Raw genomic sequence first — 72,089 nt, forward strand, 5'->3', positions numbered from 1 at the left:
ACAAACGATGTCCAACTAGGATGCCCTCACACAGGTAACATGACACATCCAGAAAGGAGCAGAGCTCCTACACATGTACAGGCAAACAACCAACTGACCTTCAGGCTCACAACACAATATAAGAAGAGCCAGAGGCCACACCCAGCTCCACCAAGCACACATCCTAACCCCGAACACACCAGGATGGGAAGGGACACACAACTTAGAGGGGAAGTGTCAAAACATGCAAAACCACATGTTGCCACCAGCAACAAGCATGCACGGCAAAAGTGTCATGGTCCACTACACCAGACCATGACACAGCCGTGACACCATATGTCCATTCCGCAAAAAGATAGAACATGCCCTATACTTGTCTGCAAAATGTGAACCACGGACACATTGAAGTCGACCGGTCTGCAAGAAATGTGGATGCAACACGGACATATCTGTATTTTGCAGACCTCAAAATACATACAATCGTGTGCATAAGGACTAATAGAGAATTGTAAGGAACACCAGTAACTGGAACTTGTAGGGGATATAAAGAAATGACTAACATATATACACTCACCTAAAGAATTATTAGGAACACCTGTTCTATTTCTCATTAATGCGATTATCTAGTCAACCAATAACATGGCAGTTGCTTCAATGCATGTAGGGTTGTGGTCCTGGTCAAGACAATCTCCTGAACTCCAAACTGAATGTCAGAATGGGAAAGAAAGGTGATTTAAGCAATTTTGAGCGTGGCATGGTTGTTGGTGCCAGACGGGCCGGTCTGAGTTCTTCACAATCTGCTCAGTTACTGGGATTTTCACGCACAACCATTTTTAGGGTTTACAAAGAATGGTGTGAAAAGGGAAAAACATCCAGTATACGGCAGTCCTGTGGGCGAAAATGCCTTGTTGATGCTAGAGGTCAGAGGAGAATGGGCCGACTGATTCAAACTGATAGAAGAGCAACGTTGACTGAAATAACCACTCGTTACAACCGAGGTCTGCAGCAAAGCATTTGTGAAGCCACAACACGCACAACCTTGAGGCGGATGGGCTACAACAGCAGAAGACCCCACCGGGTACCACTCATCTCCACTACAAATAGGAAAAAGAGGCTACAATTTGCATGAGCTCACCAAAATTGGACTGTTGAAGACTGTAAAAATGTTGCCTGGTCTGATGAGTCTCGATTTCTGTTGAGACATTCAAATGGTAGAGTCTGATTTTGGCGTAAACAGAATGAGAACATGTATCCATCATGCCTTGTTGCCACTGTGCAGGCTGGTGGTGGTGGTGTAATGGTGTGGAGGATGTTTTCTGGGCACACTTTAGGCCCCTTAGTGCCAATTGGCCATCGTTTAAATGCCACGGGCTACCTGAGCATTGTTTCTGACCATGTCTATCCCTTCATGACCACCATGTACCCATCCTCTGATGGCTACTTCCAGCAGGATAATGCACCATGTCACAAAGCTCGAATCATTTCAAATTGGTTTCTTGAACATGACAATGAGTTCACTGTACTAAAATGGCCCCCACAGTCACCAGATCTCAACCCAATAGAGCATCTTTGGGATGTGGTGGAACGGGAGCTTCGTGCCCTGGATGTGCATCCCTCAAATCTCCATCAACTGCAAGATGCTATCCTATCAATATGGGCCAACATTTCTAAAGAATGCTATCTGCACCTTGTTGAATCAATGCCACTTAGAATTAAGGCAGTTCTGAAGGCAAATGGGGGTCCAACACCGTATTAGTATGGTGTTCCTAAAAATTCTTTAGGTGAGTATATATATATATATATATATATATATATATCAGATCTGTTAATACCTACATAGTAATACTAAAAAATAGAGGCAACGCTAGCACGTACCGTATTGTCGACTGCCACCATACCACCCTCAGTGCCACATAAACCTCGTACTCAGAATGACAGATTCATCAGAAATATAATTAGATTGTAGCTGACTTCAGCCAATTAAAACTATTATTAGCAGGAGATGCTGGAGGCCGAGCCCCGGTACTGACATCTCATTTGTTTCATCAGGATTTCTTGAAAATACTTAACCGTCATACGTGATGGCTGAGAATGATATGGCAGCACCGCCTTTCCCTGTGCATGAGAACAGGTTAGCAAGTTATAGTAAGTCCGATAGGAAGGTTGGAGGAGGTCACGTCGAAGGGCTTGGTAGTTTATTTGATTTTAATGAAGTGCAGACCCCCAGATGACAATTACATGTTCAAGAAGAAGTTTTAAGACAGGTGCATTATTCTTTATCTCAAGATGGTGGGTGGAAGAACGCAGATCTTCCCTTGTCTCTACGAGGCCAGATTTCCTGGCAGACCTACACATGGGAAGAGGGTTCGTGACCAATTTCAGCCATTCACACAGTTGACAATTTTCAATTTGTGTTTTCCTGTGTTTAGTTGACCCATAGAATTAAAAAGGTTTTCTGAGATTTTAATACAGATGACCTGTCCTCAGGATAGGTCATCAGTCTCTGATCAGTGAGGGTCCGACACCCAGGACCCGCGCCGATCAGCTGTTTGAGAAGGCACTGGAGCTCCTGTATAGTATTGTATTATATTTCATAGCAGCTGTGCTTGGTATCGTGCTCAGCCCCATTCACTTGAATGGGAATGACCTGCTCCTAGGCTACGTGACCGATGAACGTGTCGTCTCAGGCCTACAGAAACCAGCGAGAAGGCCCGGCACTACTACGAGCGCTGCTGACTTCTCAAACAGCTCCTGCACATGAGCTTATTTTTTGTCCCTGTCCGCAAAAAAAAACCTGAAATGACAAGGACAGGAATTGTTACAACGGAGCCGCAAAAAAACAGGTGCAACACGGACGTCACACAGATGTCATCCTTTTTTTTGGGGCGGATCCGTGTTTTGCGGACCGAAAATACATTCGGTCGTGTGCATGAGCCCTTAATCTCAGAAAATCCCTTTAAGGCCTCATGCACACGAACGTATTTTGTTTCTGTGTCCGTTCAGTTTTTTTTGTGGATAGGATGTGGACCTATTCATTTCAATGGGTCCGTAAAAAATGCGGAACAGCACGTTGCGTGCTTTCTGCATCCGTATGTCCGTTCTGTAGCCCCTCAAAAAATATAGAGTATGTCCTATTTGTGGCTGTTTTGCGGACAAGGATAGACATTGTTACAGTGGATCAGCAAAAAAAATGGATGCAACACGGATGTCACACGGACAACCTCCGTATTTTTTGCGGATCCGCATTTTGCGGACAGCAAAATACATACGGTCGTGTGCATGTAGCCCTAATGTACAGAAACAGCTGCAGAACTTTGCTCTACTTACCATGTACAGATCCTGAGTCACAACCTATGTTATAAAACTACAACTCCCACCATGCCCTGCTGTCGACTGATAGCTGTAGGCTGTCCGGGCATGCTGGGAGTTGTGGTTTTGCAACAGCTGGAGGGCCGCAGGTTGGGCTATCCGTGCATTAGACAAAACTCAATCAATTAAAGGAGCATTCCCATCTCAGACATGGATGGGATATGCCATCAATGTCGGATAGGTGTGGGGATCCCAATGTGACCCCCCTGCGCAAGTGCAGCCACACTCTGTTCTCCGCTATGTGAGTTCCAAAAATAGTTGAACGCTGGCTCATTTATTTCCGGCAGTCCCGTAGCGGTGAATGGAGAGGTGGTCGCGCTTGCTCGGCTCTTTTGAGAACTCCCATAACAGTGAATGGAGAGTGCACCGCGCATGCACAGTGCGTTCTCCTTCACTTTGGAGGACCTACACCTACCTGACATTGGTGGCTTATCCTTGCCATATGCCATCTATGTCTGAGATGGGTATAACCCTTTACAGTCTATGGAGGGCACCCGATTCTCCCCAATGGAAGATGTCAGGGCAAAGCAAGTCTAGAGATGCTGTAATTCAACATGCCCGATCTTTTGCTGCCACGGAAGATGAGTCCCCACCAGTAGTGTCTGGCAGGTTTCAGGCTCTGACTTATTTCCCTCTGACAATTGAAAAGGACAAGCACATTTGGCCGAGTTATTTCCTGCACATGACCTGTTTAAGAAATCAATTCTGCGCCTTAATGAAGGTCCTTTTGGCTCCTGTAGCCCCCACGCTGGGACTTCACTGGTTATTGTGTCTGGTCTCCAGAATGGTGAAGGCTCACCGTTTTTCTTCCCCAGACTGTAGAGAATTACAGAAGCTCTAGATTCAATTTAGGAAATGATATTCAAAGTGAAGCCGGTGCCGGTAATGGATGGTGAGTCCTGGCGATAGGGTGAGAGAATTGTAAGCATCACACTTTACAAAGACTCTTCTGCAAGAGCTCGGACTTCTACGTGTGAGGATGGCGCAGCGTCTAGAGGAAGAAAAGAAAACACAATTGGAGGAAATTGTTCGAGACACAAAGATGATAACCTCTGCCCATTACGCTGCGTGTGCGGTTCTGCCCCCTAGGGACTTCACCAGCGCAGGAAGGGGGGGGGGGTGATACTTATCAGACACTCTTAGCTATCAATATGTTTCTTCCTGATCCACAGTAATAATACAAGATCCCTGCAGGCGGCGCGGATAAACGGCCCCATTCAATGTCAGTAATGGACCCTTGTACAGACATTATCTACGTCTCATGTCTGGAAAAAAGATGTCTGGAAATAATCTGCAAAAGGGAGATAGATAGATAGATAGATAGATAGATAGATAGATATGAGATAGAAAGATAAATATGAAATAGACAAATAGATAGATAGATATGAGATAGATAGATAAATAGATAGATGTGAGATAGATATAAAACAGATGATAGATAGATAGATAGATAGATAGATAGATAGATAGACGAATGGATTGGTGGAGAGAAGATGGACAGCCATATTTCATTACAATTGTGTAATCCCAGTGCTGCTCAATCACTCCCCTGTCTTGCGAGCAGTCTAATAGCAGATTGCGCTGTCTCCGGCACCTGTGCGCTCATTAACACAGTGAATATGCATTGCCTAATATTAGAGATAGTGCAGGGAGATAGCCCAGAGACTGTCTGGTCTCAGCAGAAGGAAACATGACTAACCTCAGGCTGCAGGGTTACAATATCTAATAACCAAGTGACAGATGAGGTGGTATTTCATGATGAAGGCTCTTAAGTAGAATTCATATTGCTGTCGGCAGAAAGTGACAGGGAACCCTTACTGATAGCAATGTCAAGAGCCTAGACACAGAGCTGGCTACTCTGTCCTCTGCCACCACCGAGAGATGGAAAATAGATGGATAGGGATGGACGGACAGACTGGCAGATAGATAGATAGATAGATAGATAGATAGATATGTGATAGATAGATATGTGATAGATAGATAGATAGATAGATAGATAGATAGATAGATAGATAGATATGTGATAGATAGATATGTGATAGATAGATAGATAGATATGTGATAGATAGATATGTGATAGATAGATAGATAGATAGATAGATAGATAGATAGATAGATAGATAGATGTCTCTACCTGTCACCAACTGAGAGGAAGATGAGACACCATGGACTATTATACCCCCATACTGCCCCTTTAACCCAACATCCAACCCCTTTATTTCCCACATCAAACCCCCCTTCACAATACCTATTATTTATTTTGCTTTGGCAATACTAAATGTTTTACTTGGACCTGCCAATAAAGCTTTATTGAATTGATAGATAGATAGATAGATAGATAGATAGATAGATAGATAGATAGATAGAATAGATATGAGACAGATAGATAGATAGATAGATATTAGATAATTAGATAGATAGATAGATAGATAAATAGATATGAGATAGATAGATAGATAGATAGATAGATAGATAGATAGATAGATAGATATGAGATAATTAGATAGATATGAGATAGATAGATAGATAGATAGATAGAATAGATATGAGACAGATAGATAGATAGATAGATAGATAGATATTAGATAATTAGATAGATAGATAGATAGATAAATAGATATGAGATAGATAGATAGATAGATAGATAGATAGATATGAGATAATTAGATAGATAGATATGAGATAGATATGAGATAATTAGATAGATAGATATGAGATAGATATGAGATAATTAGACAGACAGATAGATAGATAGATAGATAGATATTAGATAATTAGATAGATAGATAGATAGATAGATAGATATGAGATAATTAGATAGATAGACAGACTGTCTCGATTTTGCTGAATTTTTTTAAATATTTGAGTTATGAATCTCCACACAATTTATTATTTTGGTTTCAGTTTAAAAAAAAAAAAAAAAGTACTTTAAGGGTAAGCCGATAAATGCAAAAGTGTTTACAGAAGAAAAGGGTTAATTAAAAGAGAAGAAGACAGAGAGCCATCCCTTCTGCAGGGGGTTTGTGATGCTTGTAAGTCATTGAGCGGTGTGCTTTGTAAGAGGCCGGGGAGGCGTCACGTGACAGCCCACGTCAGAGAGAGTGGAGCAGACTTGTGTGGATTCCCCTCCCACATCCCATTCACAGCTCCAGAGGCTGATCAGCTCCTGTCTAACCCTAGTGAGTTCCAGTAGTATGAGCTGTCTCTCTCTCCAACAAGATCAAATGGAGCCATTTAATGAGGAGATTCCACTGCCTTTACCATGCAGTTTCCACTATCAATAATTTAAATCTCTCTGCCACAGCACAAGAAGATCAAGGCTGCACCTTGCTTTTTTTTTTTTTTTTTTTTTTTTTTTTAAGCCTTTTTCTCCTAGGAAGTTGCAAGAAAACAAATCAAACTATCCAAGAGTTTCAACTGAGATTTCCAAAAATACAAGTGTGTTGATGTGTTCATTGGAAACTAACTGAAAAAAGGTGGGTCATTCTCCTTTTTTTAGCAGGTAGAGATGTAGCAGAGCTGAATCTGCCACCGGATCATGCAGTCGGCTTACCTGCAGTCTTCTGGAAAACCCCATTGTGAGATTATCATGGGTTGCGCCTTATGACAAACTCAGCTCTGCTGCGCCTGTAAATGATCCATTGTGTTCTAATTATGATTATTGGCTCCTGTGCTTTTGTAAATGCATTTCCTGCCATTTACCCTATGACAACCCCCTAGCAAACCGACGATGCTGACGACTACATGATATAATTGTCTCCATAGTCTGAACTGGATGGACGGATGTCTTTTCTCAGCCTTACAAACTATGTTACTATGGTGCCACCTTATTTGTAAATATTTCTATTTTGTTCTCCAATTTTATTCTAAACAAACAAACAAACAATTAAAACATAAATAGTATTATCTTGCACTAATGTAAAGTATACATACATTTATATGAAATGGTCATTTAACCCTTTGGAGCGGCATCCTTTGTGCTTTATGGTAACTAGTAGTGCAGTCCAAAGGATAAGCTATAATTGGCTAGTGCACAGATGACAAACTTAGCCCTAGTGCATCTGGCAAAAGTCCGGCTCTGCTGCATCTGTAGTGGTTTGTAGTGGAACAATTATAAATCAACTTCCACGAGATATCTGTCATGGCGCCAGTTACATAAAGGAGGCTTTAAAAAGAAATAAATAGGGAATATTTATATCCGATTGCATCTCTCAGCTCCCTGGGCTCCAACTAAAAATACAAGAACTCCCCAGGTGATGACATTTGCATTTCAAATAACAGCAAAGTACGGACTAAGATGCCAGAGTCTGGTCTCTGGCTGCAACACCAGAGACTTGTCAGGAGATATTTAGGGGAAACTTTGGCGTATGGAAGATGTATGTTTAACTCCGATCAGGTTGACATTATTCTTTTATGATGTTGTGTGTGTTGCTGGGGAAAGAGGGATGCTCTGTTGCTTTAAGTGCCCGGCAGTTCCCTGGAGTGGATAGGAGTTTGACCAATAGAAGTACAAAGAGGATTCTAAATAATTTCTCACCGACAAAAGCCAAGACATTCTGGTGTAAACGGCTTGCTAAACTACTCAACAAGCAGGGGCTATAGGCAGCAGCACAGAGCAGGATTTCTGATCTTCCTAATAATCATTTCATGAGACATTGGAGCTGCTAGCTGTCACTCAGGCGCTGCAATGAATCTGCTTTCTAATCACCGGCATGAGAGTGGCTGTGAGCAGTCCAAACTTTCATCGAAACACTTTTCTGCGCCTAAAATTAAGGGTCATTAAAAAGCTGACACATACAAAAGGTAGGAGGCTACTGGGGGGTAAGAGGAAGGGGCAACCGGGGAGGAAGAGACTACTGGAAAATAAGAGGAAGGGGCTACCGGGGTGAAGAGACTACTGAAGAGTAAGAGGAAGGGGCTAACAGGGAGGAAAATACTACTGGAGAGTAAGAGGAAGGGGCTACTGGGGAGTAAGAGACTACTGGAAGGGGAAGGGGCTACCGGGGAGTAAGAGAGTACTGCAGAGTAAGAGGAAGGGGCTACCGGGGAGTAAGAGACTACTGAAGAGTAAGAGGATGGGGCTACTGGGGAGTAAGAGACTACTGAAGAGTAAGAGGAAGGGGCTAACGGGGAGTAAGAGACTACTGGAGAGTAAGAGGAAGGGGCTACTGGGGAGTAAGAGACTACTGGAGAGTAAGAGGAAGGCGCTACTGGGGAGTAAGAGGAAGGGGCTACCAGGGAGGAAGTGACTACTTGAGATCAAGAGGAAGGGGCAACCGGGAAGGATGAGACTACTGAAGAGTAAGAGGAAGAGGCTACAGGGAGGATGAGTCTACTAGATAGTAAGAGGAAGGGGCTACCGGGGAGTATGAGAATACTAGAGAGTAAGAGGTAGGGGCTACTGGAGAGCACGAAGAAGAGAAACCAGGGCGGTAAGAGACTACTGGAGAATAAGAGGAAGGGGCTGCTGGGGAGCAAGAAGAAGAAGAGGCAGCCAGGGAGTAAGAGACTACTGAAGAGTAAGGGGCAACCAAGGGGTAAGAGACAACCGGAGAGAAAGAGGAAGGGGCTACTGGAGAGCAAGAAGAGGCGACTGGGAGTAAGAGATTACTGGAGAGTGAGAGGAAGGGGCTACTCGGAAGTAAAGGAAGAGGCTACCAGGTAGTGGAAGGGGCCACTGAGGAGTAAGAAGAATGGGCTACTGGGGAGTGGATGAAATAAGCTACAGGTGAGTGGATTGAAGGGACTACTAAGCAGTGAGAGGAAGGAGCTACTGAGGAGTGAGAGGAAGGGGCTACTGAGGAGTGAGAGGAAGGGGCTACTGAGGAGTGAGAGGAAGGAGCTACTGAGGAGTGAGAGGAAGGGGCTACTGAGGAGTGAGAGGAAGGGGCTACTGAGGAGTGAGAGGAAGGGGCTACTGAGGAGTGAGAGGAAGGGGCTACTGAGGAGTGAGAGGAAGGGGCTCCTGGGGGCTTAGAGGAAGGGACTGCTAGAGAGTAATAAGAAGAGGCTACTGGGCATTAATAGTAATAGGGGGCTACTAAGGAATGGGAGTAAGGGGCTACAAAGGAATAAGAGAGGGCTATCAGGGGATTAGAGGAAAAGTTTACTGAAGAGTAAGTGACTATCGGGGTAAGGGGAAAGGGTTATTATGGAACAAGAGACTATTAAAGAGAGGGCATGGGGGAGAAAGTTGTTCAAATAGGAGGAAGGGGTTTCTTGGGTGTAACAGACTACTCGGGAATACGATAAGGAGGCTACTATGGAGACTACTGGAAGTAGAAGAGAAGAGTTACAGGGGTTTAAGTGGCTCCTGAGCAGCGTAGAAAGTCTACAGAAGGACTTGTGTAATACAGGGATATGAGAATGTCTCATTTTATTTTCAAGCAAGGGGGTATAAATTGTATTTGATGCTAGAGGCAATTTATTGTTTAGAAAATCACTCCAGCATGACATAGTTTACAGGAGGGGACACAATTTCTGGCGTTCTATAGCTAGGAATGTTTTTGCAGTCATTGCTGGCACAGATGTAGCAGAGCTGGATCTTCTATTTAACTCTTAAGATCTGCCTACTGAAAACTGACTAAAGATAACAGAGCAGATCTACCTGCGGTCCTGTATCATGAGTGGTACCACGTGATAAACTCAGCTCTGCCACACTTTCACTGTATAATGTCTTTAGCAAACGCTTTAATATCTTCGGTTGGTTTAGAAAGTTTCCATATCATCTCTAAATTGTATTGATTGTTAGGGAGATGTCGCTCCTCGCTCCTGGCTCAATGCCCTTTCGTTCTGGGCTTTAGTCTGTATGATGATCGTGGTGGTTTATCTGCGGTTCTGAAAGGGTTAAACCCGTCCATCATTTCCATTGCACGTCATATTCAGTATCGGATCTGCACGTACTGTAGGTTTTCCAGTACAGATGGCAGAATGGATTCTTGTGGGTCATGATTCACTGTGATCCGGGCTGACGGAGAAGAAAGGGATCACTGAATTTGCTCGTCTCTAGCTTTGGGTGGACCCAGACGGCAGAGGGCCCCAGTGTTAGAACAGTATAGGGGCCCTTTAGTTTCCAACAGTTTATCATAGAGTACCCTCTCATTTTCTCAGTCCATGACATGCAATATAAAAAACAGTAGGAAAGTGCTTTGTGTCCCTTTATGCCGCTGCACAGGTGGCACATAGGCTATGCATTTGGTGATTCCGAAAGGGGTTACACGGGATTGCCTGCCCCCTATTGCGATGTAATTCCCTGCTCTCTATTCTCAGTCCTAGCACTGGCTGCTTGTCTCTGTGCCTCCCCATGGCCAGACTTGGCTTGGGTTGTAGTTCAGGGACCACCACTAAATTCTTTCTGAATCTTTTTAGGGAAAGTAAATTGAAATAACGAAAACCGTAAAGGAAAAGAAATCTTAATACCTGCAAATGAAAAGAATGTGACTAGAGCTTGCAGTCGTATCTGGAACAAAGCCATACGCTTTGGGTTTTTCTTGTATTTTTCTCCCAGACAGAGACGTATTAGAAGTATGAGGGCGCCCTCTACTGGCCGTCGCGTGTCACTGATTTCAGGATTCCCTATCTGGATGCTATTACCTCACACGAAATTCAATATGGTGACGTTCAACAACATTAAGCCGCCCACTTCATTGTCATTTGCTGTAAATTGATTTTTTTTTCCCCGCCCATGTTGACTTTATGGAAAGATAAGTATTTTTGAATTGCTAGAGGGAAAGCGGATTCTAGGTTCCCTACAAGACCACCCCCTTATTCAGACCAGATTTTAGATTTGACTTATATTAGGCATACTTGCCATCTTCTGTGAGAGGGCCATCCCCTAGAAGACCACTATTGCAAGCAATTTTGGATTGCTTCAAAGAGGGTTCACAGCATTTTTTCTCCCTGCGTTAAATGGACCTCCAGCCCTTCCTCAAACAGGAGATAGGAAAAAGCAGTAATGGATGGCATACAGTGAAACCTCTCCAAAACCCATCTCTTGGAGAAGACTTTCCCCATCAAGAATAGATTTTTATGGCAAATTTTCAATTCCCCTACCTCCAGTATATTTCTGTCTTTTCTTTGAAAGGATTACCCCTCTAGAAGAGAAATACTTGAGGCAAAGTTTCACCTTGCCTCATGGAGGTCTGTCTGACTAGACATTTGGTTCATGGACAGGATAGTCCTAAACACTTGATATCTATGAAATGCAGGAAAGGGCTGAAGTCATTATTAAAGGAATGTCCTTGGCATAAGTAGGCACAGGGCGGTTAATCTAGACAGGGTGCATGTTTTTACAAGGAAATTTCTGTTTCTTTCTTACTGAAGTTTGTCCTAAAGCTCATAACAAACTGCTTAGCTGTTTTTAATATGAAACATCTGAATGTTTGCCGTATGGAGAACTGGGGTCAATCAGAAAACTCTTCGTATATTCAATATTGTCTACTAACCCTGTGAAACATATAGCAGACATCATGTATCATCACCGATGTGTACAGTCTATTCTTAATTTGTTACATTGTTGATATAGAGATGTAGCAGAGCTGAGTTTGTTGTTTATCTATGGTATACATAGAACTGCAGGTACATTTACTGTAGATAGATAGATAGATAGATAGATAGATAGATAGATAGATGACCATGCATAGATGATGATAGATAGATAGATAGATAGATAGATAGATAGATAGATAGATAGATAGATAGATAGATATGAGATAATGGATAGATGATGATAGATAGATAGATAGATAGATAGATAGATAGATAGATAGATAGATATGAGATAATGGATAGATGATGATAGATAGATAGATAGATAGATAGATATGAGATATGATGATAAATAGATAGATAGATAGATAGATAGATAGATATGAGATCATGGATATAGATAGATAGATAGATAGATAGATAGATAGATAGATAGATAGATATGAGATCATGGATAGATAGATAGATAGATAGATAGATAGATAGATAGATAGATATGAGATCATGGATAGATAGATAGATAGATAGATAGATAGATAGATAGATAGATAGATAGGAGATAGATAGGATGATTATTCCCTCTAGATTCTTCTCTCGGCTGGCATGGTAATTGATGCTGGTAGACAGGGATGCTCCCCAGCAAGTGATGCGGTGACGGTTTCTATGACGCAGGAGCTGTGCTGGTGTCCTGTTACTGAGGAGATTGCTTTATTTCGCATTGCCTCCAGTAGATTGTTAGCCTTCCCTTTAGCGGAGTTCAGGCCTGCATTATGCCGGATAGCCGCACACTGTACTGCACTTTGCTGTTTCTTTCCTGCAGGCCACTTTGTAAAATGTGACCTTTAAAGGAATGTAAACCATGCGAGTTACAATCACTGGAATTCAGGATTTAAATTTATTGCTCAGGTGACTTGTTACAGAAAGTGTCTCCTCATTCTGATTAATAACGTGTCCTCTCGATCAGCGTTTCTTCCTTCTGATCATAGCTATTTCTTATATGCCTATACTAAGTCCCTCTAGACTAGAGCTATGATCTGACTAAATATTGCAGAAATTTCCATTCTCCATAGAACCTACCTATAAAGAGTGTAGAGGTAACAGTCACACATTGGCCCTGGTGTCTAAGGGAACCCAATGGCGCTTCTGCCACATAAGAAGGTCATCTTTATAGAAGGTACACTGATTGATCAAAAAAAGGTAACTCATCCAGATAGAAAAGTCAGATTGATGCAAGATTCAGCATGCAGATATGTCAATGATTACAGGTGTGTTCTGATTAAACACTTGGTTTTGCCACAAGAAGACATAAAAGAGTTTCCCCTGCTTACCTATAAAAAAAACTCTTAGGGGCTCCTTTTGGGTAGTGTACCTCATGGTAAAAGATCGTTGGCTGCTAGACATGCATTTAAGACACAGTCGAAGACATTTGGCCAGTTAACAGACTTTCAGAGGGGGTGCATCATTGGACTGAGCAGAGAAGCAGGATGGCTATTTTGGCGAATTGCGCCACCATCTAGGCCATTCTAGCCTAGCTGGTAGGAGGTGTTGAGAGCGGTGGTTATGTGAGATCACGCACACAAGGCGAACAGGCTCCTGATGGCCCAGACAGACCACCAGTAGATAAGATTGTTAAATCCACCGACAAGCACATGCATGAAAGATGGAATATGGTTGGTTACTTTAGGCAACTAAGCTAGTTTTCCTTTACGCCAGTTTTTGATAAATCTCCCCCATTGTTTAGAATGGCCACCATGTAATACTACATTTCACCTGCTGGGAAAAAAAAACTGCTTGATTGCGCAGGGTTTCTAAAGTTGGGCCTGTGGAGATCAGCTGACCAAAGGATAGGCTTCTATGAGGTTATCGTCATGAAACCACCCATTTCAGATATCAAATAGGTACATTTTAAAAAAGATTTTGAGCCCTACAACTGTTCTTAGAGGAGCCTTCCACTTTTCAATGTTTTCATTGACATAGATGAAAAGTTGTTATTAGTAGAGAGGGTGTAACCTTGTGGAAAGCACCGGAATTCCTTCAACACTGGTTGGAGACTTTTAAAGCTCAGGATGTTCTTGCCTTCCATTACTTTGGTTTTCCATTCGGCTTCTTGGCTTCTATGACTTTGATTTTGACTTCTGCTACTTTCCAAGTCAATGGCCAATACTAAAGTGGTCATGGGACATCACCAAAATTAGTTATCTGATTGCATTACGCTATCCAAACTTGCTTCAATGACGTATTTCAAGAGGACAAACTATAGATACTTGATACTTGTAGATGTTTTGTTTTCTTCATGATAATGGTTACTAGCCAAGAATTCTATTTTTTGCCACCCCATTTACAACTGGAATAATTGCAGTTGGACGTTTTCGCCCACAGTGCCTTATAAATAGGAGCCGGCATTACGATTAGTTTGCAGTTTTTAGACTATAGCCACAACATGGATCAATAGTTATGACTTATTTAGTTTTCTAGTAACTGACGTTTAATGCATGCGGAGAAGTCTTGATGTTGTGTTCACTTGGAAAGGTTTGGAGATAGACCCAATATCATTCAGCATCCTTGATTGTACATGTACATGCAGTTATTTGCGTTGGCAATGAGAACTTAGACACAAGTCAACAGAGCATCGGGGGAGGATGGCGGAGGGATGAGTAATTTTGGCTGTTGAAAATAAGAATTTCTTTAGAATGTTAGAATGCGTGAAAGCCAAATATAGCTTGTTTCAATTATGGAAGTGTGTCAAAAAATGTGTGAAATGTACAAAGAAATCCCATACAAATTGGCTTTAATGCACAGGCATAATTGGTTCTGATGCAACAGGCAGACCTCATAACGCTGTAAGTCAGTCTTTCCTTTAACCGGTTGAAGGCCATTTATGATAATGAAGATGTTCTTGGGAAAATAAAAAAGTATCTATATGCATGTGGCTTTTTCTTTAAAATGTTCTAGAAATGGTGTAACTTGTGTCATACAACAAGATTTTGTTTAAAGGGTTTTTTGAGATTCCAAGGGGAGGTCATCAATATCAGATCACCTGGGGTAGAACTCCCCCTGGGACCCCAGTCTATCTGCTTTTGGAGGACAAGGGCCACAACCTCCTTACAGCTTACAGCATCATCCACTGGATAGCGGTTGTGCTTGGCATTCCAGCACAGTCCCATTACCCTTGAAGAGGACTGAGTTATGCCTAGACCATGTGACCAATGAACGTGACATCACGGGCCTAGGAGGAGGCTATGGTGCTCTTCAGAATGCTGATCGGTGGGAGTCTTGTGAGTCACACCCCCGCTGATCTGATATTGATGACCTACCCTGAGGAAATCTAAATCTTAGACAGCTTTTTTAAATTAACTGTCCTATTTTCTGGAGTCATTATTGGCACCCATTGGGGTGTCCTAAGCACTTGTGGGGGCTATAAAATACTCACCTCCATTGCTCCACAGCTTCAATTCTGGCACTTGGCTTCAAAGTGAAGTGAATAGGCAGATGTTGGTGGGTGACATACCCAGCTGACTTCTATATAAGAGTTTTATGACATTCATGGTGACATGCGTTGTTGGCATGACTATCACTAACAACTCCTAGCACATTTTTATTGACTGTCATCCTGGAAAGTCTTGTATTAAAGTGATTGTCCAGGATTAGGAATACATGTCTGCTGTCTTCCAAAAATAGCATCATACATGTCCGCAGGTTGTTTGTGGTATTGCAGCTTAAGCCCAATGACCTTAATGGAGCTGAGATGCAATACAAGAGACAACCCTTTGACTAGTATAATGGCATTTCTACAAGAAGAAGGCTGCCATCTTGTTTTTCCATTCTTGTACAATTCCCCTAACAGGAATCTGTCACCATTAAAGACATTGTGCCTGATTTAACAGTGAATTTCCTGGTAAGAGACTCCTTTGAATATATTCTGCCCACAAGTTTTTAAATAGCTGTCTTACCACAATATACCCCTTTAACATGCAAGTCATCTAAGAACCCTGGAAACCAACCACAGCCAGCCATGTATTTGTCTTGACGGCACCACTGAGATGTTACTTGCTATTACTCTCCTATCTAGCTTATAGAGGGGGTGCCAAGTGGACAACCCCCTCTATGACATCCAAATTTCTTAACAGAGTAATAATTAATTTGTAAGCATAAAAAAATTGAAAACTATGCTATATCTATGCATAAATGAATCGAAGAATGAGTGGTCATTGGTGTGACATCTTGGTTTACTGGCAATAAAAACATCGGATTTCTAGGTCCAACATTCTGTGCTGCACTAATTTCTCAATCTTTGTTACCTTTTTATGATGGAGAGCTCCAAATCTCATCTGCCTAGACAAAAACTTGCCACAATAAAATTCTGACCACCTGAAGCCACCCCTAGGGGGAGCTCGAGAGTCTACTGCATACATTGTTTTAGTATTGAGATCAATGCATTTTTTAGTTAATTTTAAAAATTGTAAGAAAATAATATGTAAGGGCGTTAGCTATTTTTTAAATTCAGCTTTGAGTACAATTATCTTGTACAAGGCATGAACACAAGCGGAGTACAGGGTAAATTACTGAAGGATTCCAATTAGCTGGAACGTCAAGAATAGGAAATGTAACAAAAATTTGGAATTAATAATAAGATCATACGAGCTTACTCTCTGAATGCCTCCCTGTATTGCCTTCAGCAGAGTCTTCGAAGTAAGTGGGTATATCCTCCTGATGGAATTACTAACTTGACTCTTTCATATGATTCTGATGACTACTTATTTTTCTCCACTGTTTTGCAAAATTGCTCTTCAGACAGATTCATCTCGCTGTGTAATTCGGAAACAAGCACTCTTGGCTACTTCAAACTGTGAGCTAGCTCCTGAACAGGGGTTTTGAAAAAGAAATCCTGCAGAGCCCTCAATGAGTAAAATGTGTAACTCCTTCAGCGGCGAAGCTGGTCAGGAGGAACATGCTCTGCGTACTGACAAATTGTACTCTGCAGCTGGGCTGCCGAATGTGCTCTAGTTATGACTTTGGTGTCCATATGAGTTTAAATGTGAATATTACAGTTAATTCCAAGAACACCCCCCCTTCTCCCTAGGGAGATTATTTTAAGAAGGTCTTCACCTTATGCAGTCAATGGTTAGCGGTGATCTTCCTTTCGCAATTAACAAAATAGGTTTAACCTTAATAGGGTTCTGAGTTCCCTGGGTCTATATCCAAAAAGCTTCTTTCAGATAATCTGTGGACAGAAGACACTATGAGCCTGATATATATAAGGCTTATATACATATATATACTTATATACATACCCTTCCTTTGTTCCACCGATTCCGCAATCCTGGCTCACCAGGACCACCTGACTGGCTGAAGGCTTTTTTTCTGACCTTGCGAACGGATGTGCTCTGCTTTCTTCCTGTTTGGCTACGTCTACATACACATTTGGAGGAGTGACAGAAGGGTAATTACAGCTCAAAGTATCTTCTGTCCACAGGTTATCTGAAACAAACTTTGTAGGTACAGCCCCAGAGAACCCCTTCAATACACAAGGAGGAACACCACCAGCCCCCTGCCAAACAGATCTCCACATATCAGCTTCCTGGTCAATTTTGTGGGTGCCATTGGATGAAGATGCATTGAGATTCTGGTCATACATTTTTTTCCTCCATTTTAGTATTTTTTACAGAAAAACTGAGGGCAGGAACACTAAAGGGGTGCACAGGTAGCAATGCCATTTTTTTTTTTTTTTTAGATACTACATAAGAAGAGTTCATTACTACAATGTAAAATCATAAGGGAGGGGTCCTGTTGCAGATTTTCCACTAGTGGTCCAAGTGCATCAAAGCACATCTCTGACTTGGGGTCCGTTCACATTTCCATCAAGTTTTCCATGTTCCTGTTCCATCATATAAACAGAAAAAATTAAAATAATGAAGTTTCAGGTCCATTATATGAAAGATACCAATGAAACCCAATGCATTCCTTTAATTTATAACGGCATGCATTTGAATCTGTCCGACTGTCCTTTGGGGTGCACCACCAATGAGGCCAGGTGAGGCGATTTCCTCAGGCGGCAAAACCTAGAGACAAGTGGTGGCAGTGGCAGGGCTGTGGGAATATCTCTCTATATTCAACTGTACACAATGTATCACAGTATGTCTTAAACAGTAGGGCTAGAGGGGTTGGGCACCGTTTCAATTTCCGCCTCAGGCAGCAGAAAGGTCAGGTGCACCCCTGACTGTCCTTCATATTGATATGAAGAATAGAGCACTATTTTTCCTTGTCACCATGCTGCATACTGCGCTATGTTTTCTAACAAACATGACAGAATCTTCTGACGGAAGTGTGAACAAGGCCTTACAGAGACTTTTTCGTCGCCAATCCAATGGTTTCACATGGATTTTTGAAGCCACCAGTCAGGTTCTGTTCCACCAGGTTTCTAGTGCATTTGGTATGCAGAATAGTCTGGACTCCCATCTATTATCCAGATATGAGAGCCACTACAAAAAGTGAATCCAGCTCTGTAGGACTATATATGTATTACCTGGTCACCTATTCATGTTGGTTGTCAGCTGATTGTGGGGGGATTTCAGAACTTGGATCATTATGAAAGGGGGTTGTCCAGTTGAGATAACCCAGTTGACTTCAGTAGCACAGCAGGTGATGAGCAGTGTTATACTGAATCAGCAGATATCCTGAACAGGTTCACATTTTTCAGAACCATTTGGCCATTAGGGGCAGTGTTCATTTTTATGCTCTTATAAAAAAAAAAAAAAATAACAATAATAATATCAGAAGTGAAATACATTTGGGCTTTGCTGTCTCTTGAAATAAATGTTTCCATTTACTAGAAATTACCACTTCTTCAACCCTTCACAACAAATGTCTCCTGGGTCTTACCTAATCGTGTTTTGTGCAGAGACGAGAAATCCCTCATGAGTCCTCCTTTCAGAGACACATGTGGTTAGTGTACTTAGTGACTGCTGTCAGGGAAAATCCTGGTGACGTTTATAACACCAGGTCACTGGAAGCGGGGATTTCACATCCATTACCATTTGCAAATCTGTGTGGAGTGCTTCTGTTTTTAACGGAGAATAAAGGGGGAAAAACTGTACAATGGCAGACTTTACACAGTGGAGGCGGCCATGCTACCCTGATCATCCTGAACCCTTTCAAATAATGATGATGAATATGTAAAAAATAATGATAAATCATGCCACTAATCTCCATTATTCTCTTAAGAGAGGTATGCTACACCAGCATAAAGACCTAAAATTCCATAAACATAACTACAGAGTATCCTCTAGAAAAATGCATGCCAGAGAGTATCTCCTTAAACAGTATTAACCAGAGAGCATCTCCTTAAACAGTACTAACCAGAGAGTATCTCCTTAAACAGTACTAACCAGAGAGTATCTCCTTAAACAGTACCAGCCAGAGAGTATCTCTATAAACAGTGTCAGCCAGAGAGTATCTCTATAAACAGTACCAATCAAAGAGTGCCTCCATAAACATACCAACCAGAAAGTGCATCCATAAACAGTACCAACCAGGGAGTGCCTCTATAAACAGTACCAACCAGAGAGTGCCTCTATAAACAGTACCAACCAGAGAGTGCAGCCATAAATAGTACCAACCAGAAAGTACCTCCATAAACAGTATCAACCAGAGAGTACCTCCATAAACAGGACTAGAGAGAACCTTTATAAACAGTATCATCTAGACAGAGCCTCTGTAAACAGTACCAACTAGAGAGTATCTCCATAAACAGTACCAACCAGTGAGTAACCTGAAAGTACCTCCATAAACAGTACTTACCAGAGAGTACCTTCATAAACAGTAACAACCAGAGAGTGCCTCCATAAACAGTACCAGCTATAGAGAGACTCCATAAACAGTACCTCCATAAACAGTACCAACCAGAGAGTGCCTCCATAAACAGTAACAAACAGAGAGTATCTCCATAAACAATACCAATGAGAATTAAGGGACTGAGACTGTGCAAAACACTACTCTAAAGATGAGCGAACCAATTCTACTGATTCGGAATTTGTCTCTAATTTATCAAAAAAGAGAGAGAGACATGTTTTTTAATGTAAATGTACATGTTTTTCATTCACAGGTCTCTGTATCTCTTGATTTCCCTAAAATGAATTGCATAAAATTCAGGTTTATTAGAATCTGACTTATTTGGAAAATTCAGGAAAAAATCCAAATTGATAGAATCGATTTGCTGAACTCATTATATATTTATACATACCTCCCTGTGCTTCACAGATCAATTTTACCCTATGTTTTTTTATCCACAAAAGTTTTGGTGGTAGCCTCGAACTATTTTTTATCTATTCTGCTCGTGTCCCCACATAATGCTTCTCTGCAAGCCAGTCTCCTTTCCAAAAGGAAAACAGTGTCTCATTCCAGAAACCCAACTCTTCCTGGGTCACTGCCCTTTAACAGAAAAGCAAAGAAAATTAGCTTGGCTGCCTGAGAGGCCTTAGTTGGGGTACTGTTTCTCCTTAAGGATTAGCGCCAAGTACGCATTAGGAATATTGTAAGCCAGTAAACGCTATTTTGGGTTTCTGAAAAAAATATATGAAAATTAGCACATCTCACATCTGCAGATAGGCTTAGCTAATTTGAAAGCTAATTTGGATATCTTTCCCAGAAACCCAGAGGGGCTACAATACTTTGCACGCATACTATGCATACTATGCGCTCTCCATAATAAAAAAGAATACCCTACAAACAATGCATATATATTGTCCAAAAAACACATATTAGCATACTAGTAGTGTTGATCGAGCAACAAAGTGCTCAGGTTGAACATCTCGGGATACTCAGGTGCTCTACTGAGCACAATGGAAGTCAATGGGAGAACCCGAGCATTAAACCAGGCACCCCCTGCTCTCAAGAGGGGAGGGTGTCTGGTTCATAGGAAAAGGTCAGAAATTAGAAACACCACCGAAATGATTTGGGAACAGCATGGGGAGGATGTCTGGATGCATCTTGGACTCCCAGGTCGCTGCTGGGAACGATGTTGTCCGAGTAGTACGCCACTTTTAAAAACTGACAATATTACGCACAAAACTGGAGATAAAATCGATTTTAGAGGAAGAAAATTATTAGGAAACATTCTTTCCTGTACATTTACTTGTATATAAATTGCAAGTGCTGCCAAAAATGACAAAGAAGAGGCACTACGATACAACTGTATATCACATAAAGGAGGGCCTCATTAACATTGTGGTACAATTGTTCAGGTAGTGGGACTCTTACACTCATAAAGCCTATGCACTAAGTGAAAAGGCTTCCAAAAATTACAAAGAGACGGCGCTCCAATACACCCTTTATTACACATAAAGGAGGGCATCATACACTCTTGAAAAATTATGATTGATGGCCTGCTGGTGACCCACAAAAACATTAGGAGCAAGGGCCTGCTGGTGACCATCTAAAACAATACGGATGAGGGCCTGCTGCTGAGCTGACCATCTAAAACATTAGGGGTGAGGGTCTGCTGCAGAGCTGACTCTCTAAAACATTAGGGGCGAAAGCCTGCTGCTGATCTGAGCATCGAAAAAATTATGGGTGAGTGCCTGCTGCTTAGCTAACCATTAAAAAAAATTATGGGAGAGGGCCTGCTGGTGAAGTGACCCTGTAAAACATTATGGTTGAGGGCCTGCTGGTGAGCTGACCCTCAAAAACATTATATGCGAGGGCCTGCTGGTGAGCTGACTCTCTAAAAGATTGTAGGTGAGGGCCTGCTGGTGAGCTGAACCTGTAAAAATGATGGTTGAGGGCCTGCTGGTGAGCTGACCCTCAAAAATATTATATGCGAGGGCCTGCATGTGATCTGACCCTCTAAAAGATTGTAGGTGAGGGCCTGCTGGTGAGCTGACCCTCTAAAACATTATATGCGAGAGCCTGCTGGTGATCTGACTCTCTAAAATATTGTAGGTGAGGGCCTGCTGGTGAGCTGAACCTGTAAAAATGATGGTTGAGGGCCTGCTGGTGAGCTGACCCTCAAAAATATTATATGCGAGGGCCTGCATGTGATCTGACCCTCTAAAAGATTGTAGGTGAGGGCCTGCTGGTGAGCTGACCCTCTAAAACATTACATGCGAGGGCCTGCAGGTGAGCTGACCCTCTAAAAGATTGTAGGTGAGGGCCTGCTGGTGAGATGACCCTCTAAAACATTGTATGTGAGGGTCTGCAGGTGAGCTGACCCTCTAAAAGATTGTAGGTGAGAGCCTGCTGGTGAGCTGACCTTCTAAAACATTTTATGCTAGGGCCTGCAGATGAGCTGACCCTCTAAAAGATTGTAGGTGAGGGCCTGCTGGTGAGCTGAACCTCTAAAACATTATATGCGAGGGCCTGCAGGTGAGCTGACCCTCTACAACATTAGGAGTGAGGGCAGACTAATAAGCATGTTGATATGATGGAAGAGGAGGAGGAGGATGAGGAGGACAAGAAAAGGAAGATTGAACCATATACCCTTTTTTGTGCTGGAAGGGGTGCATGGGAATACAGTGTATTCAGTACATTATAAAAAACACATTTAAAGTGCCTTTATGTTGAGCCGCTTTCCTCTGGTGGAGTAGAGAAGTCACAGGCAATCCAGGCCTTGTTAATTTTTATAAGAGTCAACCTGTCAGCATTTTCAGTTAACAGGCGGACACGCTTATCAGTTATTATGCCCCCAGCAGCACTAAATACACGCTCTGACAAAACGCTGGCGGCAGGGCAGGCCAGCATCTCCAAGGCGTAGAACGCTAGTTCGTGCCACGTGTCCAGCTTAGACACCCAGTAGTTGTAAGGCACAGAGGAATCATCGAGGATGCTGACATGGTCTTCTACATACTCCTTCACCATCTTCCCAAATTTTTCCCTACTTGTTATACTAGGCAGCACATCAGGTTAAGGGTGCTGGCGGGGTGTCTTGAAACTGTCCCAGGCATTAGAGAGTGTTGGCCTGCCTTTGTTGGAACTGCTGTGTGTTCCCCCTCGTCTCCCTTCCTCGGTTGCCCAAGGAACTACGTACTCTGCCGCCAGCATTGTCAGCTGGAAATTTTTGGAGCAATTTTTCCACAAGGACTTTCTGGTATTGCACCATTTTGCTCGTCCTCTCCACCACAGGAATGAGAGATGAGAAGTTCTTTTTGTAGCGGGGGTCGAGAAGAGTGAACAACCAGTAATCGGTGTTGTCCAAAATGCGTAAAATGCGTGGGACACGGGAAAGGCAGCCTAACATAAATTCAGACATGTTTGCCAGAGTCCCAACAGCCAAGACTTTGCTGTCATCATCAGGGGGATGACTCTCAATCTCCTCATTCTCTTCCTCCTCTTCTGCCCATCCACGCTGAACAGATGGAATTAAACTTCCATGGGTACTAACCTCTGTAGCGGAGGCAACCGTCTCCTGCTCCTCCTCCTCACCAATTTGCGCTGAGAAGACGAACTGAGGGTGGTCTGGCTATCACCCTGCATAATGTCTTCCCCCATTTCCACCTCTTCCTCATGCAAAGCGACAGCCTTAATTGTGAGCAGCGGGCGTTTGAGTAGACACAGAAGTGGGATGGTGACGCTGATAATAGCATTATCGCCGCTCACCATCTTTGTTGAGTCCTCAAAGTTTCTTAAAACCTCACAGAGGTCAGAAATCCATGCCCACTCCTCGCTTGTGAAGAAAGAAAGCTAACTGGAAAGGCGACGACCATGTAGCAGCTAGTATTCCACTACTGCTTTCTGCTGCTCCCCAAAGCCTGGCCAACATGTGGAACGTGGAGTTCCAGCGCGTGCTCACGTCGCACAACAGTTGGTGAGCTGGAAATTATAAGCGCTGCTGTAGCATTGACAGACCGGCGGAAGCTGTCGATGACTTGCGGAAATGGGCACACACGAGGTGCACTTTCACCTGTAGCTCAGGCACATTGAGGTAGGTTTTGAGAAACCGCTGAACCACTAAGTTGAAGTTGAAGACGTGGGCTAGGCATGGGATGTGTTTGAGCTTGCCAAGCTCCAAAGCCACCACCAACTTACGGCTATTATCAGACACAACCATGCCTAGGTTGAGTGGCGAGAGCCACAGCTTAGTCTCGACTCTTATCCCCTGCCACAGCTCTGCGGCAGTGTGCTGTTTGTCACCTAAGCAGATCAGCTTAAGCACGGCCTGTTGACGCTTCCCCACTGCAGTGCTCCACTGCTTCCAGCTACCGACTGATGGCTGACTGGTGCTGCAAGAGGATAATTCTGAGGTGAAAGTAGAGGAGAAGGTGGAGGAGGAGAAGTGGGGGTTGGAGCCACTAACGTAGGTTGTGGCGGAAACCCTGATGGAATTAGGGCCAGCAATCCTTGGCATCTTTAGCTCCTGTGCCATCCCAGGGTATGACTAGCTCCCGGCCTCCACAACTTTTACCCAGTGTGCCTTCAGGAAGATGTAGCGTCTCTGGCCTAAAGCACTTGTCCATGTGTCAGTGGTCCTTCCCAGTAACTGTGTTGGTCAGGGCACGGGTTATGTTACAGGACACATGCTGGTGTAAGGCGGGCACTGCACACCGTGAAAAATAGTGGCGGCTGGGGACTGAGTAAAGAGGGACGGCCGCCGACATCAGGCTGCAGAAGGCCTTAGTGTTCACAAGCCTAAATGGCAACATTTCCAGGGCCAGTAATTTGGAAAGTTGCGCATTTAGTGCTATGGCCTGTGGGTGGTTGACTGGGTACTGGCACTAGCGTTCGAATGCTTGGGGTAAGGACATTTGTACGCTGCGCTGGGACACGGAAGTAGGTGTGGTCGCAGATGGTGCTTGCGAAGGTCCAGGTGCAGGGCGGGAGGCATCCGGGCCTGCGCCTTCAACAGAGGATTGGCCAGCATGTAACACAGGGGAAGAGGAGGCAGTGGTGTGACCAGCAGACACAGATTGTGGACCCAGGCGTTCGGCCCACCTATTACGGTGCTTTGATGCCATGTGGCGGATCATGCTGGTGGTGGTGAGGTTGCTAGTGTTTACGCCCCTGCTCATTTTTGTATGGCACAGGTTGAAAATTACAATTCTTTTGTCGTCTGCACTTTCCTAAAAAAACACCCACCCCTTGGCAAGGGAGATTTCCGCAAGGGTATGCTCTAGGGAACAGTTGCGGGCCTGTTTGGTATGGCCCGCCTTCTCCCTTTTGCCACCCCACTGCCTCTTCCAGCCTGTTGCGGTGCTGCGGATCCCTCCCCCTCTGTACTTCTGTCCTCGTTCGGCTTGCCACCTTCCCAGGTTGGGTCAGTGACTTCATCGTCCTCCACATCCTCTTCCACTTCCTCACTCTGCTCATCCTCCTAACTTGTTGACCTAACAACAACCTCAGTAATTGGCAACTGTGTCTCATCATCATCATCATCCACCTCACCATTCCCCACCGTCATCTTCTTGTGACTGTAAATGCTCAAGAGTTTGGGAATCAGGGCACATGATCTCATGTCCCTCTTCAAGTGGGCTTGTCGAGATGCCCAAATGAAGGAATGGCGCTGAAAAGAGCTCCTCAGAATATCCGAGTGTGGGATCACTTGTTTGGCAAGACTCTCCATGGTGGGAGGAAGGAGAATCAGGGTGGGGATTGTGTTGATCAGACTCTTGCCTACTGAGACTGGTCTTGGTGGAAGACAGGGTGGTGTTTAACCGACTGGAAGCATTATCTGCTGCAATCCAACCGACCACCTGGGCGCACTGGTCTGACTTCAAGAACATTGTCCTGCGCCGCCTAGCAAACTGGGACATGAAGCTAGGTATCGTGGATGATTATTTTTCTTGTGCTCTGGCAGCAGGCACAGTTTCAATGCGCCCAGGGCCACAGCCTATGCGTGCACCATCAGCATCACGGCCACTTCCCAGTCCCTTACTGCTCGCCTTCTTCATATTAAATGTTATATATGCTTGAAAGTATGTCACACGTACAGAAGATTAGGATTTGTAAGTGTATGCACAAAAAAATAAAAAAAAGGTATTTTGGAGGGGGAAACGTCACACAGGAGCTATACCGCAGATAATGTCGCTGATGTCACACACAACAATGGTCCTTAAAAAGACTTTTGGATATGGAAAGTTTTTGCAATTTAGAGCAGGTTGCGCTAAAAATATATATTGCTGCTGCCACACACAACAATAGTCCTTAAAAGGACTTTTGGGTCTCTGATAAGTTTTTCAACTTAAAAAGTATATATTTCACTCCCTACACTAGCTTTCCCTTCTTCAGCACAGCTCTCCCTGACTAACACTGAGCCGAACACGTGTCATCGGGTGCTATATAGCACCCTATAACACGTTCCAGCCAGCCAATCACTGAAATGCCAGTAACCAACATAACTACGGTATTACATTGAGTGGCAGTACTTACCTACACGTTTATTGTCTGCGTAGCAGCCAAAAAAACGTGCAGGGAGGAGACTTGAGCACTGCGCTCGAGCACATGCAGTATTTAGCCCAATACCGCCTAACATCGCGATGCTCGAGCCAAATTGGTGTTCGGCCAAGCATGCTCAATCAACACTACATACTAGTCTCCCTTTCCTCAAAAAATATCAGAACAAAAAGTGTTATATACCAATTGTCAGGGCATTTAGAGGATATTGGAACTCTTTTAGTGAACTCACCATCACCACCTCCTCAGGCAGAGAGCTCCATAGTCTCACTGCTCTTACCGTAAAGAATCATTTTTTATGTTTGTGTACAAACCTTCTTTACTCTAGACGCAGAGGATGTCCCCTCGTCACAGTCCTGGGGATAAATAGATGATGGGATAGATCTCAGTACTGACCCCTGATATATTTATACATAGTAATTAGATCTCCCCTCAGTCGTCTATTTTTTAAAGTGAATAACCCTAATGTTGCTAATCTTTCAGGGTACTGTAGTTGCCCCATTCCAGTTATTACTTTAGTTGCCCTCCTCTGAACCCTCTCCAGCTCTGCTATGTCTGCCTTGTTCACAGGAGCCCAGAACTGTACACAGTACTCCATGTGTGGTCTGACTAGCGATTTGTAAAGTGGTAGGGCTATGTTCTCATCACGGGCATCTATGCCCCTTTTGATGCAACTCATTATCTTATTGGCCTTGGCAGCAGCAGCCTGACACTGCTTTCTACAGCTTAGTTTGCTGTTTATTAAAATTCCTAAATCCTTTTCCATGTCAGTGTTACCCAGTGTTTTACCATTTAGTATGTACAGGTGACTTGCATTATTCCTTCCCATGTGCATACTTTACATTTGTCAGTGTTAAACCTCATCTGCCACTTCTCTGCCCAAGCCTCTAATCTATCCACATCCCTTTGTAGCAGTATACTGTCCTCTTCTGTGTTAATTACTTTACACAGTTTACTGTCATCTGCAAAAATTTATATTTTACTATGCAAGCCTTCTACAAGATCATTAATAAATATATTGAAGAGAATAGGGCCCAATACTGACCCCTGAGGTACCCCACTAGTGACAGTGACCCAATCTGAGTGTGTACCATTAATAACCACCCTCTGTTTTCTATCACTGAGCCAGTTACTTACCCACATACAGACATTTTCTCCCAGTCCGAGCATTCTCATTTTATATACTAACCTTTTATGTGGTACAGTGTCAAATGCTTTGGAGAAGTCCAGATATACGACATCCATTGATTCGCCGCTGTCAAGTCTAGAACTTACCTCCTCATAGAAACTGATTAAATTAGTTTGACATGACCGGTCCCTCATGAAGCCATGCTGATATGATGTTATTTGCTTGTTTTCATTGAGGTAATCCAAAATAGCATCTCTCATAAAACCTTCAAACAGTTTACCCACAACAGTTTGAAGTTGCAGAACCTGCACACCACCTGGACAGGAGTGGCATTGTGCAGTGAAAAACTTAGATTTAAACACACCTTTATTCCAGCAATTCATGGGGCGTGGGATGCTCACTGATCATTTAGTAGTGACGGCATATGCTAGGAAGTGAAAAATCCCATTAAAAGGGTTTTCCGAGATTTCACTCCTATGAGTGCCGCAGCCTTCTTCCAGCTTACCAAGCACAGCGCTGTACATTGTATAGTGGCTGTACTTGATATCACGCTCAGCCCCATTCACTTCAATGGCGCTGAACTGCGCTTAGGGCATGGGACCGATGAAAGTGTCCTTACTGCCTGGGTGAGGCTGTGAGAAGGCTGCGGTGATACTGCGAGAGCCGGCGCCTTCTCGATCAGCTGATCAGTAGGGGTCCGACCCCCCCCACCATTCAGATACTGATGACCTATCCAGAAGACAAGTCATCAGAAGTAAAATCTTGAGAAACGCCTTTCAATATATCTATTAAAATGCCTCTACCTGGCACAAAGCGGTGTAACAGGATTTAGGGGTCAAAACTAGGGTCTGCCCCAGACCTTCCCAATAAAGGAATGCTTGGGAATTACAGCTCATCATAATTAAAATCTCGACTTCAAAGAAACGTCCATTTCCATGTCATCTAAATGCCTGAATTACTGTCACCTTTACACTGGAAATTTTCATACTGCCGTGTTAATGATATTCTTATGGTTCGTTCATGTAGGTATCAAGCGAGGAGTACTCCTGGCAACTGACAATTAGCGGCCTACTCTCCAGCCCGCACAGATACTAGCAACATCTTGTATGGCGCATTTTGTTACTGAGACAGCGATCACGCTGAGACGCTGTCAGCATTGTTAATTGCACTTTCCTATAAATTAACGTGTTCTGCCATGCTTCATTCACACATGTGACAGCATTAATTGCAATTATCCACTTGATTCTGCCGAGCATCTCCTGTTAGCTTTACATTATACTGCCCAACCCTTTGTCTATCCAAGAACTTGTCCCGAATAGACAGAAGAAGCATAATAAACCTGTGCAAAGGAATTATTCAAATGCTAGATTTTTTTTTTTCTAAACCAGGGGGTTTTGTTACACATAATGAATGTTTGGCGCTTCCATGGCAACAGCAATCTCATCTGTGTGTCAAATTAAAGTGTAATCTAGGCATCTCTAATTGATACAGCTGTCATGAGATAAGCCGTGTAGTAGCGCCAGAAGAACGGATGGAGACCACACTAATACATTTCATGCTCTAGCGGCAGCTGAGATAATCTAGAAGTTGGGATACTCGTGGAAGGATAATTTTCACCTTATTAGAAAAAGAATTCTAGGCAAGATAAATATTTCTGGAATTTTTTTTGACATTGGCCATATTGATTGCCTATATTTTACGATGTCTTGTACTAGTATGGGTTTTGATTTGTGTTTGGGTTTGATACTGTATGTCTTTCTTTTAGGGTACATGCACACGACCACACCATGTTTTGCGGTCCAAAAATTGAGGATTGACAAAACACGGATGCTGTGTGTGCGTTCTGCAATTTGCCAAACGGAACAGCCCTCACATTATAGATATGCTTATTCTTGTTCTATTTTCTTTCTGGGGCACTCTGTGTGCTGTCCACATCTTTTGCAGCCCCATTGAACTGAATAGGTCCGCATCCAAGCCCCAAGAAATGGGGCTCGGATGTGGACCAAAACAACGGTCATGTGCATGAGGCCTTAAGCAGAGGTTTAAATCTTGGCCACATGTTATGTTTGGTTTGACACAGCTTGTAGACCCTTTATGATGAGTTATTGAAGGATTCTGAAGTAATTGATATTCCACCTTGCAAATATGTGATCCTCAGGGGCGGTCCTGAGAATGGGATGTAATAAGATGTAATGATCACAGTTGTTTGTGAGACATTCAAGTCTGAATTTAACCAATGTGGGATGGAAACATGATTTACCATGAATATCTTACTTTTTCATAGACTTTATATGTGACATAGACTAAGGATGTCCTAGCTAGGAACTGTGAGCAAGTTGCCACTTTTAGTTCCTTATGTCGTGAAGGAAACCCTCTTTGTTGACAGTGGTATCTCTGAGGCATAGGTTCTGTGACTAGGCAGATTCCTCATATAGAACAGAATGTTTGCTGGTGACTAAGAGTCCACCAAGATTGGGATTATGTATTACATTCTTCAGAAGTGGATATTAAAGGTATTAAAGGGATTTTCCGAGACTTTTCAACTCATGACCTATTCTGTACCCTGTTTCCCCGAAAATAAGACAGTGTCTTATATAAATTTTTGCTCCCAAAGATGCGCTAGGTCTTATTTTCAGGGATGTCTTATTTTTCCATGACACAGGGGGATCAGAGGGGGGAATCAAAATGACACAGAAGAATCTGAGGGGGGATTACCATTTTAGTACCCCTTTCTTATCCTCCTGTGTCATTTTGATTCCACCCTCTGATCCCCCCGTGTCATTTTAAGTGACCCCCCTCCCCTGTGCCAGCGGACAGTGGATTATTTAGTCTCTCCCCCCTCCCCCCTTCACCAGAAATCTCCCAACGACTTTATCAGACATTTCCCCCCCCCACCTCAGTCACCCCTGTGTGTCCGTGCCGGCCAGATTCCACACAATGTGCCAGACTCCTGCCCTGCGCAACTCACATACTGTCTAAATGTGAGTCAGCAAGACTCCGTCAGGGCAGAGCGAGCAGCAGACGGCAGCTTGTCCTGGCGCCGGCGCGGGCTCTCTGATTTAAAGAGACTTCGCACCGCCTCAACATCAGTGAGCTGGGGGCGGCGCCCGCCGCTACGATCCAGAGGAGTCAGATGCCTTACAGTAACTTCTGGGGCCTTATATTCTGGGGGGCCTTATTATCGGGGAGGTCTTATTTTCGGGGGGGGTGCCTTATATTACAGCAAGAGGCAAAACTGGAAGTAGGTCTTATTTTCGGGGGATGTCTTATTTTCGGGGAAACACGGTAGATAGGTCATCAGTATCTAATCGGTGCAAGTCCGACACACAGTACCCCGGCCGATCAGCTCAGATGTCACTGGCCTAAGGAAAGCAAAAAGAAGGTTGCGGTACTCACAGCAGTGCGTGGCCTTCTCCAACCGCTGATCACAAGGGGTAGGGGTGTCAGATACTCATGACCTATCCAGAGAAGTCTTGAAAAATCTCTTTAAAGTATTAAAATCAAGTCTCTATGATCCTCACCATTGTTGAGAATGTAGGGTCCTAATTTCTTCTGTGTCATTGGGTCATTCATAATAATTGGGATCAAATGCTCTGGAGCAGTGTTCCTCAACTCCAGTTCTCAGGGTCCACCTGCCGGTCATGTTTTCAGGATTTCCTTAGTATTGAGCAGGTGATATAATTAGTGTCAATGCATTAGGACTTACCACAGGTATTAATTCTCTGGGATATTCAAATCATGACCAGCAGATGGGCCCTAAGGACTGGAGTTGAGGAACATTGCTCTAGAGTCAAGAACAGGAATCTGGAGACCCTAGTTCTCAGCAGCAGGGGTGGTCACAGACATCAGACTACCACCTAACTTACTTTTAGGATCCATCTGATTTACAGGCTATAAAAGTCATAGAATAACCCCTTTATAAAGGATCCTTAGGCTACCATGCAGGAAGTCTCTTTTTGGTGTTGTTTGAATCACTACATCATGCACTGCCCCATCAGACCCTGCTCTAGGCATAATATGCTATATCAATTTTCTGTAAGGGAAACAGATTTAAGTATAAAATAAATAGTAAAAAACAGAGGTTAACGCTATATGTAAAACTAACCAGGCACAGCACAATGCATGAATGTATTAGGAACTTGCAAAACAGAGGGAGGAAGCGGTTATGTAGTATTTACTAGTCAAAGTCAGACATTTCAAACCTTGCGAATTTATGGAAAAACATTGAGGCTTACACATGTGATGCATATAACAATATGTGTGACCCTGAACGGATTAGACCAGTAAATAGTCTGCCCCTCTAAAACCTTAATTTGGGACTATCATCTGCATGGGCTACATGTGAAACCTAAGTGCCCACTCAGCAGCCAAACACTATCTGATTACCTTAAGGGGTTTGTCTGGGTTTTTTAAATTCCCTTCTATCCCTTCCCCCCTTCCCCCCCCCCCACCAAACACACACCTACACACCCACAAGCAGCAGGACCTGTGAAGAGAGCTATGCTTACCTGATCCCCACCGTTTGAGTTTTATGGCTCCTGGGCGGTCTTCACTGCACTTCGCTGCCCACCTGTAAACTTCCTGCATGGACATGGTCACACACGCGTTGCAGACAATGACTGGCCTCAGCAGTGACATGTACCCAAAAGTCACTTCTGGGTTACATGTTGCTTGGGGACATTTAGGCCACGTCAATGCAGAAAGTTTACAGTCAGGGACAAGAAGTCTGGTGAGGACAGCACAGAAGCTATGGAGCCTGAACAGAGTGGTAGCTCTCTTAAAAAGTCCTACTAGATGGGGGGGAATTTAAAACAAAAAAAAATCCTAGACAACCCCTTTTAGGCTAGCCCCCTCCCCCCAGAGGTAAAATGCACCTCATGGGCTGTTTCTGGTATTACAGCTCAGTCCCATCCACTCCACAAGACCTCAATAGCCGAAACAGTCAATGGACAAGAGCGCCGCTTTTTTCGCCTGTCTCATACAAGTCTCTTAGTATAATCTAGCTATAAGATAGCTTTGCAGTCAAGCTAAAGGTTTGCAAACAGAGGCAGGATATAAGCAAGTTCCAACGATAGCGTAAAAAATTCATCAGGTTGACCCGAAATACTTGAAATGGGGGCCTGCATGCAGTTCATGAATTTACAGGACCAAGGGACTTGAACCTTTAGTTACTCAATCCGACCAAAGTACCCCTAGCAGTATATAAATGAATGACTTGTAGACAATGTGAACCTCTTTTCACAAAACCACCGGGATGTCAATTACAATCAAGCTCGGTTCAACAATCCTACAGCATCCGTATCACGTAACACAAGCACTGTTCTAGCAGAGGTACCAGATAACAAGCTGTAAATAATTCAGAGCTTGGTTTGGACAAACAAAACATGAACCTCTCTATTTTAATTTTATTTCCAAGGTGAAGTAGGGATTTGCACCTTTCGGACCTGCAGCTGTTGCTATTCTATGACTTTGCAGAGAAGTTTCTGCAGATATTATTCATGGGATAGATTTAACTATTTTATATATTGTCCTCAAGCATTAGTCTAATCACATACAAGAGAATCTGAAATGGCAGGTAATAATAATAATGTATTCTCCGCTAGTGGAGTGGAGGTAGTCTGCGCTCACATCACATCTGAGCATTATATTCGGCATATGCACTTAATGTATCCATAGGCTCCCGCTTGACCCAACATAGGTCAAAAGTTTACTTTTGACATATGTTGGAGAGTAATGCATTGGTGTACCTTTTTTTTTTTTTTTACTGTATGGAATAGTGAAGACATCCAGTTAAAGTAAATATGATAAATGTACGACAGAGCCTTGCATTGGAGATATACAGTACAGACCAAAAGTTTGGACACACCTTCTCATTCAAAGAGTTTTCTTTATTTTCATGACTATGAAGGCATCAAAACTATGAATTAAAACATGTGGAATTATATACATAACAAACAAGTGTGAAACAACTGAAAATATGTCATATTCTAGGTTCTTCAAAGTAGCCACCTTTTGCTTTGATTACTGCTTTGCACACTTTTGGCATTCTCTTGATGAGCTTCAAGAGGTAGTCACCTGAAATGGTCTTCCAACAGTCTTGAAGGAGTTCCCAGAGATGCTTAGCACTTGTTGGCCCTTTTGCCTTCACTCTGCGGTCCAGCTCACCCCAAACCATCTCGATTGGGTTCAGGTCCGGTGACTGTGGAGGCCAGGTCATCTGGCGCAACACCCCATCACTCTCCTTCATGGTCAAATAGCCCTTACTTTCAAAGTTTTCCCAATTTTTAGGCTGACTGACTGACCTTCATTTCTTAAAGTAATGATGGCCACTCGTTTTTCTTTACTTAGCTGCTTTTTTCTTGCCATAATACAAATTCTAACATGTGGATACACAGTCTGTTCAGTAGGACTATCAGCTGTGTATCCACCTGACTTCTCCTCAACGCAACTGATGGTCCCAACCCCATTTATAAGGCAAGAAATCCCACTTATTAAACCTGACAGGGCACACCTGTGAAGTGAAAACCATTTCAGGTGACTACCTCTTGAAGCTCATTAAGAGAATGCCAAGAGTGTGCAAAGCAGTAATCAAAGCAAAAGGTGGCTACTTTGAAGAACCTAGAATATGACATATTTTCAGTTGTTTCACACTTGTTTGTTATGTATATAATTCCACATGTGTTAATTCATAGTTTTTATTGCCTTCAGTGTGAATCTACAATTTTCATAGTCATGAAAATAAAGAAAACTCTTTGAATGAGAAGGTGTGTCCAAACTTTTGGTCTGTACTGTATGTCAGAAAATGCACCAGAAAAGGTTATGATTTGATGGAAGCGGAGCCTTATTAAAGTGAAGCCTATGGGTACTAGACCACTCGAGATGGGTTGTTGGTCGAGAGGTTTATTCAGAATTTTTCCCCTGAGATGAGCAACATTGGCTTCTGCCTTGGGGTTGTGTCTGAATCAACATGGCAATAGAATAGATTGAAGTAGATGAACTTTACTCCTTTTCTAAATGATGTTACCATTTCAAACATCAAACCAACTTTGACCATACAAACATCAAACCAACTTCAAACATACACATACAATCTGATTGGTAGGGTCAGATGACTGGTACATATGGTAGATACATTGCAAAGAGGGGAGGTCCATTGTCGCTGTTGTTAGTTTAGTGGTGGCACTCATGGGACCACCACTGATCATCTGAGGTATGGGGAGTTCCATTTTAGTTATTTCCAAACGTGTCACCAACTGGAGCCATTGGAGCTGTATTGCATTGCATATTAATCCATTCAGGTCATAAAAAACCTATATACAGTAACTCCTCTGCAGCAGATTTCAGTGGTGTCTTCCCATTCAAGTCCAACACAGTGCTTGATGTTGGGTGTCTGCTCACAGTCCCATACACTTGTGGCATAGTGCAATAATGTCTTTGATAACTTAAAGTGGAATTCCCTTTTTGCATAAAGGGATGAAGAATTGAACCTTCTTCCCAGTTATATATAATAAAATATGTCACTGGACTCTCAGGATCCAGAAGAACAGGTTGTCCAGCCTAACTGAACCTCAATTTGTAGGCCAAGAAATCACTTAATGCCTTCTTAGGAAAGCACATAATGGTGGGAGATTGCATTTCTTATCTAAGCTCCTACACAGATATGTCTAATAACTGCAAAATGGTCAGTATATGTATGATAATCTTCAATTCAGCTCTAACAATGGCTTCAGTTTGACCTTTGGATCTTCTTAAGAGCTTTAGAAATTGAAAGGCTCCTGTCTGATAAATTGCTTAATTTCTAATCCTGCTTTTACACCACCTCCAGTCTTCTTACTTTCAAGCTCTTCTTACTGATTATATGCCATTTTTTTAAATTATTAATCACAATAATAAAGATAGTTCTTTCACTGCTAGAGAGACCTTAGATCACTCTGACATTACCCTGAATGAATATATAGAGCTCCTACTATATGAACCGTGACAATGTTCTATATTTCTAGTGTAGAGCTGAAGTAGAAAATGGTTTGAAAAATACAGAATCTAAAACTGTTTCTTAATAGATTCCAGTCCAAGAGGTGCAAGATGTTGTACTATATACAATGTATACATGTGTGAGGAGCATTTCCTGTTTATACAAGGTCTGAAGCACAGTGGACTACAGTATATCCAGGGTTGGACTCAGCCACCAGATAATAGAGGAACTTCCAGATGGCCCAAGCCTGACACAACAATATAAAATAGATTATTACTGACCTAACCCATAAGATATAGACTATATTGGCAACTGACTGGCTCCAGTGAGATCTTTGGAACCCATTATTGAGGATCTCCAAGTAAAATGGTGTCCAGTGATCCATTAGAAGCCAATCACTAAACAATAGGGTTGGTTTCTCATGGGTTGGTTTACTAATAATGTATTTGACCATATTGATGATACACACATTTATGTTCACATGTTCTATATTGTGCAGATGGATGGTGGACTTTCAGAATATTTTCCACTGGTTGGCCTAAGAAACCTTAGTCCAACACTGTTTATAACACTACAGAGCCTTTGTATTTTTTGTAGGAACTCAGATGATCACTAGAATACATTTGGTATTAAGTAAAGATGAATCTGCCAGTCCGATGGATACTTTACATATTTCTACTCAGTCTTTAGAGACATATGGGGGTATGTCCTACTCTCCAGAATTCTGGTTCCAAAACCTTGCAAAACCTTTGGGCTTATTTCAGCAAAACATTTGCAACTCTTTGTATTTTTACACCACTTTATCCAGTTTTGGACAAGTGGGCATGCTTACCATGTCAAACTAATTTAAGTCAGATTTATTTACTGCAACTTTCTAAAAAGTTGTGAAAATCTGTCTAAATCTTACTCCAGTAAAGTGGTGGCGTAGAAAATGGAATAATATGTCAAGACAGAAGTGTTAGGCTTAGGCCTTTTTCTCATCAGTGTTTTGTTATTCTGCTCAGTTATAGGAGCAGAACAACGAAAATAACAAAACTGCCGGATTTGGCACATAACTGAAGCAAATAGAGCTGAACAGAACCTATTGACTGTAGTGGGACTTATTAAAGGAGAATGTTTTTTAGCTGAGAAAAAAGTCCTGAATGTAAGATTTTTTGCCATGCTATTTTTAACAAATTCTGTGATGGAGGCCCCTGAACGTAGCCTACAATGAGGATGTGAACTTAGCTTTAAAAAAAGGACCAAATCTATTGTGTGACATTTGATAGATCTACAGCAAATTATGGGAACAAACTTACTTTCGAATTTCCCCTCGTAATAGATCACCTGCAGTATTCCTTTAACTTACTCTGCTGTCCGAGGTACATATTCATTTCTGCAAAATGAGAAGCCATTAAGCTTCAAGTCGTAGCAAAGACACATCAAACGACCGAAAAGAGCACACACAAATAAACTCAGAAGAAAACAACAAACACGCACCAAATGTTTAGACAAGGATCAACATTTGGTTTGCACTTTTCTGGACTCGGCTGCCGACACTTCATTAAAAAAAAGCTGGCATGGGCATGAATGTGTTTTCCTTTCTTGCCTTCCTGCTAAGGGAATGTTCTGTGTGTTGTTTCTTTTTTTTTTTTACCGGTTGTTTGATTTAGACATGCGGCTCTTGTGAATGTCTGCCTATAACACCAGACAAAGTAAGGAGACTCTGCCTTTTGTTGTCTCATAAATATAAAACAAAAATTCCAATGTGTTGAATGTGAGAGAAGACTTTATAAAAATTAAATAAAAGAAGTAAAGCTGTACTGGTTTTTTCATTAGTTGTCGGGAAATGTAAATTCCCTGAAGATTGGATCTGACTCATTCATATCTATATATATTTGGATAGTCTTTTTAATGAGTTTCAATCGCGACAAAATCCAAATATCTTTGTATGCCTGTGGTTAAACTTTTTGCTGTTCTTAACATTGGGTCTCATTAGAAGCACTAATGTTGTCATTAGTAACCAGTTAGATCACCTTTCTTACCTACTCCTAAAAAAATTGGTTGTTCTGGGAAACCAGTTGGTTACCATGAGCAAAATTCAGTTTTACTCTGACCCGCACTGATTAAATCCTCTGGGGTGTCACTATGACATTCAAAAGTTTTTTGTAAGTTTAGCTCAATTCATTTTAAACGTTGCCTCTGGAATACAGCAGAACATCAAAAGGAGCACAATATGAGTCAGTTATATTGTGAAACCATAGACAGAAGCAATCATTTCTGTTGAATCTGCCTCGCCAGATGTGTCTCACCTCACCAACAATTGGGTTGTGATGTTTTAGAGCAAGAATCCTTTGGCAGGTTTAAACTTCACAATGTTTTTGTGTGGGGGACATGTGGCTAAAGGTTATCATGCTACTATTGTAGATGCTGTCACACTTTTTCTAATTTTGGATGTGATTATACCTAAATCTGGGATTTTTGGGCTGTATGTATTTTTGCATCTAGCCAAAAATAAATGCCCTGCTGTTAACAGGTTATGTGGCCATCAACGATTGGGGAAACCTCACAGTTTCAGAAGCACTGATCCTTACTAAAATGCAGGAGTGTAACTATAGGGGGTTGAGAGATTGCAGTCAAACCTGGGCCATGGGGCCTGACAGGGGCCAACTGGGAACTTAAAGTGGCCATGAAGAAAAATTTAAAAGTGGCCCCATGTTGAAGACGAGTCCAAATTGACAGAGGGCAAGGCAACAGAAATAAGCAGGGCCAGCAATACTACAGTGCAGTACAAAATACGACCCCATCAGAACCAGATACCAGAGTGCAGCACAAAATGATGTTTAAATTAATTAATGGTGAGAGCATCAGATCTTTATGTACCTGGATGGCCGACATGAGGAGGGCTTGGGCGACCCTCTGGGCATTAGCCCACCAGGAGATTTTCCTGTAGGGTCTATGGCCAGTCCACCATGGGGCTTGAGGTCTCTGCTCCATATAAAGAGGGCATTACTTCTGTAACAGGAGACAGAAGTTTTAAGTTTCCCCTTTGCCAAATCATTTTTTGGAGACTCTGTCACAAGATGAACTGTAGTGTAGTGGGTGCTAGTGGGTCAATTGGCCACACGTTTACAGGCCCCTATCCACATGAAGGACTGGGTCATGTGATTTTCTTATGAATTGTATTACAAAAGAAATTCGATTTTTGTTGGTTTGCTATGGCGCATACTGTTTTTGAACAAATTATAAAACTTTTTGTGATTTTACACTGTGCTTGGCACTTATAAAACTGGGTGGTTATCTATGTTAATTAAGGGTATGCTGGATTTATCTACTGCGACTGTTTAGTAGGTCTAGTAAGTAAGTGTGGTAAACAACTGATGATGCTTGTGAGTTTTATTGCAGTAGGATTTGGACAACCAGTCAAAAAGTTCAATTTTCTTGAAGACCTTTTTCTTGGCATCTTTTATTGAAGACTACATTTTCCAAACTTGATATTTATATCCGTACATAAATGTAACATGAGGGGGCAGTAACTATGTGATATCGATATTGAGATACTGTAGGGTTGACTACTATTTGTGTACAATAAAATCAATTAATAAAAAAACATGATCTTAGACAACATTGGTTATAAGAAAACATGAATTTTTTTTAACATGTTCCTGCCATGATCCAATAAAGAAACCATTTGGCAATAAAACAATCTATCTCCTACTAGACCCCCCTGACCTATGTCTACCAATACATTAATGGGAGACTAAGGTGGCTCTAACTACAGATCCCTTATTCAAGATGGCACTAGCTATTGAAGCCCAAGAAATTGTGTAATTCAGATAAATTGGAACAAATATATCTTTAACAGAAGGCATTGAATCCTTTAGCCAAAAGGGACTGTATCCCAGCACTTTGGCATAGCATCTTACTTTACAAATACCATGTTGATCATGAAAAATGAATCATATTTTCATTTTAAAAAATTCAATTTGTTCCTATCTAAAGTAATATGCCTTAATTTACTAATTATTCCCATACATGGAAATTATCCGCCAGGTACATTATATGTTACATGGAGCTTCATGTGTTGCGGCCTCTTGTTCTACAACCTCTAATACAGTAGAGGTTACATTCAAAGGACAGATTTTTATATAGTAACTTAAAAATAACAAAGTCACTCTGAAAAATTGAACTGGGAGTTAATTACCCCTAAAATAAATTACCCGTGAATAATTGAGCGCCTTGCTAATGGCAATCTTGCTATCCATCATATAGCTCTGTATGGGATGTGACACATATGCAGGCAGTGTGGCAATGTCCCTGTTATGTGACAGCTGTACATTAGAGGATGGTTACACATTATGTTGTCAGATGGGGCTTTCAGTCTTCTATCCTTTGCTCAGTAGTCCATTACCAAACATTCATTTCTCGAATGTTCCATAAGACATCTCAGAAACTGCTGTAAAAAAAAAAATATATAATACTGTGTAGTCAGGACTTAAAGAGAAATTACTCAACAATTTTATTTTCTACATGTTGTATGATTTCGGTGGGTGTTGTTTCGAACCCCCTCCAGTTCCTAAATGAAGGTATAAGGTGTCCAAACCCTTAACTTGTTCTGAAGTTTCCATCATTCCAAAACTCTGACTGAGTAATTACACAGGGCGAGGGATTCCTTAGCACTGGTACGGAGATCAGTGGTCCCTTCAGAAGATAAGTACATTTAGGAGAAATTTTTTACACAATGTGGCATGGAGGTTAATTCTAAATTGATTTGGACCCATTGACCTATAAATAACATAAAATAGCTCAAATACAAGCAGATTATTGTGCTAGGATATAATATATAAGGAACATATCATAGCTATGGATAGAACAGCCACCGTCCAATAGCCAGACTGACCAGTGAAGTCCCTGTTGACTCTCAGGCAGAGACATTGAGAGCAAGAAATCCAACACATATGTTCTACAAGAAACCCCCAATACAGGCCAAACTCTAGAGTATAGAGATGGATATGATCCTTTTTCTTTTCATTTAACCCTCTCAAATAATCAGAGGGCTTACGTGTAGATACTTTACACCTGGTGTCTTTATTTTCTTCCTGCATGTAAAAGTAGTACATTCTTCTCATTCTTTTACTATATTCCTTTGCATTTTTACTACACTAGTCTTCCCTGACGATTTATAGTCAGGTTTACCTGAAACATTGCTATATTCTCGCAATATGAAACCTGTCTAATTACACATGCACGGTAATCCTGGACCATTTAACACACACAGCCTTTACCAGCTTGTCAGTCGCCATAATAATTAAGCAAATTCATAATTGGGCATTTGTGGCCTAACGGCTTTTATATTCCTCTCTTTACGTTTGACATAGTAATTTGTTATTCTTGTCTAATTTCAGTTGTTGCACAATGTTCTTGCTCGAATGCTGTGTAAACTATAATTACTATCCGAGGGTCACTGAGCAATTTGCTTCCGCTGAAATTAACTGTTATCTTGCGTTCTAAATATTTATGAGCCACGACAGCCGTATACACCATCTTGTCTCTAGCATATTTCGATGGCTAACGACTGACCAGCGCAGCTTTCTCCTAGAAAGTTGGACCTTCAGACAATGCTGATGTTAAGGAAAAAAACATTTTTCTTGTATTATATTCTTTCGCAATGACTTATGGTATTAATAGCTCGGATAACTGAAAACATCCAGCAAATGTTTTCATAGTGTTTATGAAGGCTACAAGAGTTTTCCATCACACACCTCTTTATTTGGTCCTACGTCATGACTGATTTTATCCTATACGTTTAGGAATATTGTGGCATCTGGTGAATGTTCAGTGGTGGCATGTTTTTATGAGCATGAGATGTTTTATGATCATTTGAATATATCTTTAATACTCTTCCCCTGCTTCAGGAACCCTTAGTTGCTGGTCAGACATTTCCAAAAGTCAGAAACTCTAACTCACGTTGAAAGCTGCATATTGACTGGCTGAAGGTTGGATATTCTAACTTTTCAGCTCCAACTAAAGAAACTATGATTTAATGTTCTGCATCAAAGATGGATTCACCAGATGAACAAGCGTTTTTGCTCGTTCAGGGTGTGATCTACACCACCTTTACACAAGTCTATTATCGGGAACTAGTGTCCTAACATTCATTCCCAATAATCGGCCTGACAATTGTGAAGTGTAAATCCGGCTCTAGGCTGAGCGTGTCTGTATCCTGGGGGGAGAGGAGAAAGGATATCTCCTTCAGGACAAATGGATCAGAATGTTGAAATCCAACTGCCAAAAACTTATACTTATCTCCTCAAACATCAACCATGGATGGAGAGTCAGGAGACCTCCATACACATTATATGGCCATCCGATTCTGTTGAAATGGGTGGGTTTGACCAACATTTATTTATCTTTAGCCTAAGTTTGCTATATACATTAGCCTTTTGTCAGCAGAACCTGTGTGCGGGGAGCTCCTGATTCTCCCTCTACAGATGATGGGAGAGACAAGGATATGACGGAATTTATATTTTTGCTCAATACCTTTGTTCTCCCAGGAGATAAGCTGCCACCAGAAGTGTCTGGCAGTGGCTTTCTCCACTCTCCCCATAGAATACATAGGTCGAGCCAAACTTGTATGTGTATGGGGGAGTCGGGAGAGATAGCTGTTGGCTGAATGATCGTTGGGCTGACAGCTATTTGAATATGGCCAGCTTTAATGGAAGAGAATACAAAAAGATCCTTACTTCTATTAACTGCCTGGGGACACTAGTTGGAATGACTTCATTTGCAAACTGCGTTGATCGGTGATTGTGTTGACCAATATGAATGACTCTTTATTTGTAATGGCTGCAGTGGTACACACCTTATGTTGGGAATACAATAATCACTTGTCATGTTGAAAACACTAAGTACTGAATGTATTAAGCTTCACTCATCTGAGAGCACACATGATGGAAAAATGAATCTGTTTTTAGATATGCCAACATTTTTATTAGGTCCATTGGTCATGATCATTACTGAAGTCCTGAAATAATTATAAACAACAGAGCAAGCATTGAGCAACATGGATGGAAGATAATGTACTATTTCTTTCAGAGGATGACTATGATTAGTATTTCTATAATTTCCATTATTTCCCAGTCTACTGGGATCAGCTTGAATTGGTTCCAAGAAAAATCTGAGGCATAGAATAGTTTTAAGCTCCCGTGCACGAATGCAAATTTCATTACCTGTTAGTTAGAATACTGATATTTTCTTATGTGACAGAGTGACTTTAGGTCCCCTCAGGCACCAGAGCACCTTTAGCCTCCCTCAGGCACCAGAGCACCTTTAGACCCCCTCAGGCACCAGAGCACCTTTAGGCTCCCTCAGGCACCGGAGCACCTTTAGACCCCCCTCTGGCATCAAAGCACCTTTAGGCTCCCACAGGCACCAGATCACCTTTAGGCCACCTCAGGCACCAAAGCATCTTTAGATCCCTTCAGGGTAGGCAACATATCCTTTTTAGGCCCCTTTAGGCACCGGAGCGCTTTTAGGTCACCTCATGCACCAGTTGTGACTGCTGATTCTGCACCCAATACTTAAACTTCTGGTTAAAAGGGATCAAATGAATGGGACTGGGCTGCAGTACCAAACACAGCCCATGGACAAGAGTGGCACTATTAATGGAAATGAGCATACTTTTTTTTTTTTTAATCTCAAACAACTTTAAATAATCTAGACATGGGGTAGGCATCCTCCTGCACTCCAGGTGTTGTGAAACTACAACTCCCAGCATGCACACTTGCTCTGCTCTTCTCATAACTCCCATAGAAATGAATGGAGCATGCTGGGAATTGTAGTTTCACAACAGCTGGAGTGCCGAAGGTTGCTGACCCCTGCTCTAGACTCAGAGTAAAAGTTAGACCTGGCCCTGGGACCACGGGAGGCCAAAAGACTGCTGTGCCTTATTAGAAAAATCTGTCATTTGATGTCATCATATCTTATATATAAACTATATGCGGACATTATGCTGTATATGATGTGTCTTAACTATTGTATGGAGAACGAACTCTATAATGGTTACATCAGCAGTTCGGGTCCATCACCGCTCTGCTCCTTCTATTAGGAACATTATTCAGTGAACACTACTAACCCCATTTCTACTACCACCACTTCTTCTCCTTGCTGTGTGCAGTTGCACGGCCACTTCTATTTGCTGATAAGCTTTCTGCTATTAGACTGTGATGCTGACCTCATTTTCTTGCCAGAGCTATTAGGTTCCTAGTTTGCTAAGTTCTTGCTAAGGCGTTTGTTTCCTGTTTTCTGCCACGTATCGACCCTTGTCTGTTTACTGGATTCTGACTCTCAGCTGCCTGTCCCGACCTGTGCTTGTTTACTGGATTCTGACTCTCAGCTGTCTGTCCTGACCTGTCCCTGTTTCACACTGTGACCTTCTGCTGTCTCTTCTGACCTTGGACCCATATCACATATTTGCAAAAACTCAGCCTGCCCTGAACCTTGCCTGTTACTATGTGTATGTCTGTTCCTTTGGTGCCTTGCATAGGTGTCATGAAACCCTGTGGGTCAGCTGTCAACCAAACCAATACTACTCCAGGAGGTAGCAGTATGGTGAATCCCTGCAGCAAAGTCCAGATCCCTGTTTTAGGGGTTAAAGGGTGAATTTCACTTAGGTTTGGCCCAAAGTCAAATCAGTTGGTCGACACAGTGGTTCCACACTCACTGCCATAACAATTATCATTTTATGGTATGGTGGCCTAACAGATCGTCAGGCATTGGACCCAGTTGTGATTTATAATTTTACCTAAAATGAGATGCTTCTTTGAACATAACCTTTTCAAAGCCCATTTACTAATATTTTGTAAAATAAACCTTTTTTTATTTTATGTATAATTTTTCTTTAGCCTTTAATACTTTTCTTTGGTATTATTTTTTGGCTATAAAAATGTCTCATCATCACTTCCATGTGTGAATATTTGAAATGCAAATACATGACCAGCCAGGGATCTGGGCTCTTTTGCCTACCACAGATACACCTCATAAGTTTTAAAGGGACATATATACTCCTTATGTTTTGCTGAATTCCTTGGCATACCATTTGATCATGCTTTATTCCTACTTTAGATCACATTGTCAATTTTAGACAACGTGTTTCCTGATCCACCTGTCAAATTAGGAAGTCCAAAATTTTAATTTTTTTAAAATTTCTCCATAAAAGACTCATTCTTGCCAATGTTTAGGTCACATCAAACATCTGTTTGTCTTAATATAGAATACAGAGTTCTAGCATGTTGCTTATCAATTTGTTGGGCAGCCAACGGACTTGTCACTGAGGTAATTAAAGTATATAGTTTCACCGTTCTTCAAATCAACAAATGACCTTTCTAAATTGTTAGGATTAATTATGAAATTAAATGCTATGTCAACTTTTATATAAGGGACTATTCTTGGGACGCGACCAATGTCTGGTGGAGCCCTGGTGCCCCCATATTGGTAATAAATATCAGGATGGTATAATATATGAAACATTATATATTTGGTAACTCGGTGGTGGACCAAGAAATAGCTTATGATCTAGGGCCTAGATGCCTTGGGCTGAAATGGGATTTCGAGTCTCGTTATCCCAGGTAAGTCAAGCACTATGAAATATCACAGCTCAGGTATGTGTTCCCCTTACTAGAGCTTTACATACATCAAACCTATTAGTTTAATGGAACCCCAGGTCCAGTGTGTCACTGGAAAGATCCATACAGATAATACAACACATTTGTATTACTGTGTGATCATTGGCTCTTGGTTCACGCAGTTAGTGAAAAAAGGGGAAAAACAAGCAATTAATGGGACAGTGTTGTTGCTCGAATGGCTGCTAGGGATGAAATAGCTTGTTTTTAAGAAGAGAAAGTGCTAATGTAAAATATAGGGTGTGCAAATCAAGTTTGTGTTAGCGATAATATAACCCACTGAAAAGTATATAGAGAGATCGGTTTAGGGTGTGGCAAACTGGGCAAATGCCAAGGGCCCCCATTTCGTAGGGATCTCCCTAGGTCAGGAAACCATAGAAGCAATCTGAATTTACCATTGAAACCTTTATTACCCTAGACCACTAGGATAAGTTACATTAACCCATTCACTGACTTTGACCACCACTAGGGCTGTGCAGGGAGCCGCAGCCAGGCCCATCCTCTTGAATGGAGCTGTGCTGCAGTTTTCCTGCTCAATGGGTAGACAGGCACGATGTGCAGGGCAAGACTGTAGAGGGGGTGCAGAAGATCAGCACCCCACCAATCAAAAAGTGCTAACATACCCTGACTTTACAAAGTGGGAATACCCCTCAGTGCATAATCCTAGACCACCAGATACTGTCACAGACAAACCGCAGGGGGGATCTCATTTGCCTGTTGCCCAGTGGCCAAATTTCTATAAACAGCCCCTGGATATATAGCCTAGAAAGAAATAAGAAACATTGTAATTTCTGCTATATCCCCTTCTTATCAGGTTGTATAGTTTCTTTGGTTTGGCCGTCTTCCCATGCAACTTATTCTACAAGAGGGTTTTGTAAAACTTCAAATTTGGACATATAATGGTAGCCCTGAGAGCCTCTGTACACAGTATTACAAGCTGTAAAATATTTAAACCGCCACGTGTATAAATTATGGGAGTAAATCACATCCTCTTGTGATAAAGCTGCAAGGGCCGTTTAAGTGTAAGCTATAAAAGGAGCATGGATATAGACACAACCTTTTTATGGTTAATATGAGGTTAATGGGTTTTCCAAAGAGCCTTACATAACATCCGTGATGGGAAAAATGTATGAGTATTGCTTCATTCCACCTTTGACAACCTGACGAAGCCAAAGGGGCGAAACACGTGTCGAGGTGTTAGTGCGTGGGGTGATGCTTCAGCATACTGCACATCATGTCCGTGGGTAGGTTGCTATAGCTGCACATGAGCTTTCTCCAGAGTAGTTTGCCATTTCTGCATGTATATATGTGTGCTATGTGTAATAGTTGACTTGATTATTATATCTTATATCACTGCTCTGGTGAAATATAGCACCTAGGGCTCTGAGTATTTTTGATGTATTCAGCACTATATATTCAGCTAGAAGTTAAGTATAGTATCTGTAGCTCTGTGCAATATTTATGCCCTCAGCTTCAGGTATTATTAAGTCCTTGCATGAACTCAGCTTTATATATTTAGGCTACTTTCACACTTGCGGCAGAGTGATCCGCCAAGCAGTTCCGTCGCCGAAAAAGTGATCCGGCATAACTTGTGCCAACTGATGGCATTTGTAAGACTAATCAAGATCCTGATCCGTCTTAAAAATGCCTGATCAGTCAGAAAAATGCATTGCAATACCGGATCCGTCTTTCCGGTGTCATCCGGAAAAAAAGGGATCCGGCATTTATTTTTTTCACCTTTTTTTCCGTCTGCGCATGCGCAGACCGGAAGGACGGATCCGTCATTCTGGTATTTTGAATGCCGGATCCGGGACTAATACGTTCCTATGGAAAAAATGCCGGATCCGGCATTCAGGCAAGTCTTCAGTTTTTTTCGCGGTTTTCTCTTTTGCCTGATCAGTCAAAATGACTGAATGGAAGACATCCTGATGCATCCTGAACGGATTATTCTCCATTCAAAATGCACGGGGATAAAACTGATCAGTTCTTTTACGGTATAGAGCCCCTGTGACGGAACTCTATGTATTTAATTATATATTCTGATTAATAAAGATTGTTACATATCTTAGAGTTATAGTCCCATTGATCTTTCTTTTGGTTAACCTTTTAGATTACCCATAAACCTACTGAAACTAAGCTATTACAGTGCAAAACTGAAGTCATCTTGTTGACTTTTCTTTGTACTTTTGCCATTGAGTCCATCCTAGATAGTTAAAGATAATACAAGAACCATCTATGTCCCTTGTGATCATGACTGCAAATGCCTACCATTGACATATTATAGAGTATATGGAATATGAACTCTGGACTGCCTGGATACTTTGTAGCAGAATAGACATCTACCTATTTTACAGATGAAGGCCATACATAGAAAATGTCAAGATTTAGACCTTCACGGAGACCTACCAAACAAAAGCCTCTAATCACCAGTTGCCACGGTAGAGATTCAAAAGAAACAATGTGGCATGCATTTTATTATAAAATCGGCTTTTCCCCTTTCTAGTGGCTCCTATACACTCACCTAAAGAATCATTAGGAACACCATACTAATACGGTGTTGGACCCCCTTTTGCCTTCAGAACTGCCTTAATTCTACGTGGCATTGATTCAACAAGGTGCTGATAGCATTCTTTAGAAATGTTGGCCCATATTGATAGGATAGCATCTTGCAGTTGATGGAGATTTGAGGGATGCACATCCAGGGCACGAAGCTCCCGTTCCACCACATCCCAAAGATGCTCTATTGGGTTGAGATCTGGTGACTGTGGGGGCCATTTTAGTACAGTGAACTCATTGTCATGTTCAAGAAACCAATTTGAAATGATTCGAGCTTTGTGACATGGTGCATTATCCTGCTGGAAGTAGCCATCAGTGGATGGGTACATGGTGGTCATGAAGGGATGGACATTGTCAGAAACAATGCTCAGGTAGCCCGTGGCATTTAAACGATGGCCAATTGGCACTAAGGGGCCTAAAGTGTGCCCAGAAAACATCCCCCACACCATTACACCACCACCACCAGCCTGCACAGTGGTAACAAGGCATGATGGATACATGTTCTCATTCTGTTTACGCCGAATTCGGACTCTACCATTTGAATGTCTCAACAGAAATCGAGACTCATCAGACCAGGCAACATTTTTCCAGTCTTCAACAGTTCAATTTTGGTGAGCTCGTGCAAATTGTAGCCTCTTGTGTCAGCCTGTGTCAAGGGGCCTTGACAGATAATTATAAGATTAGAACTGCCCCATGGTGTTCTCCTAAGTGTCAGTGGGATCCAGCGATATATCCTCCCCCTCAACCAGAGTTATCTGTCTGGCTTAGAGGAAACCTGTTCCAAACTGATTAGCATGTTATAGAGCAGGAAAAGCAGAGTGGACAGGTTACCTTGAGGACCTCATTTAAAAAAACGCAGCAGATGACTGTTGGGTCCATTACTTGAGCATCATTCGTCGTTGTAGTCCTAGTTGACCATTGTCACATATTTGCATTGCGATCAATGCTTAGTTTAAATTCGTCCACAATAATTTTGTATCAGGCATCTGCTTCATCTTTTTTTCCGCACTGTCTGCTGTGGAGAGTTTGCATATAACAATAAATACATGCCTCTGTTCTCACTGTCCTTGGCACAGCTATTGAGGTGTAAGGCGTTCCACGCATGTTTTTAATATTTTGAAAGATAAAAATATCCCAAGCTCACCAGCATTACATCAGTGAGTCCGTGATGTAGTCATCCTAAACAGTCAGGAAAAAATGTGCTCCTCAGACCTTAAAAACAAGGACTTGTATCATAGGTTCTTTTGATACTTTTGTCTATAACTTTCAGTTCTCATTCTGAATCACTGCTCCTGATCTCCAGCTACATAAAGCAGAAACGCCAAGTTCAGCAGAGAGGGGTTAAGCACTGTCATATTAGACCAGCCCACGGGCTATTGCTCACGTAAAATGAAGGCATTGTTCTCTGGACAGTGAGACCATGTCGTGTTGTCAATACACCCACATAGTGATAAGTGACAGATCTGACTCTTAATTTTTAGGTCATGCTATCTTGTCCCCACAATGAGTATTTTGTTTGAACTGTATACCAGTCTGTACCATAAAGACTGAACATCTCACCCATGTATGTTTGTTGAATATCATTTCTAGACCACAGTTGGTCCTGGTTTGCTCATTCACTCCTTGTAGAAGTTGTTCCAAGAGAATTTAGAACATTGCAGTGAGGATCTGCATCCATCTAGCAGCAAGTCTATTAAAATGGTTGGACACCCCCAGTCACCATTCCAATTCATCCAGTCTTAGGCTCTGTTCACATCTAGTTTTTGATCTACATGAATTATATGCACCCAGGCACATACATCGAACACATCCAAAGAGCCCGATTCGTCCAATCTGTTCGAAAGAGTACTTTCAGAATTAATGTAGAAGGCAGGAGTTAGTGTTTCACTATGGTGTTAACTTTATTAAGAATGGAGATTCATGCACCAGTCTAAAATTACTATGCGCTAGAGAAAGATGCAGATCTTTTAAAGGAGTGATCTGGCCTAATAAAAAAAAAAAATGTCCAGCAGAACTGGGTTCAAAACTTTTGAAAAAAACACCTTCCGAAGTGCCCTCCATTCCAGCCCCAGCTACCAGAGTACAAGAAGTGACGGGGACCTGTTTTACAGTCTTGAGAATACTGAAGCCACTGTTTGGTCTCAGAGGTCATATGTGCAAGAACTGAATAGACTTTGGCCTTTTGTGAGCTTATTTCTGGGGTCAAACTTAATAAATCTGCCCATCTGATGGTGGCCCTCCTTGTTGGCATTCTTCATTTTAAAAAATTGCCAAGAGCTTGTGCCAAAATTTGCAGCTTTTTTGGTATACCAGACAACTGCTGCAACTTGCATGATAACTTCCTCCCTAAATCTGGCAGTGCACTTCTGTAGACTTCTGTGACCCACCAATTTATAAATGAAGTGTTGTAGATCATAGATGTTTCCATTCAGCGATGCCACATCCCACAATTGACAATGGCAGCTACTGCCAGAGCAGAAATGTCACTGACTGACTTGTCCATGCTTGTAACATGCTTCATCCAAGTTACTGAGCTCTTTTCTATGACCCATTCGGAGATTGCTTGCCTGTGTGGTAGATAATTACATACCCTCGTTCCTCGACTGTATGACACCTGAACACCCTATAATAGTGAGGGGACACGACCACCAGCTCCCTACACTAAATACGGAGGGAGTCAGGGTCACCTAGGATCAAGACCACAGGAAAGCAGAAATAAAGGAACAGACTTATCTTGTGGATGCAGCAGTAGCAGCTTCTAGTATCAGCACAGTCCAGGAAGTTGTATAAACTGCAAGGTGAGGCAGTATGGGGAGGAGATATATAGGGGGGCAATCACTGCTGATAGATGACAGCTGGGAGAGGGAGGAGAGATGTCAAAACGAAAGCAAAACAAAAGAAGATCATGCAGGAAGTACTGAAGAACGTCTATCAGAACTTCTCAAAGATCTGGTGGTGACAAATAGCTGACCTCAGTAATTAAAAGTAGCGCCCACGTACATTTGGCTAGGCAGTGGATCTGAATTTTCTTTGCTTACATTTCTTCTATTGTACAATCCATATAAATGTAATTTACAAACCTCTTAAAGATATTTTCTTGAAGTAATTCTCTTTTGTGATGAAAGGATACAATACACTCACAGTCAGTGATAACCTAATGAGCAGGCCTTGTATTGTTTAAAGGCATTCATGGCTCCTCAAGGTGATGTATCATAAATGTCTGAGATTTGTTTGGTAGACTTCATGCCCCACCCATCTTTGACGTATCTGCTTTTTTTGCTCCATCGGGAAGTAGTCTCCACTTTAGCAGAGTTCAAGGCAGACCTCCAAACACACTCTACAATCATGTATTACACACTGATCAGCCACAATATTACCGGTACAAGCACCTGCCCAATATTGTAGATTCCACTCATGTCATTAAAAAAACAGCTGTGACCCATGGATGAATAGATTCCACAAGACCTCTAAATGTGTCCGGTCGATTCTGGCACTAAGGTGTTAGTAACAAGTCTTTAAGTTTTGTAAGTTGTCTGTCTTTCCTTGGACCACTTTTGGTTGATATTAGTGACTGCATACTAGGGAACACCTCACAAGACCTGAAGATGCTCTGACCTAGTTGCTGCCTAATATATACCAACCCTTGACAGGTGCCACTGTCACAAGATAATGAAAGTTATTCACTTCACCACATCATACTATAAATCAGACTATACTAATCTGAGTATAGTACTAAATGTCTGCATCCTATAAGTGATATAGACAGAGGGGCAGAAATACTAAGACTGGATTTACAAACTTAATGTAAGCTTAGTATAAGGTCTGTTGGTGCAGAATGCACCAAACTTACTAAGAGGCACAGGCCTCCTAATAAAGTTTGGCACATCTCCAGGCAGTCCGTGTTGGGCCACCGGAGGGCACGCCATCTCCCACGAAGCTCTGCTCACTTTAGCAAAGTGACGAGAGAAGTGAAATTTGGCAAATTATGTCTCAAATCTGGCATGTGCCATAATGTAAAACTTTTTTCCCGTGGTGTGCATAATTTGACAAATGTCCCTTGCTGTATTTGTATAGGTTCGAGGTAAGTCAGGGAGAAAGTTAAAGTAGTTTCATACTGATGACCTATAGTATCCTCAGGATGGTGGGGGTCCAACACCAAGTACCCCTGCCGATCACCTGTTGTTTAAAGAGGCATCGGTGCTCCTCGGTGAGGGCCATAGCCTCCTTGCAGCTATGGTCCATTGGATAACAGCTGTGCTTGGTATCACAGCTCAGTCCCATTTAGCTAAATGAGACTGAGCAGCGCATAGACCATGTGACAGATGAAAGGGACAACACTGGCCTAGGAAGAGGTCACCGGAGCGCCACAGCCTATTCAAACAGCTAATCGGCGGAGGTGCTTGGTGTGGGATCCCCACCAATCACATACTGATGACCCATCCTGCGGAGAGGGAGTCAGATCCCCACCGATCAGATCTGCAATATCTTCAGATATTGATGACCTATCCTGAGGATAGGTCATCAATATTAAACACTCGCAAAACTCCTTTAATATTTTACACTGGGATCCAGAGTTTTTTTTTGCCTAGAATGATGGATCGTTTCTCATCTCCTGTGATGAGCGCTAGCCTAAAGACATTTTGCATATTTTGCATTGCTAAATATAGCTGTACAGTGTCTTTTTTCTTTAGATTAAAACTCTTTATCTATTGTCTGTCTTGCATAAAGGCTGTACCGGCAATAGAAAAAGTGCTAGGGAATTCTCACATTCCACTATGATGTTCATGAAAGTCGATTTCTGAATATGTTACTAGAGCTTTGATGCGGTTGCTTAGTTACATCTCCCATAATGCCCTTACAATGCTTTTTACAGAATAAGGGAGCTCATTAAAAATTAAATCTCTATACGGCTTCTGACACGTAGCATTCGCTCCAGAAAGCTCTCAGGTTATCTCTTCCTGGTTATAAATCCTACAACAAATATTTGTACCGTATTCGTCTCCTCTCCAGAGGATAGGAAAGAGAGAGATATTCTGCTAGGGATGTGATAATTATCAGTGCAGGAGGTTTCTCTCAATAAATACAATGTTTCACCATGTAGAAGGTTGGTAGGTAAACAGAAGATAATGGAATCGAGATTCGCCATGTGCGAATGAAGGGATAATGTCATGGGGATGACGTGTGGGTCTTCTTTTTAGGCTTGGATGCAGCATCACTTATATCTTTATCTCAGACCTCTAAATGGAAAGCTATAAGAGATTTCCAAAGGCAATAGATACCTAAAGCACATCTGTCAGCAGATTTGTCCCTATGACACTGTCTGACCTGTTACATGTGCGCTTGGCAGCTGAAGGCATCTGTGTTGGCCCCATGTTCATATGTGCCCGCATTGCTGAGAAAAAGGATGTTTTAATATATGCAAATGATCCTCTAGGGCTGTGATGGCTAACCTCTGTCTGTGGTAAAACTACAACTCCCAAGATGCACACTTTCTTGGCTGTTCTCAGAACTCCATGGAAATGAATGGAGAATGCTGGAGTCTAGGACCAACCTCCCGTTGATCCTAGACTCCAACATGCTCCATTCATTTTTTATGGAGTTCTGTTACACTTAGAGGCTCCACTTTCTCTGCAACTGCCGCACCCTTTCCACTTTGTTTGACGGGACTAGGTGGGATGACTTTTCACTGCCTGGTCCTGTCAATCAAAGTGGAGAGGATGCAGCAGTTGCAGAAAGAGCTGAGCCTCTAGGAGTAATGGGGACACCCTGTTGCTCCTACAGGCTAATTTGCATATATTAAAACACCTTTTTTTTCCAGCAGTGCGGGCACATATGTACATGGGACCAACACAGATGTCTTCAGTTGTCAAGTGCACATGTAACAGGTCAGCCAGTGTCATAGAGACAAATCTGTACAGCTGCCCTTTAAAAAACATTTACATCCGATACAATGATGATTTCATAATGCTTGAGTTGTAGTGGACTCCCTGCTACCCACTTCCATACGTACTTATGGCTGATAATAACTATCCACATTCCACCTATCAGTTTTCTACAGCGTGTTGGAGAAGTAAGGTAGCAACTTTAGCGGTTTGCAGTGGAAAACTCTTTTAGATGATCTAGATTCATGAAGGTCTACTGTGTCCACATGAGTCTAATGATAAATGGAAATGTCAACATGATGCAATTGGATACAGTAGAAGACAGTCACACCTGCAGGAGGTGCGATTATGGCACCAGTCCTAGGCTGCATGAGATATGGTAATGTCAACATGCCTGGGCTGCTGCTGGTCCACAAGAGGCGCTGAGTCTTGGCTACAGGAGGTTTGTTTATGGAATCAATCATGAGGCATGTTTATGACACCGAGCCAGGACTCCAGCCTTACATGATGCATGCACGCTTTAGATTGGCCATACAAATGAGATACCTGAATGTGTATGTACAGGGAGTGCAGAATTATTAGGCAAGTTGTATTTTTGAAGATTAATTTTATTATTGAACAACAACCATGTTCTCAATGAACCCCAAAAACTCATTAATATCAAAGCTGAATATATTTGGAAGTAGTTTTTAGTTTGTTTTTAGTTTTAGCTATTTTAGGGGGATATCTGTGTGTGCAGGTGACTATTACGGTGCATAATTATTAGGCAACTTAACAAAAAACAAATATATACCCATTTCAATTATTTATTTTTACCAGTGAAACCAATATAACATCTCAACATTTACAAATATACATTTCTGACATTCAAAAACAAAACAAAAACAAATCAGTGACCAATATAGCCACCTTTCTTTGCAAGGACACTCAAAAGCCTGCCATCCATGGATTCTGTCAGTGTTTTGATCTATTCACCATCAACATTGCGTGCAGCAGCAACCACAGCCTCCCAGACACTGTTCAGAGAGGTGTACTGTTTTCCCTCCTTGTAAATCTCACATTTGATGATGGACCACAGGTTCTCAATGGGGTTCAGATCAGGTGAACAATGAGGCCATGTCATTAGATTTTCTTCTTTTATACCCTTTCTTGCCAGCCACGCTGTGGAGTACTTGGACGCGTGTGATGGAGCATTGTCCTGCATGAAAATCATGTTTTTCTTGAAGGATGCAGACTTCTTCCTGTACCACTGCTTGAAGAAGGTGTCTTCCAGAAACTGGCAGTAGGACTGGGAGTTGAGCTTGACTCCATCCTCAACCCGAAAAGGCCCCACAAGCTCATCTTTGATGATACCAGCCCAAACCAGTACTCCACCTCCACCTTGCTGGCGTCTGAGTCGGACTGGAGCTCTCTTCCCTTTACCAATCCAGCCACGGGCCCATCCATCTGGCCCATCAAGACTCACTCTCATTTCATCAGTCCATAAAACCTTAGAAAAATCAGTCTTGAGATATTTCTTGGCCCAGTCTTGACGTTTCAGCTTGTGTCTTGTTCAGTGGTGGTTGTCTTTCAGCCTTTCTTACCTTGGCCATGTCTCTGAGTATTGCACACCTTGTGCTTTTGGGCACTCCAGTGATGTTGCAGCTCTGAAATATGGCCAAACTGGTGGCAAGTGGCATCTTGGCAGCTGCACGCTTGACTTTTCTCAGTTCATGGGCAGTTATTTTGTGCCTTGGTTTTTCCGAACGCTTCTTGCGACCCTGTTGACTATTTTGAATGAAACGCTTGATTGTTCGCTGATCACGCTTCAGAAGCTTTGCAATTTTAAGAGTGCTGCATCCCTCTGCAAGATATCTCACTATTTTTGACTTTTCTGAGCCTGTCAAGTCCTTCTTTTGACCCATTTTGCCAAAGGAAAGGAAGTTGCCTAATAATTATGCACACCTGATATAGGGTGTTGATGTCATTAGACCACACCCCTTCTCATTACAGAGATGCACATCACCTCATTTGCTTAATTGGTAGTAGGCTTTCGAGCCTATACAGCTTGGAGTAAGACAACATGCATAAAGAGGATGATGTGGTCAAAATACTCATTTGCCTAATAATTCTACACTCCCTGTACATGATGGAGTCAGGAAGGATTGGAGGTGTATGGGAACCTTAAAGGGGTTTTCAGGGATTTCCACATTGATGGCCTAACCTAAGAATGGGTGATCAGTATGACTAGGGCAGAGGTCCAACTCCCAGCACCCTCATGATCAGCTGCATGAAGAGGTCATAGCACTCTGTGAGTGCTTCGGCCTCTTCCTAGGCCATGTGGCATCATGTTCATTGGTCACATGGCCTCAACGTCTGTAAAATCGTTAGTTCGGACAAGTACACTCATCGGTTGCCATTAATGAAATGCACAGTAATTGTTTCATTTAAATGCTAGTTGCCTGCTACAACGTTTGGTCGTTTAGTTGCTGCTGCCTATGATCGCTTATGCCAGAGTTGCTCAACCTGCGGCCCTCCAGATGTGGCAAAACTACAACTCCTAGCATGCCTTAATATCTGTAGGCTGTCCAGGCATGCTGGGAGTTGTAGTTTTGCAACAGGTTGGGCATCCCTGGCTTAAGCGATTATCTGCTCGTCTAAAATCCACCTTTAGAAACAGGAAAACCCAGGAAGAAAGACTCAGGTGCAGCCTCCACCCACCAACTGCAGTACAACAATAATGCTGAATCAGAACATTTATTCAGCTGGCTATACACATTTTGCTGTTTTATTATTTTATGACGCCTGTTAACTATACATAGGTTTTGTACTGGTGACGTCTGAAGAGGTGTGCACAATAGCAACGCTTTTATATGTAAAACAAATAGAGTTTTATAGGGTTAAATATGTAACCACCATACCAGTTATAGCTGTATAAATGCAAAATGGTATACTGGACTACTTCTGTATGTTTACTGGTTGTGAAGATTTTTGCATTTGTTACATTTCATTGTTCCGTAGTGGTGGCTTTTGGTGATCTGCAGGTAATTTTGTGGGTGTATAATATGATATTGTACCCAAATCTTACAATGAATAAAAATAATATATCTGGTGGCGGGAATATTGATTGATTTTTAGAAGTAAATATGGAAAATAGGGGAAGTATGAAGTTGAAGCTATTCATAAATGTTCATTTCTTTTTTATGGGGAACTCCTAACATATTTTACAGTTTCAGTAATACTTTCCTGATGCCTGTCTTAAGCTGGCCATACACATACTGGCCATGTACGTCAACCAAACCCACCAATTACAGTGGGACCGGCCAAACATCTAATGTGTGTGGGGCCTCTTGACTCTTCCCTGATGGCATATGTTTGAGGGTATTGAGCTGTCAGATTTCCACTGGCCAATTCTTTTGTGTTTGTGGCTTCCTCCTTCTTCAAACTGTGAGCTGCCAACATGATAGCTGTTGGAAAAACAAGCATTTAGCTATTTTATGTGTATGGCCAACCAACAAAAATGCTCATTCCACCCCACCCCAATATTTTGCATGTAGGGTGTAAGTACCAGGTAGAGAGACTACTAGTAATTAGGGGTGAGATGAGTTAAATATTACTGTGAATGATGGACAGGGTTTGTAGAAAATTGTAGACCACTGATGAATCAGGGACAGGACGAAGAGACATATGGGACTTAAAGGGGTTGTCCGCTTTTTACTATTGATGACCTATCCTCAGCTGTTTGAAGAGAAGGCAGTGCTCGTTCGATCGCTGCCTTCTCCGTTCTGTTTATCTGCTCGCTGTAGCAATTGCAGTGTTAAGCAGGTGTTATTATAAGTATGGCATCCCCATTCACTTCTATAAGACGACTCAGTAGTATTTACTTGAACAGAGTGAGCCGTCCCATAGAAGTGAATGTGGACGCCATATTTGTAATTATACCTTCTTAGGGCTCTTTCACACTTGCGTTCTTTTCTTCCGGCATAGAGTTCCGTCGTCGGGGCTCTATGCCGGAAGAATTCTGATCAGGATTATCCCCATGCATTCTGAATGGAGAGAAATCCGTTCAGGATGCATCAGGATATCTTCAGTTCAGGACCGGAACGTTTTTTGGCCGGAGAAAATACCGCAGCATGCTGCGCTTTTTGCTCCGGCCAAAAATCCTGAACACTTGCCGCAAGGCCGGATCCGGGATTAATGCCCATTGAAAGGCATTAATCCGGATCCGTCCTTAAGCTAAACGTCGCTTCGGCGCATTGCCGGATCCGCCGTTTAGCTTTTTCTGAATGGTTACCATGGCTGCCGGGACGCTAAAGTGTAGTGGGGAGCAGTATACTTACCGTCCGTGCGGCTCCCGGGGCGCTTCAGAGTGACGTCCACGCGCATGGATGACGTGATCGCAAGGACACGTCATCCATGCGCCTGGGGCGCTCTGATGTCACTATGGAGCGCCCCGGGAGCCGCACGGACGGTAAGTATACCGCTCCCCTGCTCCCCACTACTACTATGAAAACCAGGACTTTAATAGCGTCCTGGCTGCCATAGTAACACTGAACGCATTTTGAAGACGGATCCGCCTTCAAATGCTTTCAGTTCACTTGCATTTTTCCGGATCCGGCAAATGGAGTACACGCCGGATCCGGACAACGCAAGTGTGAAAGAGGCCTTACCACTGCAATTGCTGCAGCGAGCAGATAAACAGAGCAGAGAAGGCAGCGTTTATTTTAGCGCTGCATTCTCTTCAAACAACTGATCAGTGGGGGTGTCGAGTGTCGTACTCCCGCCGATCTGATATTGATGACCTATCCTGAGGATAGCTCATCAATAGTAAAAGGCGGACAAAGCCTTTAATGAAATCATAAAATAATCATAAACTTTTGGAACTTTTGACTTTGCTTCTGAAAATGGTTATGGTGGAAAGGGGAATATTCTAAGTGTTGTTAAGGGGCCCTGTGGCTCCTTGTTAGGCCCCTGATCCACAGAACCCCTTATTGGGATAAGATGGTCTGATAATGACATTTATTCATACGTTTAATTACATTCTCTACCTCAAAAAGTATGTTCAAAAATTCTAAATTCATAATGGATTGCGATTATGGTCTTAGAAGTTATATAAATTGATTACGTTCTTGTGGATTTCAAATGTGTGATTCCCTTGTGTCGTATTTTTGCCTTTCCCAATTCTAATCTTTGTATTATTTTGTGTTTTCTTCCTGCAGTTCCATCAGGTGAGAAGAGTAATGACCATCCTTTTCCTTACTATGGTTATTTCATACTTCAGTTGCATGAAAGCTGCCCCTATGAAAGAAGCCAGTGTCAGAGGACAAAGTGGCCTGGCCTATCCGGGTCTTCGGACCCATGGTACTCTGGAAAGCATAGGTGGGCCAATGGGTAGTTCAAGAGGAGGTGGACTTCCATCCCTGACAGATACCTTTGAACATGTCATAGAAGAACTCCTAGAAGAGGAACAAAACTTAAGGCAGAGTGAGGAGAACAAGGACTCAGATATGTATTCATCAAGGGTTATGCTGAGCACTCAAGTGCCTTTGGAGCCCCCTTTGCTTTTTCTTCTTGAGGAGTATAAAAATTACCTGGATGCTGCAAACATGTCCATGAGGGTACGACGCCACTCAGACCCAGCCAGGCGCGGGGAATTGAGCGTATGTGACAGTATTAGCGAGTGGGTGACTGCGGCAGACAAGAAAACGGCGATAGATATGGCGGGTCAAACAGTTACTGTTCTTGAAAAAGTCCCAGTACCCAAGGGTCAACTGAAACAATATTTCTATGAGACCAAATGCAATCCCATGGGCTACATGAAGGAAGGTTGCAGGGGCATCGACAAGAGGTACTGGAACTCGCAATGCCGAACTACCCAGTCTTATGTGCGTGCTCTCACCATGGATAGCAAAAAGAAAGTTGGTTGGCGCTTTATCAGAATAGACACTTCTTGTGTATGCACACTGACCATAAAAAGAGGAAGATAGTGAAGTTATCTTGTATAGATTATATTGAAGAGAAAATTATCTATTTGTATATATACATAACAGGGTAAATTATTCAGTAAAAGAAAATAATTTTATGGACTGCATGTATAAATGAAGTTTATACAGTACCGTGGTTCTACAAATCTATTTATTGAACATATCCATAACCTAAAGGGAAACAGAGTCCTCTGCGCACAACGTAGCCTGTACTCTGCGAGGGGGGCTGGGACCACATTGCTGTGCAATTGTTCCTTGGCCCCTTTCGCAGTCCATGGGTTAAGAGATAAGCCTGCGTTACGTTCCTCAAAAAAACATTGTGGTTTGTTGATGTTGCCAAGATTTGAAATCATAAAAAAAAAAAGATATAAACAAGCATGCATGCTGCTTCAATCGTGAATTGATAACACTCTGTCGTCATCCAGACAAAAGACAAAAAAATCCAACCAAAACATTCTGTTTACAATTTAGACAGTATCTTTATTCATGTCGGTATTATATCTGTTTACTGCTTTTAACTTCTGATAGCGTTGGAATTAAAAAATGTCAAGGTGCTGTTGTTATAGCTCTACTGTTTAATTTTTAATTTTTCGTGTTTTTTTTTTAATTTTTGTTCCTGCAAAAAAAGAAAAAAAGAAAAAAAAAGTTGCAAAGAGCTTGTCATGAATACGTGTTCTAGCCGGAAAAAAAAAAATAATCAGATGAATATTTCATTCTTTTTGTATGTTGTGAAGGTGTTTGCAAACTCGAATCAGACTACTGATCAAAAAAATAAATAAAAAAAAAGTGAAGGCATTTAAAAAAAAAAAAAAAGAAAAAAGTCAATGTTCATGTTAAAACGTTTTCGAGACCTGCGTTGGAAACCGAGTTGTCTTTCAGTGAGGGCATGAAGCTTTCTCTTTCTTGCAGGCTTTTGTGTGCTACCTTGCAGCTGTTGTATGCTATTCTTGAATTCATGCAGGACTGGCGCGTTTTGTAAAACAAAAACAAAAAACACACACAAAAACAAAAAAAAACATAGAAAAGGAAGTTATAGAGTAGAAGAGAGGAGATCTTGAAGGTGAAGATGGTCAGAAGGTTGCTGGGTTCTGTTGACATTTGCATTACAAATGCTACCTGGATGTTGTTTTTCTAGGCACTTTTGGCCGTGTAATCTTGTCCTCTTAATGCTAATAGGCAAACAAATGAGATGCGGAGCAGTCACCAGGCTTCTGAGGAAAGCAGCAAACAATTTGGATGTTGTGACGTGTGCAGGACACCAATCTTGAAAACCCTAGGAGCGGCATTGCAACAAATACAGAACTCCTGGCCAATGGCTCAGATTCTAGGAACCGTAGTGCAGGAACTTTAAAGTGCTTTTCCTTGGGTGAGAGAAGTGAGCCATTGTGCCTAGTCATCAGTATTGAGGAGAAGGCAACTGATATCAAAGAGGCATGAGGTCTACCTTGCCTCATACCGGAGCAGTGTTATCATTTCCTTGGGAAGTGATACAACGAATATTGTGTACTTGCTGCCTGCTCTTTCTGGAGGTGCACTTTAAAGGGGACCTGGCATATTGAGTATGTACTCGAATCTGCCGTAGCATTTATAGAGCTAAACAGATTAACACTAAAGATTAAAATGGGTTGTCCATCCTTTTTTTTTTCCATAAATTTGCACCCCAGCCAATTGTACCTATAGAAAAATCCATACTCACCTGCCCCCTGCGACTCCATTCTGGCTCTCTTTACTGGTATTCCAGTCCCCATCTGTCAACTTTCATATGGACTGTGCGCCACTGCTACCAATGACTGGTCTCAGCAGTGACATATCCCCAAGTGGGTCACACGCCACTTGGGGACAATCACTGGCTACAGTGGCACATCTGACCCCATCTGTGTGGAAGCTGACAGACCAGAGGAGCAGTGAAGAGACTCAGGGAGAGAGAAGGGAGTGGAGGGGGGCAGGTGAGTTTAAAAAAGGGACAACCTATTTAAGGAAAAATACTCAGCATAACTTGAAAATGATTGACTTAAATCCCTGCACGTCCTGAGCTTCTGAGTCCAGTGGGCAGTCCTACCCGGTGATTGGCAGCTATCTCTGTATGCATGTTCTTACAGAGGGGCTGTCAATCATTGAGTAAAACCGCCTACTGGACTCCCAAGCATAGAAAGAGCATGGATTTCACTTAATCAGTTAAAAGTTATATAATTTTGAAGCAAAAGATGTAGTACGGTATATCAATCTGCTCAGCTCCTCCTGCTGTATGAAAGGCTCCCAGTAGATTGGATAGCAGTTTCTCATGGTGACAGGTTCCCCTAAAAGAGAATTCGGGAATATCTAGGTACTAGGTAAAAATAGCCCTTCTGCTTGCAAAACCATCACCAGGTTTCAATATTGGTCACTCTTTAGTTGATAGGTTCTTCCATTTGGGATGAAGGCACTTTAAGTGGTGTGTTTTTGTCAGAATAGATGTTTTGATACATTCTTATGTTTTGAGTAGGAGCGTCCATAAGATTAGGAGCCTAAGTCAGTCATGTGTACTCTTAAAATGGAAACTATTCAAAGTATGATGAAAATAAATCTATGCCTAATATACAACCAAGTAGACAGGGCTAGCAGACGTTCGGTAATTCATACCTGCCATTAGTTCTTCCTGTTTTCTGGAAAACCTATTGGCTACTGATAGGTACTTAGCTTCCGTTATTAATGGCATCATTTGCCATTCATTGCTGTGTGAACGTTTCTCCAGCATTATGCTTCTTTATATGTCTATTGCATTAAAGGGGTTCTACGGGATTTATCTGAAATAAATGAGGATGAGCTGCGATACCAAGCACAGCCACAATACAATGTACCGCACTGTGCTTGGTAAGCTGCGAGGAACCTGCGGCCTCCTCAAATAGCTGATCGGCGGGGAGTTGGACCCCAGCTGATCTTATATTGATGACCTATCCCGAGGATCTGAGGATAGGTCATCAATATGTAAATCCCAGAGAACTCCTTTATAGACTGAGATAACAAAAAAATGAATTTTTTTTTTTTTTCCTGAAACAGTGCAACTATTGTCTAGAGGCTGTATCTGGTATTAAGATGGGCAGTAGACACTTCAATACTAATTGCAAACCACTTTGTAATTAGAATTATTATACTAGTATTATGTCTATATTTATTATATAGAGGTTGTATAGTTTTGTAGCTTCCATCATTAAAGCATAACTAAACAGCCCCTTGTCATATAACTTGTATATGAGATATGCTGCCTTTGATTAAAGTACCTTCTAGGGGCCCCATGTGTAGAAGAGGCCAAAAGTGGCCTCACACTGGGCACGTTTGAAGTTTAGTCACTTCTGATTCCATGGACTAATTATTGTGGGGTTGGACATTTAGCAGGATATCAATCATCAATCATTTTTGACTGAATATTCCTTATTACTGAATTAGCAGGAGCATTATTTTTTTTTAGATGGAGTTGAGATGATGTTCATCCCATCAGCTAGGAGGATACAAAACATTTGTTCAGGTAGCTCCACAAATGTAGCACATCTCCATAGATATATTCTTTGGTTTCCAACAGAAAACTGGTGATGTTCTTTTGCAATAAGAATGGCACAACAGTTCATTATATGCCTTAAATGATTAAAGAGGACATTTATGAAAGATACGTCCATAAGACAAAGGTGAAACAACCCCTAGGATCCAGTCGGATGTTTAATTTCTTTGTCAAAACTGCACTAGAACAGTCCATGTTCTAGGCGTCAAAACAGCATATCTGCCTCTCTATGTGTTAGGGTGTCACTTTGACATATTTGGGCAATCATCCATACCTCAATCTTTCCCTCTCCAGTCAATTGACAGATACCAAAGACAATTCCCCCTTAACTATCTTAGATACCAACCAACACAATGAAATCCATGGCAACCAATGAAACCTCTGAGTCCTGCACAAGTTCCCCTTTGCGAACACATATATCTGGCTGTTCTCACAAAATAGCAATGCCTTTGATTCATATGGCCTAGTATCAATACACAGAGCCTACTAAAAGTCTAGTCCATGTAGACAGGAATCATCAGAGCTAGGCCTACACTATGTGTAGAGAAGTGGCCGCCGATTTAGGGGCAAGTTGGGTTGAAGGTGGAAGACTAGCACTGGATCTTTCTTAAGTTTTCAATGAGATCTTTATCTTGTTCTCTAAAACACCTTGTCCTTTACTGATAGGCTATGCCACCTTGATTAAAATCAGCCAGGGTTGGCATTGCTTGTGTCATGCAACACAAACTGTATTGACCAATGCAAGTATGAGAACAACATGACTTCATGAAACACCTGTCTACATTGGTTTACAAATCCAACTGAATCCATGCAAATGTTTAGTCATATTGAGGAAAGGCAACAAAATGAAACAAATCTAAACTAGATTTCTCCCAAAAGCTAGAATACATGAAGCGTTGCCCTACTATGAGGTGTTCGCACCACAATGATTTGTTCAAAGAGAAAAAGATTTGTAATTTGGTTACAAGGGAATATTAGATCCACAAAAGAAGCCTCAATAAGGTTGTCATTTTAAGGCAGCAACAGTTAAACCAAGTTGGGCAAAGCTCTATGAAGGACCAGGTCATACTTAATGGCGTACTTGACCAATGAACCACAAGAAAACAGTTCAGGTCAGTTATTTTAGAGAACTAATAAAAAGTCTTATCATCGCAACATTTTATAACTAATAGCAACCAATCCAAAAAGATGGTCTCATGATGGATTACAAATGGTTCGTTGCCATGGGTTACATTATATATTGTTATTTTAAAACAATCTGTTTTCCAGGTAGGAATCCAAAAGTGTCAGCAGCCCGTGTGATCCTCCAGAATCTCACTATGCATCTTAGTTTTGTGGTAATTAAAAAAAAAGGAAGACTACAAAAAAGCACATTCGGAGAGTTCCCCAGTCAGTCACGTCAGTGTGGTTGTGTATACATATTTATGTTGGTAAATATATATATATATTTATATATACACAGAGTCTGTAAATATTTGTATGTATGAATATGTATATACGTGTACATATGTGGATACATATAGAACTATATATTTATATAAGCTATGGATAACGTCAGCGTTCACTAACCTTGGATAATATCGGTACTTGTCGAGTATCCTAGAAGACTGTCTACATGTATGATTATAGGTTAGGTGCATGGTGTCATTGAAAGGGGTTGACTGCCCTAGTACATTTTTTAAAAGGGTATTCTAAAATTCTGATATTGATGACCTATTCTCAGGATACGTCATCAATATCAGATCAGTGGGGGTCCCGGGTGTTTGATGAGGCAATGGCCAGTAATGTCACATTCATCGGTCACGTGGCCTAGGCGCTGCTCATTCCCATTCAAGTGAATAGGGCTGAGCTGCGATACGAAGCACAGCCACTATCCAATGGACGGAGATGTGCTTGGTAAGCTGTGGTGAGTCCGAGGCGCTCACCAGAGTGCCGCGGCCTCTTCAAACAGCTGATTGGCGGGGTTCTGGGAGTCGGACCTCAGCCGATGTAGTATTGATGAACTTTCCTGGGGATAGGTAATCAGCATCAGAATCTTGGAGAACTCCTTTAATGTGCTATGTTAGAGAATGTTTAGATAATACCAAGGAGGGAAACTTTGATGGTCCATGGAGTTCCTAAAATCAGTGGGTGCCAATATTGAAAATTCACTATGACTCTCCGTTTTAATCATAAATGATTGCCACCCATCAGTAATTTTCCCCACTGATCAGTCGGAACTTACACTGGGAAATTCCCAAAACTATGATATGCAGATAAGATTCCAACCAACATTATCCAAGGACGTTCCGGATAATGTGAACATTATCCAGATTTCTGACATTATCCATAGTCTATATGTCCAATGCAAAGACTAATCCCAAATATGCAAATGTCCAAGATGATATGAGGCAGTCAGATGCAATGTCAATGATGTATTTCGAGAATGTTTCAGGAAGCTATCGGCATAGTGCAGAGCTATTATATGCCACAGCAAACACACCTCCGATGCTAGGCTTGGCAGTTCTAGCTGAACCAGGCTGCAAGACTGACTTCCTTGTCAACCATTTTTTTCTTCTTCTGTTTTGCCGTGGTCTGTTTGTGGCAAAAGGTATATTTTGCATGTCACATGCCTACCGCCTTGTTAAAGTGAGACACTTTGAATATGTAAGTTTCATGTATGTGGCCTTGTTCTCTCTGGAGGAAAAAAAATCTATATATTTTCACAATGTGTAACAGATATTTATTGTATGTTAAGTATATTTATATAATTATGTAATTGAAAACATGGAGAATGGCATTTAAACTGCAAAGCATTTGAGATCATATTGTAAATAGGATTACCTCTATTTAAGTGTACTACATAACATATAATATATGTTCAAAAAATAGAAATTTTTAATGTTTTTAAATATATTTTCAAAATATATAAACTATGTTTTGGAGCATGTTTTATTTTCTTCTGCTTACGAAATATGCTTACAAGTTCTTTACTCTACATCATTTTTTTATTTTTTTTGCCTCAATTTAGAATATATTAATCGGAATATTCAGAGCAACAGAAATGACAGGGCCTCATGTATCAAAACTGTGTCAGAGAAGAAGTGGTCGTGTGACCAATCAGGGTCCAGCTTTCATATTTTAGACTGGGGACATGAAAGGGTCACTGACCGCTTGCTATGGGCAGCAAAGACACTTATACTCTGCAAGAGATTCACAGAATGAAAGACAGCGATGTACAGTACTGTGCAAAAGTTTTAGGCAACATGTAGAGAAAATACTGCAGAGTAAGGGCTCGTTCACACGAACGAGCTGTGGACCGCAAATTGCAGTCCGCAATGCACGGGAACCGTCCGTGGGGCAGGTGCATGGGGATCGCAGACCTATTCACTTGAATGGATCCGTGATCCTTCCATTCTGCAAAAAGATAGCGCAAGTTCTATCTTTTTGCGGTGCGGAAGCACGGAACGGAACCCCAGAAAGTACTCCGTAGTGCTTCCGTAGTGTTTCGTTCCGCACTGTTCCGCATCTATAGATTTGTGGATCCATTGAAATGAATGGGTCCGCATCCGTGGTGGCCACAGAACTGTGCCCGGTATATTGCGGATCCGCAAATGCAGTCCGCAATACGGCAACGGGCAGCACACATTCGTGTAAACGAGCCCTAAGAATGCTTTAATAGAAGTGTTATTAGTTTATATTTATCAATTAACACAATAGAAAGTGAATAAAAAAAAATTTGAAATCTAACTCAAATAAATTTCCGGTGTGACCACCCTTTGCCTTCAAAGTATTACTTCTAGATACACTTGTATATAGTTTTTGAAGGGACTCAGAAGGGTGGTTACTCCAAACATCTTGGAGAACTAACCACAGATCTTCTGTGGATGTAGGCTAGCTCAAATCCTTCTGTCTCGTCATGTAATCCTAGACAGACTGTATGATGTTGCGATCAGGGTTCTGTGGAGGCCATATCATCACTTCCAGGACTCCATGTTCTTCTTAATGCTGAAGATAGTTGTAAATGACATTGGCTGGATGTTTGGGCCATTGTCCTGCTGCAGAATAAATTTAAACTTAAAATATTAACACTTCTGTTCTTACTATGGAGCACTTTTTTCACACCTTTCTAAAACGTTTGCAAAGTACTTTAGATATTTGCATAGGTGAATGAATTATCAAAGAAATTACCACCACACAATGTGGATGAAGGAAATTATTTTCAGCTTCTTTAGAAAAACAACAACCAACAAAAAGCTTGGTATTTTTGACAAGGATGGCTCCAGGTACACTGAGTTCCTTGGGTGTGAGTTGGTCCCTTTTCCACCCAACCTTCAGTATGGCAAATATAGACTATATTTATCCAGGTTGCCATAGGTTCTCCCACATGAAGTGAGTGATGGCATCTGCTCAGGTTGCCTAATGCTGTTTCTGAACCACGTTTGATAAAATAAAAAAAAATCACTCTCACTTCTGTAAATTCTAGATCTATAAAATGTCCAATCTCACATTTTTTTAAAGCTCCCTCATCATGCCCCTTGCCTTCTGCCAGCAGAATAACATGATGGGGTCTCCTTGTTGGCAACCCCCTCAAACAGATATTATATGGTAAGGAGCAGGGTGCTGGGAAAATAACATTTGCCTACTGAAGTGAATTTCAAGGAGCACCTGTGCCTAGCAGTTCAAAATGTTTGACCTTTATAGAACATATGGGAAGGGGTTATCTGATGCAGGTTAGGCAGGGACTTTCCTCTGAGATGGATCTCATGTCTTCTCAAGTCAATGATCCTTTCAGCACAGCAATTTTTTTTACCTTATTCAGTTTGAGAAGTGCATGTTGATTCTTCAAGCCAACATCTCAGAGCATATGGGCCACCGGTCCTAAAGTATAGTACCAGTAAATCAGCACCCATACGAGAGGCACATGACGATTCTTGCAACAAACTTCCATTAAGTTTTGCAATAAACTGGAGGTACAATTTTGAGAACATGCTCTTTCCACTTGCTACAGGTCACATAAAAAGATTACCCTTCTTGTATTGTTAACGTCGATTTCTTACCACTCTTTTTTTTTATAACATTATACCATAATAGTTCAACAATTTTTTTTTCTTAAGCTCAGTGGGTTCATTCTATGTCTAATGCATCTCATTACCTTATTATTTCATATGACGATTAGCAGTCAGTTTTGCATACTTTGGCCTTGAAAACAAAAAATCGGTTAAGAATGGTTTGTTGCTAAAACTGTCAAGCCTACACGAGACATTCAAAAACATATGAAACAAACGGCATGCATAAAACAACTACATATGCTGAAAGAAATGGATGAAACACAATGTTCAATGAAGTCATCAGTTCTGCTACTGAAATCCATGGGGTGTCCTCATCAGGATCCTCATCTCTTAACCGGAGCAGAAAGTAGCTACAAAGAGTGTCTCTTGCTCTGGAGGACCAGGGATGTCTTTAAACAGAATCTGTCACCTGTAAATAGAACCATGTAGATGTGCGCTTGTCTGGCGATTGTAATGCTCTTTGTCCCATCTTTCTTTGTGCCCCCAAATCTGAGAAATAAGCTTTTTAATTTCATGCAAATTAGCCCCTAGTTTCAACGATGACATTGTCTTTGCATATCATTCCACCCGAGGCTCCGCTCATCCTCTTTGCCAGCCATGTCCTTACCACTTTGACTGACAGGGAAAGGTAGGGTAGAGGTAATCATACCTGGCACTAAAGTCATGCTGCTGCACAGTACAGATCTGGAGCTTGGCAGGCAGATGCATAGTACGGCATTTATTTGCCCGGCAATCTACAGCCCTGTACTGCACAGCCACCTTTACCTTTACACTGCCTAACGTCAAAGTGGTGGGGCATGGCCTGCAAAGAAGATGAGGGTCCCATGCAACGGTAATGCCCTTGTTCCTCCTAGGGGCTAATTTGAATAAAATTAAAAGGCTTATTTCTCAAAATTTGAGGCACATAGGAAGATGGGACCAAGTGCATTAGAACCTCCTGCCAAGCACACATCTACAGAGGCTGGCGGTTTTATTTACAGGTAGGTGGTGACAGATTCCCTTTAAACTACATGTGCAGCCCACTGATTTCAATGAGGACTGTGAAATGCGCTGGAATGAAACCAAACACTTGCTACAGCTGAACACTGGGAGACGATCACTGGGAGTCCCAGCAAAACATAGCCTGATCAGCTTAGTTGGGACGCGCTTCTATCAAGAAGTATACATTCTCCAAAGTGGCAACTACTTTCAGTGACCTTGGCTTTGGCTGATTTATACTGAATTATGACTCTAGCACAACAACAACAGGTATCATCCATCAAAATTGGTTTAGACAAATAGAACTCATGCAATATGAAACAATGCTACTTTTTATCTGATTTGGAGCCAATTTTGATACATGAAACCATTATTTTGTTTCCCACCATGTACTGTACCCACCATTGCAGGCCTATAGGGACTGAAGGAACACAAGTTTCAAAATCTTCCTGAAGTCTCCTTCAAAACATATGAAAGAGGACACGACCAAAAGTCCCAAATAGCCCAAGTCATCACCTATCATGAATTTCCTAAAGAGGACCTGTCACCTCTCCTGACATGTTTGGTTTAGTAACTACTTGCACTCCCCATGTAATAACAATTCTCCAGCTTCTATTCTTATGACTCTATGTTGTGCCATTCCTCTGTTACTTGTACTAGAAATGTAAAAATAAATTGTCAGCAGTCTGCAAAAAAAATCCAACTGGGTGTTACCCATTGGCCTATGCAGGGACATGGTCCCAACTGGTAACATCCATGTCTTTGGCATGAGGCCTACAATGGTTCCAAAGCCTTTTTTACGGTATCAATAGTGAAAGGAGAAAGAAAATAAGGCAAAGAATACCCACAGTGTAAAAAATGACTATGTTTAATAAATAAAATACAAATCCAAAAACAAAAAGTTCAAGTAAAATATGTTTTCTCTAAAACCAGTTACCTTAACTTTTTTACACAGTTGGTATTCTTTGACTTATTTCCACATAAGAATCCTAATTAGTCTATTGGCACAAGACTCTATAAGTGCACTCTGCAAATATATTAACTATTTATTGTTTGACCATCCGTATATTGTGAAGTGAGTAGTTTTTTTTTACAATATCAATAGTAAAAGGCATTACCTTCAGGTACATCATCCCAGGAGCAAACATTTTATCACAATTACCCCAAAGGTCTCATAAAACATTCCAGAAGGACGAATATCTCAGACTCGCCCTGAAAAATAAAGGACAATGTAGTGAACTGTGGGACAATATCACAGCTGGATCAATTGCTATCCAGCGTCGGATTGGGGTTCCTTCGGCCCACCAGAGGTAATTATTCTCAGGGCCCAAACTCATATCATCAATAAAGTGTAATCTGTTTTAAATCAAAGAAATAGACCCTAGTGGCAAGTGATTGGCTCCAAAGTAAGCTACAAATAGTTTTTCCTCTGGACCTTTGGGACCCACTATGGGTTCAGAGACTGGGACTACCGGAGGATCCTCTGGTAGTGTGGTGGGCCAGTCCGACCCTGCTGCAATCCAACAGTATCCTCACGTGTGCAGTAATAATTCACCATGAAGATCGCCAACAAGAAACCATGGGGTTCATTATGTCTGACTAGGCATTCCACTGTGAAATATCACATCAGGACATCATAAGAAACAAACATGGAGGTGGCAGTGTAATAAACTGGAGAATAATTGCCGCCTCAGGGCTATCATGAAAGGTAACCTAAATGATGTAAGTTACTAAACAAAGCTGAAACATAATTGTGTTATGCAGCAAATAAATCGACAGGTAACCTCTGGATGACCAAGAAGACTCAAAATGGACTCCTGGCCCCGATGCTGAAGCTACCCTCAAGGGTCAGGACAGATCTCCTACAGGTGACAGCATTAGCACAGACACATTAAGGCTGCAAAACACTTACAGGGAGAGATTTACTAATGCTTGTGTAAAGTACAACTGGCTTAGTTGCCCATAGCAACCAATCGGATTCCCCCTTTCATTTTTCATAGCACATTTGGAAAATGAAAGGTGACATCTGGTTGCTCTGGGCAACTAAGTCAGTTTTCCTTTACACCAGTTTTGATAAATCTCCCCCATACTACATGGTACCAGCGAAAGAAAAGAGACAGAATTTTCCACGACTAAAGGCCCCTTTACACTGCCCGATATTCAGGAAGATTATGCCTAATGAGCATTTATATGAACGCTCGTTGGCTATAATCAGCCTGTTTAAAAGTGCCACCAAAGTGTTCATTGGGTAATAAGATTGTTCGTGCAGACAGCTTGTCACGGTGGGGAGTGGGGGAAAACCCCCACCATACAATGTGGGGAAAATAAGGTAGGAGCTAGGCCTGGAAACAGGGAAAGGGGAGCTGGAAACCAACTAAGCATCCCTAAGTCCTATCCCTGACCTCCTGACTGTATGAGCCGGCCTTGATGGTAGGGTGGCTCATACTCTCGAACCTGGGCCCTACTGACCCTAACGGTCCCTGCAATATGGCATCAGAAGGTAGAGACAACCGAATACTCCAAAACACGGAGGAACCAGAGTCTCCAACAGCCCTAGCAACAAAGGGGAAGAAAGCAGCCAGCAGTGGACTACACGACAGGTAAGTGTCCAGAGGCAGAAAACACCACTGCCAACAGGACCAACATGGACACCTACCAGACACAGCTGAAACAGGAACTCGAGCCGTCCACGCCACTACCACTGGATCCTGGAAATGTGCATAGGCCCAAACACACAGACCAGGCAGGACCCAGCACAAGCACCAAACACAGAATCCAGTAAAAATAACCTGGACCACCATGAGGTATGAACCATGGTGGCACCAGGCCAATGAGCTTGTAGTTCCCCCTCCGGGGAACTCCAGGGACCCCCTTGCAGAGGTAAGGACATACAAAGGATATGTCTGGCATCCATGCTGACCTTAAACACCAAACACCCCAGACATGAAACACCAAACCAGACATAACAACAAACCCCAAACATAAACCCACACCAAACATACAACCAGTGACGTAGGGTAACAGCAACAGACACAAAGAGGTGACATCAGAAGACATCAGGTGACATTGATGTCCCATAAGGTGGCCCTCAAGGACTTGGCAGATGGATTAGCACCAGCTCCTCAAGACACTGAAGACAATCTGACCTCAGGC

The 72,089-nt window shown here is 42.0% G+C and overlaps 1 protein-coding gene across 1 annotated transcript; it reads left to right on the top strand.

Annotated features, from left to right (window-relative positions):
- Nucleotides 1-6,693: 6,693 nt before the first annotated feature.
- Nucleotides 6,694-59,460, top strand: LOC122920365 (brain-derived neurotrophic factor). Its single transcript, XM_044269804.1, has 2 exons — nt 6,694-6,824; nt 58,611-59,460. Exon 2 carries the CDS (start codon nt 58,632-58,634, stop codon nt 59,376-59,378), a length of 747 nt encoding a protein of 248 aa, XP_044125739.1. The 5' UTR covers nt 6,694-6,824; nt 58,611-58,631; the 3' UTR covers nt 59,379-59,460.
- The last annotated feature ends 12,629 nt before the right edge of the window (nt 59,461-72,089 follow it).

This window comes from Bufo gargarizans, chromosome 10, assembly GCF_014858855.1.
Source record: "Bufo gargarizans isolate SCDJY-AF-19 chromosome 10, ASM1485885v1, whole genome shotgun sequence".
Lineage (NCBI taxonomy): Eukaryota > Metazoa > Chordata > Amphibia > Anura > Bufonidae > Bufo > Bufo gargarizans.

Bases quoted from the DNA above. Each gene is read 5' to 3' on its own strand.
- LOC122920365 (XM_044269804.1), top strand. From the start codon at position 58,632: ATGACCATCCTTTTCCTTACTATGGTTATTTCATACTTCAGTTGCATG.